The sequence below is a fragment of the Leopardus geoffroyi genome, chromosome C2 (assembly GCF_018350155.1).
Source record: "Leopardus geoffroyi isolate Oge1 chromosome C2, O.geoffroyi_Oge1_pat1.0, whole genome shotgun sequence".
NCBI classification, from domain to species: domain Eukaryota; kingdom Metazoa; phylum Chordata; class Mammalia; order Carnivora; family Felidae; genus Leopardus; species Leopardus geoffroyi.
In genome coordinates this window covers 59,094,409-59,160,979 of record NC_059333.1, presented here as the reverse complement: position 1 = coordinate 59,160,979, position 66,571 = coordinate 59,094,409, and the positions used below count along the sequence as shown (strand labels likewise).

At 38.3% G+C, this 66,571-nt stretch overlaps 1 protein-coding gene across 4 annotated transcripts; it reads left to right on the top strand.

Annotated features, from left to right (window-relative positions):
* The first annotated feature begins 29,600 nt into the window (after positions 1-29,600).
* Positions 29,601-62,587, top strand: BTLA (B and T lymphocyte associated). Of its 4 annotated transcripts, none has more exons than XM_045502037.1 (6): positions 29,601-30,156; positions 47,276-47,599; positions 54,692-54,727; positions 55,889-56,047; positions 57,524-57,567; positions 61,496-62,587. In XM_045502037.1, exons 1-6 carry the CDS (start codon positions 30,069-30,071, stop codon positions 61,769-61,771), a joined length of 927 nt encoding a protein of 308 aa, XP_045357993.1. In that variant the 5' UTR covers positions 29,601-30,068; the 3' UTR covers positions 61,772-62,587. The 4 variants fall into 4 exon arrangements, with proteins under 4 accessions (XP_045357993.1, XP_045357992.1, XP_045357996.1 ...); XM_045502036.1 differs by having other exon boundaries at positions 29,610-30,156; positions 57,521-57,567; XM_045502039.1 differs by having other exon boundaries at positions 29,615-30,156; positions 55,907-56,047; positions 57,521-57,567.
* The last annotated feature ends 3,984 nt before the right edge of the window (positions 62,588-66,571 follow it).

The following is a 66,571-nucleotide window of genomic DNA, read 5'->3' as shown; positions in this document are numbered from 1 at the left end:
ATGGCTAACCCTGCCTCTAAGGAACTTTCCTTGTTTTGTTGTTGCTGTTTTCTCATCATTCATGAATACTCTCATTTCTTTCAGTGCCCCTTTACTTTTCTCCTTTTCCCATTAGTAGTTCAGTTCTTTTATTGGAAGGAAATCTCCATTATAAAGATAATGTTTTGGTAGAGTGAAGATGCTGTCTGATAGGGTGTCATATGGAGATACAAAAATGAGCATCTCGAATACACTTCAGATATCCTGCTTGCTCATAAAGCCAGCCAGCTCTTTTCCTTTGTTAATCTTCCAAACTGATTTTACTGAAGTGTTCTATTTTTGAATACCTTTAATCTAAATTATGTCCATTATTAGATATTATCACATAGCACTTTTTCCCAGTTAGTCTTATCAATAATATAGATAACCTCAAATCTTTTCAAGTAAAGGTCATATTTATTTCAGTCACCACTAGGTGGCATAAGCCATTTTGTTGGTCAAACCTTTTTAGTTTCAGTAATTTTTTCCAATTGAAATCTTTGTATAGATCTGTAATACATACAAAATGGATGTGTTAATGGTATGAATGTGTTTTTAAACTCATGAATTTTATGAGAACAATAATTGTTTTGATGAAATTTGGATCATGGATGACAGTCTTAAAGCCTTTGCACCTAATTTACTTTTTATATTAGCTTCATGGTGGTATTTTTAAACTCTGATTTGTATAAATAGTAGCAAATGGCAATAGTTTTTTTTATTTTTTAACTTTATTTTGAAATAATTTTATATTTACAGAAGCATTACAAGTCCTGTATACCCCAGCATCCTCTGTTGTAACATCTTATGTAACCATGTTCATCAAAACTAAGAAATTAACATTGATACCATACTATTAACTGCAGATTTTATTCATACTCCCCTGAGTTTTTTTTACTTAATGTCTTTTTTCTGTTCCAGAATCCAATCTAGGATGCACTGTATTTAGTTGTCTTAAGTCTCTTCCAATCTGTGACCGTTTCTGTCTTTATCTTTCATGATCCTGATAGTTTTAAAGAGTAATAGTCAGAAATTTTGTACAATACCCCTCAATATGGATTTATCTGATGTTTTCTCATGATGAGACTGAGGTTAAACAATTTGGGAAAGAATACCACAGAGCTGGTGTGCCCTTTTAACATTATGTTAGGAAGCAGTTGATTAAGGTGGTGTCTGCTAGGTTTCTTTTTTTTTTTTTTTTTTTTTTTTACCGTTTACTATTTATTTTTGAAAGCAAGACAGAGCACGAGCAGGGGAGGGGCAAAGAGAGAGGGAGACACAATTCAGAGCAGGCTCCAGGCTCCAAACTACCAGCACAGAGCCCGACGTCGGGGCTCAAACCCATGAGCTTAGATAATGACCTGAGCTGAAGTCAGACTAGGTTTCTTAATTTCAAATTCCAATTGTTTATTGCTTGCAATACAACAGACTTTCATATACTGATGTGTTCTGTATCCTTGCTAAATTCATTTTTAATTCCTGTTTATTGCAGGTCCTATAGATTTTCTATATAGACAATCATATCATCTGCATATATAGATAATTTTACTTTTTTGTTTCCAATCTATGTGTCTTGTATTTTTCTTACCTAATTGAACAGTACAGTGTTGATTAGGAGTAATGTGAGTGGACATCCTTTTCTGTTCCTGATCTTTGGCAGAAAGCACTCAGTTTCTCACCATTAAGTAGGATGTTAGTGTAGCTTTTTGTGTTATGCCTTTATTAGGTTAAGGAATCTCCTTTCTATCCCTAGTTTGCTGAATTTTTGTTATAAATGTTAAATTTGGTCAAATTTGTCTTCTGTATCTATTGAAACAGTCATGTAGTGTTTTGCATTATGCCTGTAAAAAAGGATTACATTGATTATTGAGATAGCCTTGCATTCCTCAGATGAACCACATATTTTTATTAGGGCTGGATTCAAATTTGCTGAAATTTTATTGATGAATTTTACATTTATGTTCATGAGGGATACTGCCAATGGTTTTCTTCTAATGTCTTTAATTTTGATTTTGGTTTTCCAGTAATGTTAGCCCAATAGTATGAGTTGGGAAGTGTTGCCTCTCTATTTTCTTGAAGATATTGTGTACAAATAGAATTTTCCTGTGAAATCATCTATCTGGGCCTGGAGATTTTTGGGGAAGTTTTTTTTTGTTTTTTGTTTTTTAATTTTTTTTTTTTAATGTTTGTTTATTCTTGAGACAGAGAGAGACAGAGCATGAATGGGGGAGGGTCAGAGAGAGAGGGAGACACAGAATCTGAAGCAGGCTCCAGGCTCTGAGATGTCAGCACAGAGCCCGACGTGGGGCTCAAACTCACAGACCATGAGATCATGACCTGAGCCAAAGTCAGATGCCCAACCGGTTGAGCCACCTGGGCACCCCTGGGGAAGTTTTAAATACAAATTCAGTTACTTTGTTTATGATATAACTATTCTTGAGTTTGGTAATCTGTATTTTTTGGAGGGATTTTGTTCTATAGTAGAGATAGAGGGGAACAATCTTGGTGGAGTTTCTGCCCCCCCCCCCCCCCAGCATAGCTTCTCTTCCCCCACCCTGGGTCAGCACCACAGCAGATACTTCTTAAGGCTCCTTCTGATCTCTTCTGTGAGTGCCACATGGAGTCCATGGAAGAAGAGAGTGTGGACTCCCCCCAGTATGTTTGGCCCCAAAGGTTTCACAGTATTCTGCATTCTGGAGTCTGCCTTCACTGCTTCCCAGCCATACCAGTTTACTCCCTCTGGTGGGCTTGTGCCACCCTTCTTTCTTCCTGGAGGGAAGCTTTTGGGTTAGGTGTTTTCTCTGCAACCTCAGGTCTCCTGTGGGTTTACATAAATTCTTAAATTTGAAGCTAGTTTTCTTTTTTTGCTGCAAGGACGGAAGAAATACTTTTTTCAGCTCTCTACATCTTGAGGCAGAGGTCTTTATGTTTTTTACAACATCAATTTCTGGGGTGCCTGGGTGGTTCTTTTGGTTAAGCATCTGACTCTTGATTTCAGTTCAGGTCATGATCTAACAGTTCCATGAGATTGAACCCCACATGGGGCTCTGTGCTGAGCATGGCGCCTGCTTGGGATTCCCTCTCTCCCTCTCTCTCTGCCCTTCCTCCACTCATGTGTGCCCTCTATCTCTCTCTCTCAAATAAACTTTAAAACACTAGCTTCAAAATATACTCCTCAGCTAAGCCAAATGGAAGAACGTTTATTCTGACCTCTGCACATGAATGATTTATTCTGGAAATACATGATGATGTGATAATGACTTGAGAGCGCCTAAAGCACTCTGTGAAGCTCACTTACCTAAATAATGCTTGATTTATTTTTTAGGATATAGACTTCTATTTGAAGTAAGGACAGACAACCAAGCAACTCAAGCCTAGATTTTCCTAAAATACTAGGTAAGAAAAGCAGCTTGTTAGAAGGAACTCTTAAAAGCACATGAGCTTTATAGGTAAAGCTTATTACTTGTTAAGCTACAGAATGGAAAATGCTTTGAATTTATAACTTATACTCTTTCTACTTGCAAAGATTTGAAGGGGCATATTCTTGCAGCAAAAAATTACAGATGCCTGAATTGAGGTAAACCTTCCCTGAAGAGAGGATGAAGTAGGCCAGAACAGCCATCACAGGTAAAATTAAAAACTTTCTAGAAGAAAATATAAGAAATACCTTGTGACCTAGTATGTAGAAGTCTCCTTGAAAACTAGTCCTTTCCCCTACCCAGCATGAACCATAATTCAGCAAATAGATGAATTTTACTATATCAAAATTATGAATTTGTTTTCAAAAGACAATACAGACAAATTTTCTATTAAACAGTAGTCTGGAAAAGGATATTTATAAAGTCTAAAACTGACAGGAGACTCATCTTTTTAGATTATCCAAGGAAATCCTACAAATCAACAACAGAAAAATCAGGGTGTCAGTCCATTGCATAACAAATTGCCCCAAAATTTTAGTGGCTTAAAACAGTAATAATCACTTATTATCTCACAGTCTCTGTAGATCAGGAATTTGGGAGTGGCTTAGCTGTGTTTCTGGGCAAGGTCTTAGTGATGTTGCCGGTCAGCATGTTGGCCATGGTTGCAGATGTTTGAAGGTTTGATTGGACCTGGAGGATCCACTTCTAAGATGACTGTCTTGGCAGATGACCAGCAGGTTGGTGCTGACTAGTGATTATTTCTCACCATGTGGACCTCTCCATCAGGTTTCTTGAGTGTCCTCGAGACATGACGGGGCTTTTCCAAGAGCAAGTCATCGAGAGAGTACGGCAGAAACCACAGTATATTTTATGACCTAGTCTGAGAATTCACACAGCGTGGTTTCCTTAGTATCCAACCCTATCTAGTGTGGTTTCACAGGTCAACCCTATCCAGTGTGGTTACACAGGTCAGCCCTACCCGGTGTGGTTACACAGGTCAGCCCTATCCGGTGTGGTTGCACAGGTCAGCCCTATCTAGTGTGGAAGGCAACTATACAAAGATGTGAATGCTGTGAGGCAAGGATCGTTGTGGGCCACTTTATAGACTCAAAGTCCACAGCTAGGAATTCTAAATTTTTTTAAAAAGATGAAATATGAATAGGCAGTTTATAGAAGAAAAACTCAAAAAGCTAAGATGTGTAGATACTCAAACTTGGAGTATCTGGGCGATTCCATTGGTTAAGTGTTTAACTCTTGATTGCTGCTCAGGTCTTGATCTCACAGCTTGTGAGTTCGAGCCCCATGTCAGGCTCTGCACTGATGGAGCGGAGCCTGCTTGAGATTCTCCCCACCCCCACCTTTTTCAAAAATAAACAATAAAAAAAAGAAAAAAAGATAGTCAAACTTACCAGAAAGATGTTAAAACAAGATGCTTCTTTGTACCTATTCAGTTGGCAAACATTTTGTTGGATAATGGCAGGCATTCAAAGACATGTGAAGATATTGGAACCAACCCTTGTGCACTGCTGGAGTGTAGACTGACACAGCCATTTTAGGGATGAATCTGGTAATACCTGGTCAGATTAAGAATGTCTCACTCTTGAGTGTATAATCCAAAGGAATAGATGCAGAAGATCTTATAGGGATATATTTTGCACCAGTGTTTCTCCCTTACTACTTGTGTAGAACATTTTACTTCTAGTCACCAAATGTGTGGAGGTTTTTCCCCACGTCAAGCAATTTTCTGTGACACCAGTTAGGCGTCCTGTAATTCAACTCAGTTCTCACTACCTGGAGGTGGTATCCGTCCCAAAGTTTAAGAGCTCAGTCCCGTAAGACTTATCCACCCTACTTCAGATCCCAGTTCCAAGTAATAGGTCCCCAGGTTACTCACAACTTAGTCCAATTTGGCTACAAATTATAGGTTCCCACAATGCCCTCCTCAGTCTCAATTTTCTAGAGTGGCTCACAGAACTCAGAGAAACACTTAATGTTTTACCGGTTTATTAAAAGATATGATAAAGGATACAGATGAACAGCCAGATGAAGAGATCTATATAGCATGAGGTCTGGGAGGGTCCTGAGTGCGGGAGCTTTTGTCCCTGTGGAATTGGGATGCTTCACCCTCCCGGTGTGGCTGTGTTTGGCCAACTGAAAGTAACCCTGTACTATTGAGATTTTATGAAGACTTGCTCACATAGGCATAATCAATCATTAACTATTTCTAGCCCCTCTCTGGAGGATGACGGGTGGGATTGAAAATTCCAAGCTTCTAATCATGGCTTGGTCTTCCTGGTTACCAGCAGCCAACCAAGAACCTACCCAGAATCACCTCAGTAAAACAAAAGATGCTCTTAGTGTTCTTATCACTTAGGAATTTCTAAGAGGTTTAGGAGCCTTGTGTTAAGAGCTGAGGGCAAGGATCAATATATATTTATGATTATTTTACAGGGAACAGATAGGAGGATGCCATTGCTGTATTGTTTGTGGTAACAGAAGTTGGAAGCAATCTGGCTATTTTCATTGGTAGGGTTATGAGGTACTACATGGCTATTAGAAACAGAATAGATAAACATAACAAAACATGGATCGATCTTACACAGTTTTGAATTTAAAAAAGTAAGTCTCAGTTATTTCCTTTGTAGTTTCCTCTGTTTTCCATTTTTATTTGGCTGTCTGTTAGACATTACAGACTTAACATGTCAAAATCAAAGCTCCCAGTTTTGTATCCACTGCCAAACACCCACCTATCACAAGTGAACTGCTAAAAACCCATTCTCTTCTTCCAATTTTCCCCATCTCAATTAATGTCATTACTACCAATCCTGTTGCTGAGCCAAAAATCCTAGGAATCATCTTTGATTTTTCTTTCTGTCCATCCCTACACTAGTAACACATGATGCCATAGTAATGTTCTGTCCTCTCTACCTCCAATAGTACATCTGGATGCCTGGGATTCTGTGTACTGAACAAGTAATTCACATGATTCTGATGCAGGAGATTCATGGATCACATGTGAGAACCCCTAAGAAACACTCTCCTGCTCTTGATTGAGGAGTAAACTTTTCCTTTTTGAATAATTTGGGGGCTTCCTAAGAGGGAAAACTTAGAAGATATACATTTGGGCTTTTAGAATAAAGGTCATATTCTCAATTCCATTGTTAGTGAATAAACAGGTCTCAAATGAAAATACCTTTCCAGGTTTATTTCTAATACAGTTGATAGTATGAAAGTTTTGTATTTAGTGAACAAGAGGTAGCTGAGAGCTGGGTTCTAGAGCCAGTATTTAATTCCCAGTTCCCTTTCTTTAGTTATGTAAACTTAGTTTGCTTGCCTTTGAACCTCCAGGTTCCTCACCTACAAAATGAGAATAGCATTTTCTAGCTATAGAGTTATTAAGAGGATTGAATTCAATAGTGCATGTAAAGCACTTAGCACAGTGCTTGACCTTTAATGCAGCTGCTAATACGATAATGAGCACTATTGCCACCACTTTAGACCTAGTTTTGAGTATCACATACGTCCAGCAGAGGGCAGTAGAATAGCACAAGAATTAAGTATTTAAACATACTGGAGATGTCAGTTAACAAAAATCACTACCTCTCTCTCCTGGTATTTCTTGTGGTGATGGAGGAAGGAAATGGATGATGTTGGTGAACATCCTTTGCGTTTGAGATTCTCATCCGTCCATTTATTGAATAACAGTGATGCATCCAGTTTATTTTGGTTATTAACCCTTTATCAAATACGTGGTTTGCAAATATTTGTGGTTCTGTTTTTGTAATTATTTGCAGTTTCAATCTCATAACACCTTTGCTACCCTTCATATTTATCCTTCTAAAATTAGGGAAATGGACTCAAATTATTTTTGTCTTATCAAAGTATAATTGTGTTTACTGTGTGCAAAGTGATTATTTGATATATAAATAAACCGTAAAACGATTCTTAGACTTAACACATCCATCACACCCATCACCACATATTTCCCTTTTTTTGGGTGAGGGTAGGTGGGTGAGAACACTTAAAATCCATTCAAGTATTGGCAACTGTAGTCACCATACAATTCATTAGATCTTGATACCTTATTCATCTTATAACTAAAAGTTAATGTACCTTTTTACCAACCCCTCCCGATTTCCTCCAGCCCCTGATAACCACCATTCTACTCTCTAGTTCTATGAGTTTGGCTTTTTTTTTTTTTTTTTTTTTTTTTTAAGACTCTACATATAAGTGATAATGTGTGGTATTTGTCTTCTATCTGGCTGATTTCACTTGGTGAAATGCCCTCCAGAGTCATCCACGTTATTGCAAATGACAAGATTTTCTTCTTTTTAAAGGCTGAATAATATTCTATTGTGTATATGATGTGTGTGTGTGTCACATTTTCTTTATCCATTATCTTTCGAAGGACAATTAGGTTGTTCAATATCTTGTCTATCATATATAATGCTGCAGTGACCATGGGAGTGTAGATATCTCCTTGAGATAATGATTTCATTTCCTTTAGATACACATCCAGAAGCGAGGTATCGGGATCATATGGTAGTTCCGGTTTTAATTTCTTGAGGAAACATCCGTGTTGTTTTTCATACCATTTATACCAGTCTTATACCAGTTTCATACCAGTTTACATTCCCACTGACAGTGTATCAAGTCCTTTTTCTTCACATCCTCACCAGCACTTGTTATCTCTTTTTGACAATAGCCATCCCAACAGATGTGAGGTGATATTTTATTACTGTATTGATTTGCATCTCCCTCATGATTAGTGAGTGACGTTGAACATCTTTTCATGTATCTGTTAGCCATTTGTATGTCTTATTTGGAAAAAATGTCTATTCAAGTCCTTTGCCCATTTTTTAATTGGGTCATGTGGGGTTTTTTGCTATTGAAGTGTAGGAGTTCCTGTATAATTTGGATATTAACCCTTTTTTGAATATGTAGTTGTAAATATTTTCTCCTACTCCATAGGTTGCCCTTTATTTTGTTGATCGTTTCCTTTGCTGTACAGAAGTTTTTTAGTTTGATGTAGTCCCATTTATTTTTGCTTTTGTTGCCTTAGATTTTGTTGGCAAATCCAAAAAGAAATCATTGCCTAACCAATGCCAATGGTCTGCTATGTTCTCCTCTAGGAGCTTAATGGTTTTAGGTCTTATCTGCAAGTCTTTAATACACTTTAGTTGATTTTTGTGTGTGGTATAAGGTAGGGGTCCCAAATTTCATTCCTCTGCATGTGTATATCCAGTTTCCCCAACATTATTTATTGAAGCAACTCTCCTTTCCGCACTGTTTATTCTTGACACCTTTGTTGAAAATTAATTGACCATGTATGTGTGGGTTTCTTTCTGGGCTCTTGATTCTGTCCCATTTGTCTGTATGTTTGATTTTATGTCAATACCATACTGTTTGTATTACTACAGTTTTATAATACAGTTTGAAAGCAGGTAGTGTGATGTCTCTAGTTTGTTCTTCCCCAAGATTGCTTTGGCTGTTCATGGTGTTTTGTGCTTCCATATGAATTTTAGGATTGATTTTTCTATTTCTGTGAAAAATACCATGGGAATTCTGATAGGGATTGCATTGAATCTATGGATTGCTTTGAGTAGTATGGACATTTTCACAGTATTCTTTCAATCCATAAACACGGAATGTCTTTCCATTTATTTGTATCATCTTCAGTTTCTCTCATCAATATTTTATAGTTTTTGTGGGAACAGATCTTTCACCCCCTTGGTTAAATTTATTACTAAATATTTTATTGGTTTTGAATCTATTGTAAATAGGGTTGTTTTATTAATTTCTTTTTTGAATAGTGCACTATTAGTATATAGAAGAACAACTAGTTTTTGTGTATTGATTTTGTATCCTGAAATTTTACTAAATTTATTAGCCTAATAGTTTTTTGACAGACACTAGGCTGTTCTATATATAATATTATCTACAGACAAAGAAGATTTAACTTCTTCCTTTACTATTTCCATGCCCCCCCCTTTTTTTTGTCTGATTTCTTGGGCTAGGACTTCCACTACAATGTTGAATAGAAGTGATGAGAGTGGGGATTCTTGACTTGTTTCTGCTCTTAGAGGAAAACTTTTCAGCTTTTCACCATTGAGTATGATGTTAGCTGTGGGCTTATCATAGATAGCCTTTATTATGTTGAGATGCAGTCCATCTGTACCTAACTTGTTGAGAGTTTTTATCATGAAAGAATGTTGAATTTTGTCCAAAATTTTTTTTTCATACATTGGGATGCTCATATTCTTTTTATCCTTAATTGTATTAATGTGCTGTAACATATTTGTTGACTTGCATATTTTGAAACATTCAGGAATAAATCTCTCTTGATCATGTGTATGATTCCTTTTTAAAAATTTTTTTAATATTTATTTTTTTTAATTTTTTAATGTTTATTTTTGAGAGAGAGAGAGAGACAGAGCATGAGTGGGGGAGGGGCAGAGAGAGAGGAGACAGAGAATCTGAAGCAGGCTCCAAGCTCCGAGCTGTCAGCACAGAGCCCGACGTGGGGCTTGAACTCACAAATTGCAAGATCATGACCTGAGCTGAAGTCAGATGCTTAACTGACTGAACCACCCAGGCACCCCTTAACATTCATTTTTTGAGAGAGAGCATTTGCAGGGGAGGGGCAGAGAGAGGGAGACACAGAATCTGAAGTAGGCTCTAGGCTCCAAGCTGTCAGCACAGAGCCCGACAAGGGGCTCGAACTCACAAACTGTGAGATCATGACCTGAGCCAAAGTTGGATACCCAATTGACTGAGACACCCAGGTTCCCCAGATTCCTTTAATGTACTACTAAATTTGGTTTGTTGAGGATTTTTTGCATTTATGTTCATCAGAGATATTGACCTGTAATTTTCTTATAGTGCCCTTGTCTGTCTTTAATACCAGGATATTGTTGGTCTTGTAAAATGAATTTAGAAGTGTTTCCTCCTTTTTTTTTTTTTTATTTTTTGGAAGAATTTGAAAGGATTGGTATTAATTCTTCTTTAAATGTTTGGTAGAATTCACCAGTGAAGCCAGATAGTCCTCGAGTTTTCTTTGTTGAGAGAGATGTTTTGGTTACTGATGCAATTTCATTATTTGTTATCAGTCTGTTCACATTTTCTATTTCTTCCTGCTTCAATCTTGATAAATTATATGCCTCCAGTAATTTATCCATTTCTTCTAGTTTATCTAATTTGTTGGCACATAATTGTTCATAGTAGTTTCCTATGATCCTTAGTATTTCTGTGTTATCAGCTATAATGTCTCCTTTTATTTGTGATTTTGAGTCTTCCCTGTTTTTTTTCTTAGTGTAGATAAAGATTTTTCTATTTTGTTTATCCTCTTAGTTTCATTGATCTTTATAATTGTCTTTCTAGTCTCTTTCATTTTTTTTTTTTTTTTTTTTCTGCTCTGATACTTGTTTGGCCTTTCTTCTGCCAATGTTGAGCCTAGTTTATTCTTTTTCCGGTTCTTTAAGGTGTAGAGTTACTATTTGTGATCTTCCTTCTTTTTTAATATAGCTATTTATCATCATAAACATCCATATTGCTACTTTTCCTGCATCCCATAGGTTTGGGTATGTTTTGTTTTCATTTGTGTTTGTCTTGAGATGTTTTTTAATTTTCTTCTGATTTCCTTTTTGACTCAATAGTTGTTCAAGAGTTAATTTTCATGTATTTGTGAATAGTCCTGTTTTCTTGCTTTTATGGAACTAGTTTCATTCGATCATCTGATGCATGCATGAGAGAAATCAGGAAAGGGTATTGTATTAGTCTGCTTGGCCCGCCATAACAAAATACCACAGACTAGGTGGCTTAAGCAATGTCTCACAGTTCATGATCAAGATACTGGCAAATTCTGTTTCTGGCGGGGACTTTTTTCTTGGTTTACAGATGGCTGTCTTCTCACTCTCTCTTCATATGGCTTTTCCTCTGTGATGTGCAGGGAGAGTGAGAGAGATTTCTTCTTCATATAAGGATGCCAGCCCTAACATATCAAGGCCTCATTGTTATTATTTCTCCTAACCTTTATTACCCTCTTACAGATCCTATCTCCAAATACAGTCACATTGAGAGGTAGGGCTTTAACATATGAATTTGGAGAAAGGGGAGGGACACAGTTCAGTCCAGACAGGCATTTTTCAGAGATGTGAATCACAATTCCTACAGCAAATGACAGGAAACAGGTAATTTCTTCACGGAATAAGTGCTAGGGAAACACTGAATAAAGAGAAACTTAATGTCACCCTGGGTGTGGAAGGCTTTTGTAGGACATGAGGCATTCACCTTCATTCATTTATTTACTTGGGAAGGAGTTGTTGGGCATTTACTGTATGCCCGTTAGCAAGAAGATCAACAGGATATGATAAATGCCACTGACCATCTCAAATCGACTGGGGCATGTGGAAATGTGCACACCCTCAGCCCGGTGCAGGGTGCTGGTAGCCTGGAATCCTGAGTAGATGAATCATGGATCCTGTTATGTAAACTGGCTCTGTGATTCAGATTAAGGTTTTTGTTTTAGATTTCCTGTGGTTTTGATGTACCATGATTAGAGACAACTAGAGATTAGTTCAGAATAGTTTTGCAGAAAGTCTGGCTCCCTGAGGCTCCTAGCCTCAAAATACAACAATACACTTTAAAATATTAGGAGGGGGGAAATACTCCAGGAGATGAAAACAGTTCTTTCCCACTTAGGCATGGAAGTGAGAATGGGCAGAATGATAATTTAATCAGGCCATTGTGGTTTCAACTAACATTTAAACACCATACAATCTAGACTTTATAGGACAGATTTAATCCTCTTACTTTACAAACAAGGGACTGTAAGCTCAAAGAAGTTAAAAGGGTTGTCAGTAGTCACAGTGGTAATAACAGAACTAGAAACAGCATCCTGTCTTGGTGTCAGTTCCTCTTACACTACTTGGATATGTTGGTGTTTATATTTACCACGGTGTACGTACAGAAATTGAAAGTAAGCTTTCAAAAACTTTCACAGCAGTTTATATTGCCAAAACATCGAAGCACTTGATCATTTTCTTTTTTAGTGATTAACTTATATTGATTTTATACAAGTATTGATTCTAACAAATCAAAAAGGAAAAATGGGTCTTTCGTCACAGGTTGTGAAGTGCTACTCTACAGTGTGCCTTCTGTTGGGTAGTGAGTGTCTAGTGGAACGGGTAGGTTGATGTAATCAACCCAGGGTAGGCAGCACAAGCCCTGGGAGACTATGCCAGAGAATTTGCACTGGGTCTACCCTACTCTCCATTGATTGCTTCCGCCCTCACCAAATACCAGTCTCTCCCAAGAGCCTGTCACTGATTCCCTTCTTTTCTTCCTCTGCACTTCCTTGAGTGCTCATTTACTCTCCCAGAGTTGCATTTTGGGCCTGTCTCATAAAACTCTTTCCTGCCCCAGCTCTTCTCTGATTCCAGTTTCTCATTTCAATTGTCCTGCTTCTCCCACTCAACATACTGCAAGTTGAGAAGACACAAAATTCTCTCCTCTCCAATTGTAACTCTTTCTGATCATGTAGTTTCAGTTAACCTCATCTGCTTCAAGTTTCTCAACTCCGTATCTAGTCATTCATCAAAAATCTATTTTGAGATTTCATTCAAAATATATCTGGCACCTCTTTCTTCCTTTCCATCCCCACTGCCACCATGGCAGCCCGGTTCTTTAATGACTGCCATGGCCTCCTCACTGGTCCCTCTGTTTATGCATGCTCTTTCTTTGAGCCTATCCTTCATGTACTCTAAAATGCTTTTTAGTTGGTAGGACTTTTATTTCATTTGAAAACTTTCAGTGACTCTCTATTATGGGATAAATTCCAAGCTTTTACACTGATGATGCAGGCCTGTGCAGCTGCCTGTTCCCAAATCATCTTTCCAGCCTTTTCTCTCACTTCTTCATCACATACCTTCTCTCCAGACAGTTGGAATTTCCTATTGCAATTCAAGACAGTCCCTGTACTTTCCTATCCTGCATTTCTGTTCAATATATTTCCTTAGACTAGCATGATTTCCCTGTCATCTCTGCCTACTAGATGCCACTCATCCTTGAAAGACCAGCTCTGATCCTACTTTTCTCTCTCACCATTGTCAGAAGTGATATTTCTGCCTACTGAACTATACAATTTTGATTGTGCTTCTATTGTGGCACAGATTTCATACTATTTTGCATTATTGTTATTTGTATGCATGTAAAATCTTTCTAGATTGTCTGCTCCATGGGGACGGAGTTATATTTTATGCATGTAACTGATTTGTTGAATAAACAAGTCACATGGATTATAATCAAAACATCACTTTATTTATTTTTTTTTATCCTTCACCATTCTTTGAAACCTTATTCAGTAGGAATAATCCCTGACTCTGGGTAAAGTCTCCAGCAGGTCCATGGCTGTTCTGATTTTTCTTGAGTAATAGATTGTCCTAGAATCATGTCTGCAAACACAGTCACGATTCAGTATCACTGTGCTCAATCCACCTAGAAGACAAACCCCTCAAACTGACATGAGGTTTTCTGTCTTGGTCTTGCTGGGATAAGCACCCTGCTTTCTGTTTTCTTCCTGCTCACTTATTTCCTCACACTTGATAGATTTTAATAAATTGCAGTTATCTATTTAAATGCTCTATTGTTCCACCTTTGGCCATTAGGATCCTCTTCAAGTTTTCTTCAAACCCTTTTGATATAACCTAGTAATCTTTCATAACTTCCTTGCTATCTTTCTGACAAGATGTTCTAGGTTTATTTTGTACGTTTCCTGCCCTACGCGTTGAATTAACTTTCTCCAACAGGCCCTGGTGTTTGGTTGTTGTCTTTGTTTGCTTTGTTTTGTTTTCAAGTGGAAAATGTTAAGACCACACAGTTCAGTACTAGAGATGCTTATTGCTACTGGGTTGGTCAGTTTTTAGGCCTCTTGGGTGGATAGATCTTAAAAGATCTCCCTCCCTCCTTCTCCTTCTGTCTTCTCTCCCTCCTTCCTTCCGTCCTTTCTTTCCTTTTTTTTTTTTTTTATCTGTCCAACTATCTCCTAGTTCCGTGTTTAAAAATATATTTATACATACTTTAGGGTAAAATATTTAATACCACCAACCAAAATTTGAGGATGCTACAGTCTTTGACCTCTATGTTACATCTTTATCTCCTTTCTTTCATTGGGACTCATGGTTCTTAGAGACACAGGAATTGGTAGAATTATACTATTCTATAAATACATACTTACTTTATCCCACATTACACACATAATAGTCTAGATGCCAATATTTTGTTTTCAGGAAAACTGTTTAATTATATTTTTAAGTATTTTTGTTCTCTTGCTTTTTTTCTTCACCAAGGATTTATATTAATCCCATATTGCATCTTCTGTTTTGGTTTGTTTTTTGTTTTTTAATTTTAATTTAATTTAGTTTAATTTAATTCCACTTTAGTTAACATACAGTGATATATTAGTTTCAGATGTAGTGATTCAGCAATTCTATACATTACTCAGTGCTCATCAAGATAAGTATACTCTTACTCTTAATCCCCCTCACCTATTTCACCCATCCCTCTACCCACCTCCCCTCTGGTAACGATCTGTTTATTCTCTGTAGTTAAGAATTTGTTTTTTGGTTTGCCTCCTTTTTCCTTTTGGTTATTTGTTTTATTTCTTAAACTCCACATATGAGTGAAACCATATGGTATTTGTCTTTCTCTGACTGAATTATTTCACTCAACATTATACTCTCTAAATGCATCCAGGTTGTTGCAAATGGCAAGATTTCATTCATATCTGAAATAATATTCCATTGTATATATATTTCACGTCTTCTTTAACCATTCACCTATTGATGGATTTGGACTGCTTCCATAACTTGGCTATTGTAAATAATACCATAATAAACCTAGAGGTGCATATATTCTTTCTTTTAAAAAAAATTTTTTAATGTTTATTCTTTTTTGAGAGACAGATAGAGACAGAGTATGAGTGGGGGAGGGGCAGAGAGAGAGGGAGACACAGAATCTGAAACGGGCTCCAGGCTCCAAGCTGTCAGCGCAGAGTCCGACACGGAGCTCAAACTCACAAACCGTGAGATCATGACCTGAGCCGAAGTCAGACGCTTAACTGACTGAGCCCCCCAGGCACCCCATAGAGGTGTATATATTCTTCCAAATTAGTATTCTCATATTCTTTGAGTAAATACCTAGTATTGCAATTACTAGATCAAATGGTAGTTCTAATTTTATTTTTTAAATTAAATTAAATTTTTAATACTGTCTTCCACAGTGGCTACACCAGTTTGCATTCCCACCAACAGTGCATGAGGGTTCCTTTTTCTCCACATCCTTACCAACACTTACTGTTTATTATGGTTTTGACTTAGCCATTCTGACAGGTGTGAGGTGATATCTCATTGTGTCTTTGGTTTTAATTTCCCTGATAAGTGACGTTGAGCATCTTTTCATGTGTCTGTTTGCCATCTGTATGTAATCTTTGCAGAAATGTCTGTTCCTGTCTTCTGCCCATTTTTTAATTGGATTATTTGGGGGCTTTTGGTGTTGAGTTGTATAAGTTCTTTATATGTTTTATATACTAATCCTTTATCAAATATATTATTCTTCCTTTCAGTAGGTTGTCTTTTAGTTTTGCTGATTGTTTCCTTTGCTGTGCAGATTTTTATTTTGATATAGTCTCTATAGTTTATTTTTGTTTTTGTTTGCATTGCTTCTGGAGACCTATCTAGAAAAAAGTTGTTATATGGCTGGCTGATGTAAGAGAAATTACTGCCTGTGCTTTCTTCTAGGATTTGTATCAGTTCAGGTCTCATATTTAGATTCTTTTCTTAAAATTTTTTTTAATGTTTATTTTTGAGAGAGAGAGAGAGAGAGAGATGGAGCGTGAGCAGGGGAAGGGCAGAGAGAGAGGGAGACACAGAACTCAAAACAGGCTCTAGGCTCTGAGCCCTCAGCACAGAGCCCAGTGAGGGGCTCGGACTCATGAACTGCGAAATCATGACCAGAGCTGCAGTTGGATGCTTAACCGACTGAGCCACCCAGGCGCCCCACATATTTAGGTTCTTAATCCATTTTGATTTTATTTCTGTGTCTTATATAAGAACGTGGTCCAGTTTCATTCTTTCACATATTTCTGACCGGTTTTCCCAAAGCCATTTGTTGAGGACACTGTCTTTTTCCCATTGCATATTCTTGTCTCATTTGTCAAAGATTAATTGACCATAGGGGCGCCTGGGTGGCTCAATCGGTTGAGCGTCAACTTCAGCTCAGGTCATGATCTCACGGTTCGTGAGTTCTAGCCCTGCATCAGGCTCTGTGCTGACAGCTCAGAGCCTGGAGCCTGCTTTGGATTCTGTGTCTTCCTCTCTCTCTGCCCCTCCCCCACTCATATTCTGTCTCTCTCTCTCTCTCAAAAATAAATAAACATTTGAAAAAGTTTAAAAAAAAAGATTAATTGACCATATAATTACAGGTTTATTTCTGGGCTTTCTGGTCTGTTCTGTTGATCTGTGTGTCTATTTTTGTGCTATTACCATACTGTTTTGATGACTACAGCTTTATAATATAATGTGAAATCTGGAATCATGATACCTACAGCTTTGTTTTTCTTTTTCAAAATTGCTTTTGCTATTCAGGGTCTTTTGTAGTTCCATGAAAAATTTGGGATTGTTTCTTCTAATTCTGTGAAAAATGCTATTTGTATTTTGACAGGGATTACATTAAATCTGTAGATTGCTTTGGATAGTATGGACATTTAAAAATATTTGTTCATCCAATCCATGAGCATGGGACATCTTCAGTTTCTTTCCTAAATGTTTTATAGTTTTCAGAATCCAGGTCTTTCACCTCCTTGGTTAAGTTTATTCTTAGGTATGTTATTATTTTGGGGGCAATTAGAAATGAGATTGCTTTCTTAATTTCTTTCTGCTGCTTCATTATTAGTGTATAGAAATGCAAGGATTTCTGTACATTGATTTTGTATCCTGTGACCTTACTAAATTTGTTTATCAGTTCTAGTAGTTTTTTGGTGGAGTCTTTAGGGTTTTCTGTTTACAGTGTCATGTCAAAGAGTGAAAGTTTTATTTTTTCCTTACTGATATGGATGAGTTTTATTTCTTTTTCTCATCTGATTGCTGTGGGTAGGACTTCCAGTACTATGTTGAATAAAACTGATAAGAATGGACATCCTTGTCTTATTCCTGACTTGAGGGGAAAAGCTCTCAGTTTTTCACTACTGAGTATGATGTTAGCTGTGAGTTTTTCATATATGGCCTTTATTTAGTTGAGGTATGTTCCCTCTAAACCTACTTTGTTGAGGGTTTTTATCATGAATGGATGTTGTACTTTGTGAAATGCTTTTTTCTGTATCTATTGAAATGATCATATAGTTCTTATTGTTTCTCTTTTTGATGTAATGTGTCACACTGATTGATTTGCAAATATTGAACTACCCTTACTTCCTGGGAATACATCCCATTTGATCCTGGTGAGTGATTTTTTTAGATGTATTGTTGGATTCAGTTTGCTAATATTTTGTTGAGGATTTTTGCATCTTTGTTCGTCAGAAATATTGGCCTCTAGTTCTCTTTTTTGTAGTGTCTTTTCTGGTTTTGGTATCAGAGTAATGCTGGTCTCATAGAATAAATTTGGAAGCTTTCTGTCCTCTTTGAGTTTTTGGAATAGTTTGAGAAGAATAGGTATTAACTCTTCTTTAAATTGTTGGTTGAATTCACCTGTGAAGCTGTCTGGTCCTGGAGTTTTGTTTGTTAGTATTACTGATTCAATTCAATTACTGCTGGTAATTGGTCTGTTCAAATTTCCTATTTATTTCTGATTGAGTTTTTGGAAGTTATATGTTTCTAGGAATTTATCCATTTCTTCTAGTTGTCCAATCTTTGTGGCATATAATTTTTCACAATACTCTGTTACAATCCTTTGTATTTCTGTGGTGTCAGTTGTTATTTCTCCTTTTTCATTCCTGATTTGGTTTATTTGAGTCTTCTCGATGTTTTTATTTTTGTTTTTTTTTACAAGTCTGGCCTAAGGTTTATCAATTCTGTTGATCTTTTCAAAGAATCAGCTCCTAGTTTCATTAATCTATTCTATTCTTTTTTTAGTATCTATTTTGTTTATTTCTGCTCTAATCTTTATTATTTTATTCCTTCTACTGGTTTGGGGTTTTGTTTGTTCTTTTTTTAGCTCCTTAAATGTAAGGTTAAGTCGTTTGAGATTTTTCTTGCTTCTTGAGATAGGATGCATTGCTATAAACTTTCCTCTTAGAAACACTTTTGCTGTATCCCAAAGATTTTGGACCATTGTGTTTTCATTTTCATTTGTCTCCATATATTTTTTTTTCCTCTTTGATTTATTGCTTAACCCATTCATTGTTTGGCAGTGTATTATTTAACCTCCATATGTTTCTGTTCTTTCTAGATTTTTTCTTGTGGTTGATTTCTAGGTTCATAATATGTGGTCAGAAAAGATGCATATTTCAGTCTTTTTGAGTTTGTTGAGACTTGTTTTGTGGCCTAATATGTGATCTATTCTGGAGAAAGTTCCATGTACACTTAAAAGAATATGCATTCTATTTTAGGATGAAATATTCTGAATATATCTGTTAAGGCCCATCTGGTCCAATGTGTCATTCAAAGCAACCGTTTCCTTGTTGATTTTCTGCCTGGATTATCTGTCCATTGATGTAAGTGGTGTATTATAGCCACCTATTATTATTGTATTACTGTTGATTACTTCCTTTATGTTTGTTATTAACTGTCTTTGTATTTGGGTTCTTCCATGTTGGGTGCATAAATATTTATTCTTATGTCTTCTTGTTGGATTGTTCCCTTTATGATTATATAATGTCCTTATTTGTCTCTTGTTACAGTCTTTGTTTTAAAGTCTATCTTGTCTGATGTAAGTATTGCCACTTCTGGCTTTTTTGTACACTTATTTGCATGCTAAATGTTTCTTTATCCCTTCACTTTCAATCTGCATGTGTCTTTAGGTCTGAATTGAGTCTCTTGTAGGCAACATATAGATGAGTCTTGTGTTTTTTTCCATTGCATCATCCTATGTCCTTTGATTGAAGCATTTACTCCATTACATTCAAAGTAATTATTTATAGGTATGTACTTATTGCCATTTTGTTACTTGTTTTGTGGTTGTATTTGTAGTTCTTCTGTGTTGCATATTGGATCTTCTTTGCCTACTTTCAATTCTTGTTTACAAATCCTTTTTACTTACTCATTTCTTTAGAATTTAAAAATTTGTTTCATGTTCACTTTGTATTTCATTAAGGCATTCTGTTGTGCTAATCCACTCCTGTGTTCCTTCTAATTTAGTCTTTGTTTTGAAATAAGTTTTGTTATTTTATTTCTAATTCTTTTTTGAATTATCACTTCATTTTGAATTTCTCTGATCTAAATTATATTGTTCTTTCATGTGTTGTGTTAATTAATTTCTTTTAGATCTTTTTTGAATCTCTTCTGCAAACATGTCTTTCTTTTATGCAATGCTTTCATTGTTTGTAGGGAAGCTATTCTGTTTTTATTCTCTTTCCTTTAATAATTTCGTATGGGACTTGACATCAATACTTTCCTGTTTTTTAGTTTTTCCAGATTTTTAAAAGGAAGAGTGATTCACTATAGCTTTTATAACTTAAGAAAGCTCTATTTTCTTTCTTTCTTTTTTTTATATACAGTTCAAAAATATTGTGGCTCACTTTTTGAACTCTGTTTCCCTTCCCCACCTTTATATGAACCTTTTTTTTTCTCTTCATCTTTATCATCTCTATTCTATTTTCCTCTGATGTCACTCCTAATAGTTACTACTCAGAATAGGGCCCTGTTCTGGGAGGGACCATGAGGCTCCATTTTGAAGGTTCATGGGGACTAGGCTTCTCCAGCCCTCTGACAGTAGGCTTTTGTGATTACCTTCTGATTGAGTGGGCACTGTCATCCCAGTTTCAGCTGCTGTTTTCCATTTGGCCTTCTATATGCTGCAGTGATTTAGCCCTCTTAGCTATTTGGTGGTTTTCTTATTCTCATATCTGAGAGATACCTGTTGCATGCCTCTTATTCCTCTAGCACAGAGTTGACATCATGCAGATTTTTTTTAATTTTATTATTATTATTTTTTTAAATGTTTATTTATTTTTGAGAGAGAGAGAGAGAGAGAGGCAGAGCACGAGCAGGGGAGGGACAGATTGAGAGAGGGAGACACAGAATCCGGAGCAGGCTCCAGACTCTGAGCTGTCAGCACAGAGCCCGACGCAGGGCTCAAACCCATGAACTGCGAGATCATGACCTGAGCTGAAGTCAGACGCCCAACTGACTGAGCCACCCAGGTGCCCCTGACATCATGCAGATTTATGCCTATTGGTAGTCTGTCTTCCTCTGTGGTCTGTTGGGCAGTGCATTATCTGGGTTTTGTGTGTGTGTGTGTGTGTGTGTGTGTGTGTGTGTGTGTGTGTGTTTGGTGAATGTTATTTGTGAGCACTATATAGTTGCTCTATTTGTTTTGATGTGGAGATTTGGAAAGATTCAAAAAGCATGCTGCTCAACTTCCCAAAATGAACGATAAATTCCTGAATCATATTGAACATAAAATTTTCCAAAATTTATTGTTTCTCTTAATAAATCTCTTTCAAAAGGAAGTTTCCTTTGATTTTCCAAGCTATCTTTTTTTTTAACGGTGTTTTTAAAATATTGTATTTTATTTGGGAGTAGGGACAGCAGGAGAGTGTCACAGAGGGAGAGAGAGAATCTTAAGTGTAGGGCTTAATCCCACAACTCTTGGATCATAACCCGAACTGAAATCAAGAGTCAGATACTTAACCAACTGAGCCACCCATGTGCCCCTTAACAGTGTTAAAAAAAATATGGTGGCTTGCGTTTTGAATTCTGTGTCTCTCCTCCACCCTTATGTAAACATTTTCTTACATATAGACATTATCTTTACATAGATTCCTATGATTTTTAATCATCTCACCCTCCCTCCCTTTTTTTCCGTCTTAAACCAAAACGAAAACTAACAAAAGGGTTGTGCTTTCTGATTATTGGCTTGTATCCAAGAGGAATTGCAGCATAGGGTGTCTGAGCCCCACCTATATTCCTTACCCTCAGCCACTTTTGTGGACATTGCCCAACTTCCAATTGCTGGCACCTGTATTTCACTGCCTACAAGCTTTCCCTGGCCACCAGAGTCTGGTTGGTTTCCCTGAGCAGCAGGCTAGAAATGCTAATGCCCCTCTTGGGAGCAGTCTTTAATGACTGATAAGAGCATATGTATATAATTGGACAATGGCCCACTCAACGATGTCCACATCCTAATCCCCTAAATCTACAAATATGTTACCTTACTTGGCAAAAGTTATTCTGTAGAAGTGACTATGTTCATGATCTTTAGAAGGAAAATTATCCTGAATTATCCAGGTGTGGCCAGTTTTACCACATAATCCTTATAACTGAAAGAAGGAAGTCACAGAGAGCAATTTGTAGATCCCATGCTGCTGGCTTTAAAGATGGTGGAAGGGGACACTAGCCAAGGGATACAGGTCATGTTTAGAAGATGAAAAGGCAAGGAAACAAACTCTCCTCTAGAACCTCCAGATGCAGCCCAGCTGTCTCCATGATTTTAGCCTAGTATGATCTGTTTTTTACTTTTGACCTTCAGAACTGTAAAATAATAAATTTGTATTATTTTAAGCCACCATGTTTGTTATAGTAGCAATAGGAAACTAATAAAATGGTTAAATGCCCCAACTTCCTCAGTCCTTGAGTGGGATGACTGAGGCATCCGTTCATTGTTGGCTTTCAGCGTTCCTGAGGTGAGGATTAAGTACGTTATTCACAGCAATAACTTGCTAGAAAGCACACTACCTATTAGCCTTCTTCTCCTTCCTGTGTTCTTCACTCCTCTACTGTATTGGGAACATCTCAAAATAAACTGCTTGCACTCGAGTCCTTGAATTGGGGTTTGCTTTTGGGGGAACCCATCTAAAATGGAACTTGAGATGGCTTTGGTAAAAGACTGATATAGGTACTTCTTCAAATTCTTCAAGTTTGAATTGAAGGAGTAGAGAGTTCTATATTTATCATAAATTTTCATCAGTTCCAAGATGCAGTAATGCAGAGGCCTTGCAAAGTGGGGTGGAAGCCTGAAACTCAAGTGGTCACAAAACATAGTCCCTATATTTGTTACAAAGCTTTTTTTTTTTTTTTTTTTTTTTTTTTTTCCTGTTTGGACATGATCATTGTGTGGTTCTTTAGTACTTAGTGTAAGACCCTGCTTTCTGAGTCTCCAGAAATGACTTCTAGGGCCTCCACTGCCACCAGGGAATGTGAATCTAGAGAAGTTTGAGGCAGATACTGCATATTGGTTCATTCTACACCAGAATTTCTCAATCTTAGCACCATTGACATTTTGAGCTGGATAATTCTTTGTTATGAGTTCTGTCCTGTGCATTGTAGGATGTTGAGCCACATGTCTGGCCTCTACCCACTAGATGCTACTATGTTGGACAATTGAGAATCACAGTTGACCCTTGGACAACATGGGTTTGAATTGAGCAGGTTCACTTACACATGAGTTTTTTTTTTTTTTTTCAATAAATATTTTGGAAAATGTTTTGGAGATTTGCAACAATTTGAAGAACTTCTCAGATGAACCCCATAGCCTGGAAGTATAGAAAAAATTAGGAAAAAGGTATGTCATAAATACATAGATACTAGTCTAGTTTATTATTTACTACCATAAAATGTACACTAATATACATAAAATACACACAAAATATAGAAAGTTAAAATTTATCAAATCTCACAAACACAAACACTTAATGGACTATATATGGTGGCATTAACAGTTGAGAGAAATGTAAACAAACATAGACCTAGTATTAAATTGTAATTTCATAAAATGTACCCTAGTATATACTGTAGTGTTGTAGTAATTTCATAGCCACCTGCTATTGCTACTGCAGTGACCTTGAGTGTCGCCAGTATCCACTTAAAATGCCCTGTGAGATTAATCATCTCTTGTGTGAGCAGTTCCTTTCTCCAGCAAATTGTAGATCACAGTAAAAAGTGATCTCTCCTGGCTCTCACTATTAATACTTAAGTTTTGAGAGCGTCAAAAGTTATGTTCAGATTTTGACTGTGTGGGGGAGTCGGGGCCTCTAACCCTCATGTTGTTCAAGGGTCAGCTGTGTAATTTGGATTTATTAACACTGACTAATCAATATTAAAGGGATAAGCAACTGAAAGGTAGTCAGTTACCATTGGCACAGCTCTACCAGACATTAAAATATGAATGCTACACTTCCAGACCAGTTGGTGAATGGCAACTAGTTGCTATCCTGAGCCCTCAAGTAGTCCCTGCTTACCTGACTTCCTGGGTCCCTTCCTTGGGGTCTCTCAATTTGGATCTCCTAATTATTGACCAAGTAAGATGACTGGCACATTTAGGGTCTTCGGAAAGCTTTTCTAGCTCTGTGGCCAGCATGTGATCTGACTGGTACCATATTGGTTATTAAATGTGTATATATTTCATTTCAGGACAACTTCTTCCAAATTATTTCTTTAACCTTACTCCAAACCAAGCTAACTCCATTGTGTTTTGTTTCAAATTACAGTTTACTTCATCTGCATTTTTTTCTCCTCATAAAGCCATATAAATAAGAAGAGGACTCTGCCGTGAAGACAAATGTGAGTGAGCATGAGCGGTGAAGCTCTGAAAAAGCCTTTCACTTTTTTTGGTCAAATTCCCACAGTGCTCTTAGCTACCATCACTGTTATAGTTAAAATACTGTGACTTTTCCATGTTTCTCTTTTCTCTGCCTGTGTTTTCACTATTTTCTCCATGATTTGGCTGATCTTTACAGTTTCTCCCAAATTGACTAATTTAATCCTGGTATTTTTACTAACTAGCTGTCATGCCTTCCTACCCTCTAAAAAAAAATTTCCCCCTATGAAGATTACTACCCACTGAACAAGAGGAAAGCAGAAGCAAGATAAGAAATTGTATATTCTATGTTGTTGTAACTATGAAAAATTAACGTGTTAGACTGGGTTCTCCAAATGCAGGCTCCAAACTGTGCAAGGATTAGATTAGGAGAAATGCCTGTGAGAAAAAGTGGGGAGGTATGAGAGAAAAATGGGGAGAAGGGAGAAAGACCACAAAGCAACCCTGATCCATATTGATGGGGAGCAGGAAGTAGGTTAGGGGGAAGTATCCTAGACTAATATGAACCCTAAGGAAGGTTCGGCAAGGCTATAAGGGAGTTCTTAAGCCAAAGTCTGTCATTAGAGGAGTCCTGTGTCTCAGAAATGGACCTGCCTTGGTATTTGCATTTTCTTTAGTCACTGGCTAAAAAGCATGGCCTCTTTCACAAAGTGGAGGATGGATTTGGGGGCACAGAACCTGGGGCTCCTGGTCCTTTATACTGCTTGTAGCTGGAAATCTATAAGGTATGCCACCCTTCTTTTCCATGTAGCCCCCATAATTCCTCCTGAAAGAACAAGTTCATGGCTTCAGACTCTAACATTTTGCTGAGACCTGAAGCTGCAAATACATCAAAGCATGTACACATCCACAAAAGTAAAAGATAAAAAACAATTTGTAAAGCTATGATGCATCCAAAGCTATGGATGCAACCATAGTTGGTTTCATGAGGAAAGAAATGCGATAAACATACACAATAGCACAAAAGTATAGTACAAGTAAGTACTATAAACACATACAAATTTGGTACACACAGGTGCATAGGATATAAGAGAAGTCAACTTTATGTCCGTATCTGAATGGGAAGAAAGAAAGGAAAATGCATTTGTCAGGATCCTAGTTTTGAGTAAGGCACTGTGGTAGGTGGTTTCATGTATAGTAACTTAAAATATATAGCACTATTTAAGCCCCTTATTGAACACTTATAGCAACCTTTCAGTAGGCGTTATTATTCCCGAGGTAATAGATTCAAAGTTAAGTAATTTGTCTAAGGCCACATATCTAGTAAATGATAGAACCAGAATACACTTCAAGTCTGCCAGTAGGGAAGTAAGGGGAGAAGGGCATTCTTGGGCATTCTCTGTGTATACATCTGCCTGCCCAAAGCATCTTCAGTCTTCTAAGTTTTGCAGCTGAGGGTATTTTATACCATGTTTTGGGTCAACCTTCTCCACCTCATAGTGTGGGACCAATCCTTTCACCCAAGGGATACTTTAAGGAGCAAAGGAGAAGGGCTCAATATCAAATTGGCCTCTTTGCCCATCTTGGGGTGTGTATCCTTTTTTTGTATTCCAGTTTTGATGAATGGTCCCTCCCTGCCTTGGTTACCTACCCAGCCCTCTAGTTCTACTGTGATAGCACCCCTGCTCTGACTCCTTCCAGTCTTATGTATGGTTGGAGAGTTTTCTCAATATAGGCCCTTCTTTAGATCTCCTGCCCTCAGGCTTCTAATTCTTTCTGCCCTTTACTTCTGAGGCCTCCTGGCATGACCGATCCATCCTTGTAAATTTGGGGGGGAATTCAGACCATCTTTAATCTGCTACATTTATTTGCTAATCAAAGCTTTGTTACGATGCTTATTCACAGTCTCAATCTCCATGCAACAGTGACTCCCATTAGCAAATAAACATATTCAAATTGTTCTGCCACCGTTGTATTTTGACTTATTAACATGGGGTTTCCTGGTATCCATCTTGTCCAAATTAAGCCCATCGTTGACTCAGGAATAATTATAGATGCAATTTAATGATAATTTTGCGTACATTATCGCAGTTCACCAACATGACAGATTGACGTTATTACCATCTGTGTTCTACAGAACATAAAATCAAGATGTGGAACAAATTTGATTTTCTGGAAGCAGACACTGAGATAAATTAGGGATTAGCACCTGTGAAAATAAGAGGGCAGAAGCAAGACTGGGCAGAGGAAGAAGTTAAACTGATATAGGCCTGCCATAACCTTGGCTGACAACCAGCACCTCTGGATCAAGTATGGCCCATCAACATCACATGGGGGGCTGAAATGGCCAGCCTTTTACGCATTTTCCCTGCTCCATCACTAGATGCAGGCTGTCCTCGAAAATCACGACCTTGGACAGTGTGAGTCTCAACCGGGCAGTCCCTAAAGAAGTTTATACCTGGAAGCTGTCTACTGACTGCATTCCCCACAGCTAAGAAAAATGTCTTTGAAGGGGTACCCACGTGGTACATCTCTGTGTCTACTATAGACTCTAAGAATCTAGGAAATTTATGAAAGGTTCTATAGCTAATAAGTGGCAAAGATTTGGTACCAAGTCTTTTGTGACTCAAAAGTCCATGTATCCCACAAATTCATACTTGGTTTCCAAGTATCCATTCAGATCAGCTAACAGAATCACTTTGGGAGATTTCTTTAAAATAGGGGTATGTGGCCTCAATCCTGTGAGATTCTCATCCAATGGATGTAGATGTGATCTGGGAATCCCACCCACTATATAAAAAATGTCCAGACTGATTCTAAAGTACAGGCATATTTGGAAACCAATGCTATCAAGAATATTGATGAGGAGAGGACAACAAGCAGAAGAATGGAAAAAGTTTTAAATGCTGTACTACTTTTGTGGTAGTGTTGGAAAAATGAATAAGGTTTTACACGGGACTAAAACAAGCTCTGGTCTCTAGCTTAGAGACCCCTCTTCCGGGTTCTCCTTGCCCTGTTTGCCGCACGTGAAAACCCCCACAGATATGGAAGCTGATAACTACAAATTACCATTCCCACTTGCATTTGGTGCTCAGATCTTTGGAGAAATGATCTCCTCTGAGCCCACCGGTGTTAAATAAATCTCCAATCCACCAAAATCTCCGAGCGTCACTTGGTTTTTCTGCCAGTGTTTCAGCCTGGTTCCGTAACAGTAGAAGCTATGCAGTGTTTTTCAGGGTGCTAAAATTTTTAAATGTTTTTAATGTTTATTTATTTTTGAGAGAGACAGAATGTGAACAGGAGAGGGGCAGAGAGAGAGAGGGAGACACAGAATACGATGTCAGTGCTAAGACCTCTCTAGGGTCTGGCATCTGTTTTGTGATTCCTGTTTTTCTGACCCCACCCCTGAGGTAAAAATCTTGGAAAAAGTACAGCTGCTTCATGATTCAAGAAAGCAACTGAATCTGTAAGTGAACTGAAGAATTTGCCCTCTATGTACCTCCTAAGAAGTTTGCAAAATCAATTTTATTTAGTATTTTATTTTAGAGAGAGAGAGCATGGGAGAGGGACAGAAGGAAAGAGAGAGAGAATCTTAAGCAGGCTCCATGTTCAGTGCAGAGCCCAGTGTGGGATCCAATCCTATGACCCCGGGATCATGACCTGAGCTGAAATCAAGAGTCAGATGCTCAACTGACTGAGCCACCCAAGTGCCACTGTTTGCAAAATGAATTTTAAGAAGCCAAATTCTACTTTGATTTTTGTCTTTCACAATAAAATTGGAGATAGACGCATATTTTTAAAATTGTTTCTAAAATACAATTCCTTTTTAAAATGTACTAAATTCTTTAAATTTGCACATTTAAGTAAAAAGGTTTTTTTTATGTATTTATTTATTTGGAGAGAGAGAGAGTGTGTGAGGGAGAGGCAGAGAGAAAGGGAGAGAGAGAATCCCAAGCAGTCTTTGCACTGTCAGTGCAGAGCCCGATGCAGGGCTTGAACTCACAAGCCATCAGATCATGACCTGAGCTGAAACCAAGGGTCGAACACTTAACTGACTGAATGACCCAAGCACCTCCAAGTTAGGGCACCTGGGTTGTTTTAAATCAAAAATTACATGGTTATAACGAGGGGAGGGTCAGGATAGAAACATAATTACTAGATGAGGTAGAGATGTAAAGCAAAATTGACTTGTAGCTGAGCTAACAAACTTTGAAGCTAGGCTTCTTTCCATTCTTCTTCACTAGAAGGAAGACAGGAGTGAGATTTTGAGGGAGAGTTCTGTCTACAGCGGGTCTATCAGGACCGCAGCAGTGGAGGGGTAAAGGGCAAGTCATGCTGATGGAAGTAACAAAATAGATATCTTAAAAAATACACTAGATGTTGCCTAACATCTTTTCCAAATTTTATCTAGTCAACTTGGGCTTTTTTAATATGGAAAAACGTTTTTAAAATAGTGGATCATAAAGGATTTATGCTGAGATAAACAAAGCATATATGACTTCTCTCTGATTTGGGACAATATTCTGAGATCTTTGGCTTATGGTTTATGGCTTTTCACTTCGGGGACCATTTCAAAGACATAATGAGCCTTGCCTCAGCTGTCACCGAAAGTTTGCATTCCACCTTGAGCACCCGAAAAAAAGTTTATAAATGCTGCATAAATATTTCACAGGATGTTTACTTAGTAAGTAATGGATGCTCTAAGACGACAGGTACAGTTGCTGTATGTTAAACTGTGGTGGTTGAAATGCATGAATGTTTCAGTTCCCACACTAAAGACAGATATGAGGAGATTACAGTACTCATTCACTGAGCTCTTTAAAATGAGGAACAATGGCTCATTCATCTTGGTTTCTCCAACCATCACACAATATCTGTTTAAATTAATATAACTATTTTTTTTTAACTTATTTAAAACCATTGAAGTTTGGTCTTGTTAGAAAATCACCAGCCTCTGGGAGAAAGACTTACAAGGTCAACTTCTGCCAATGACCAGAGATGTCACAAGTCTCAGTTTCTCATTTGGAATCTCAAATGGGTGAATTTAATTAGCTTCTATAATTAGAAGCACAGCTAACTTGGAGAAAACAGTCCTACCTCCACCCTGAGCTATCTGATCTTAAACTTTTCCATTTCTTCCTCTTATTTCTATTCTGTTTCATCCAGACAATAACCACATGAAGAATGTTGAAAATGGAAGTTTCCTTTAATTGATATTCAAGATGTCATTTAGCTCGGAACTTTATTATTTAGAGAGAACATGTAGCTAATATTAACGATGGTCTTGTTCCATTGATATCTAACTACAGATTAAAGACACTTGCCCTTCCCTCATCTGTTGAGGAAGTGCTTCCTGTCACTCATATTCTCCATAACCTCAGATAAATCACTGGTGTAATGATAATAAGCATTCTCATCTTGCCATGACATGATGTTTGGGAAGAAAAATCTAAGACCTTTTACATAAAAGAAGTTTCATAATCTAAAGCTATGAAATGGGAAAAGACATACTTACCATAGGTACTTTTTACCATGAATTCCCTGAACTTAATGTGATTGATATCTCAACCTAAAGATTGCAACACTATAGACTTCTTTAAAGTTTGATTTTTCATGCCACTGAACATGAGAAAACCTCAGTGTGGGGCAAAAAGGGTGGTAAGCGGAAGGAGAAGTTAAGGACTGAGCTGCTTTGCAGATCATAGTGTTTGAAAGTGAGAAGCCGATTTGACAAGAAGCAAAAACCACACAATAGAGTACCACGTAATCTTTCTGCTCACTTTGTTTTACAAATTTATTCAAGCACTTCCTACTATCTTCTGCTGCCTCCTTGCTCTTCTGTATTTCACAGATGTCACTGAGGTAGGTAACGTGGTCCAAGCCTGAGGAATTCAAGGAAAGAAGAGAAGTCTACTGGACTTTTCCCATCCCTGATATGCACAGGAAATGAAGAGATCACCTGGCATGCTTGGAATTGAGAAAGTGTCCTGGGTGCTCTTCCTAATCCCACATCTGGGCATCTGGAGTATCAACGGTAAGGCACTTACTTAAATAATGTCTTGTTTTATTTCCCAGGGGGTGTTGGAGGGAATAATTTTGTTTGCCGATGTTAGCAGGATGTATTATTTATGTCAAGTGGATAATGGTAGATGAAACCGTAGAGTGAGGTTTGCTCAGTGAGCACATTTTAGAACATAAACTAAGTAACATCGTTTTCAAGTCATGGCATGGCTGATTTTCTTAAAAACATGTTCTGATGGGGGGCACTTGGGCAGGTCAGTTGGTTGAGTGTCCGACTCTTAATTTCGGCTCAGGTCATGATCTCACAGTTCATGGGATTGAATCCCGCATTGGGATCTGTGCTGACAGTGTGGAGCCTGCTTGGGATTCTCTCTCTCTCCCTCTCTCTGCCCCTCCCCCACTCACACACCCTCTCTTTCTCTCTCTCTCTCTCTCTTTCTCTCTCTCTCTCTCTCAAAATAAATAAAACTAAAAAAAAAAAAAAAAACATGTTCTGATAGTAAGGACAGAGAATTTGGCGGATGTTTAAATAAAGTACAAATTTATCACTATTTGTGGCAAAAATGCTCTGGATGCCATCTTGATGGTGACTAAATAGCTGGTCTTTTCCAAACTGAAGCAAGCAGAGTGCTATAGTGTTCCGTTGGGTAGGTGTTTGATAACTGAGGTTATATCTGACTCTGGTTACTCTTGAATAGTGTCACTAAATAAAGTCGTATTATTTGCTTCAGTGGGGTGTGCACCTGGAGAATACTGAAAGAGAAAATGCTCAGCAATCTAGGATTGGAGCATTCTGTCATTGCTTCTATTAGGCTGAAAGAGGATGGTTCCTACTTGGGTGTCATATGATATAGAAAACAGCTTGGGTTCTGCATAGATGGTGTTCTTCTGCAAAGATTTTATGCAGGCAAAAAAGCAATTTCTTCCTCTGGTGAGTTCCTTTGCTCCCTTACACTGATATAGGAGCCCATATATTGGAAAGGCTATAAATAGCTAGCAGGTGTTTCTGATGTTCGCAGGTCTGATTGCAAATATCCTGCCTTGTTATCCCTGCAAATACACATACTCATATTAGTTTGTGTGCTGTGGTTTTAAATCAGAAAATATGGTCGCTGAAATCCTATAGAACGTCATCTTAAATTCTGGAACAGTGTGGTTTGGAATTTGTCTTCATGATGCAAGGATGGCTCACAACCAGGTGCAAAGTAAAAAATCCCAGTCACCTAAACATTTTCATGTGTGCAAATATTTGGTATTACATTGATGGGGTGCTTAGATGGCTGGCTGGGTTTTTCACTTTCCATCAGATGCCTAAAATCCCAGTTACAACTGGAGTCAAATATTAAACAGAATTCTGGGGTGCCTGGGTGGCTCAGTCAGTTAAGCATCTGACTTTGGCTCAGGTCATCATCTCACATTTCGCGGGTTTGAGCCCTGCATCGGGCTCTGTGCTGACAGTTCAGAGCCTGGAGCCTGCCTTGGATTCTGTCTCCCTCTCTCTCTGACCTTCCCCTACTCATGCTCTGTCTCTCTCTCTCTCTGTCTCTCTCTCTCTCTCTCTCAAAAATAAATAAACATTGAAAAACAGAATTCATACCAATTTGAAGAACACATATACTATCCTGTGTGAAAGGGAGTAAAAGAATTTTCACTGCTATTTCACCCTGGAGGTGGGGTACAACTTTTATTCCTTTCCCAATATGCTTATAAAACCATACATGGGTGTTAGACCCGAGTTTGTTTACTGGCTCTGCCCATTGCTGTGTGACCTTGGTTAAGTTTCTTCTTCTCTCTTATTCTTCATTTCCTCATTTGTAAGATAGAGATAACAATTGTACCTAAATTATGGGCCTATTGTGAAGACTATAAATGCAATAATATGGACGAAGTGCCTAGTATAAAAAGTGCACATAATAAAAGCTGACAAATGTTAACGGTGTTTTTGCTAAGCAAAACCAAGCAAACCTCCCAAAAATTCAGTTAAATGGGAAATAAGCATTAACATTATCATTTAAAATAGTTGAGCTTTTAAAGCTAAACAAAATGAAAAAATGAAATATGTTGCACAATATGTTTAGTCCCAACTATAGTAGATCGAATTATTCGGAAAATTAAACAGAAAGCCTCAGATAAAGTGCCAGCCAGGTATATTATAAAGCAGTTGATAGATTGCAACATGACTTGCATTACATTTAAGATACAGGTTGAGATAAATGTTTGGTGAAATTTGTTCCTCCAGATAGAGCTGAAGGCTCTGTTCCTTAAAACCACATTCATGTTAACCTACATATCTTGGGGGTTTCCTATGTTATACTTAACTACTGAATTCTTTACACTGGCAGAGTTTCAAAAGGCTTAAAAATAATTTTTATAGATTTCTTTCCATCCACTTAAAAGCAATGTGAGATCTGTGTGCCTCTTCCTAGGAATGAATCTGTGTCTGTAATAAGGTTGGAAAAATGTTATGTTCTCTACAAACTTCTTGTTTAAAATTGTTCCTTAAAATTATGCTTGCTTGCTTTTTGTGTTTCTCAAAAAAGTCAGAGGGAACTCTGCCTCTTGGTATCTGGGTATGACTTCTGTCCTGATGAAAGTAATAAAGGTGTCAGCACCTTCCCTTCATGAACAGATGGGCAGATTATACCAAAAAGAACTAGGCTGCAGGTGAAGACACATCACCATGGAGCAGGTCCAGCTACAAGGCTTTGGACCAAGGATTCTGTCTTCAAGCAGGCAGGAGTACTGCAATTAATATGTGGGTATTTCTTAGCACTATATATGGTCTGAAATGAAGACAGTAGTAAATCTTTGCTGCTTACTGTGATTAAAAAAAAAAAAGTTCTAGTCTAGTACCAGTGGACACTTATAGTTCCACTGAGAACGCAGTAGTTAGGGCCACTCTCCACCTGGCTCCTGCCTGTGTCCTTTCTCCTTCGTTGTGATAGTTCAGTACGGCCCATGGATCCGTACCCCACATCCCACACAGGGTATGCCGCTCCACCACAAACTGGCCATGTCCTTGTGTCTGGGCAGAAACAGGGAAGAAGGTGTCCTGTGCCTGTCTATCATTTTTTAAGTTTCTGTTTTGTAACACGGCGTCTTTTTCAGACTTATTTCTATGGCTCTAGCTATCTGTTCCTATTGAAATGTGTACATGGTATGCTAGAGATAGAACTCCGTCTTCTGCCAAGTGCCTGTGCTTTGTTATTACCAAAATGTCTGCCACAAAATATGATTACCTTTTACGTAAATGTCTAGGAATATATTCTGCAGCTAAAAGACTTTGTGGATTAAGGTGTGAAAAGATGAACTCCTGTGCTGATAAGAGCCTTGAGTAGACTTTCCTAACACTGATAATTCTTTAATTAATAGTTCCTTTATCTGTTCCACTATCAAAATTTTCTCTATTGTCGTACTGAAGACAAATGCTGGTTATCTTGCTTCACTGGGGCTTTCCTACTTAATTTTCCTTACTTGTAAGTTTTATCTTAAGAGTTCAGAATTGTTGGGGCTCCTGGGTGGATCAGTTGGTTGAGAATCCAACTTCAGCTGAGGTCATGAGCTCGATGTTCATGAGTTAGAGCCCTGCATAAGCCTTGCTGCTGTGAGTTCAGAGTCCACTTGGGATCCTCTGTCCCCCTCTCTCTCTGTGCCCCTGCCCCCCGCCCACTGCCATTCACTCACTCTCTCTCAAAAGTAAATTTAAAAAAAAAAAGTTCAAAATTATTGAACACAAAATGTTCACAGGCATTCATAATCAGGCCCAAAACTTAAGTCAGTCTTCTCCTATGTTTCTTGGAAAGGCAGTGGCAGAATGGTTAGGATCAGGGACTTTAGAGCCAGACCATCTGGATTACTGTCCCATCTCTGCCATTTCCTGGTCCTGTAACTATAATCTTTCTGGTTCTGTTTCCCCATCTAAGTGATGGGACAATATTGACACTGATCCAATATAGGAATTTTGTGAGTATTAAGTGAATTAATTCTGTAAAACACTTAGAACATATTAATTTTAACCTTTATATCTTGAGGATTTCCCATGACTTACTTGACGCATCACTAAGTGTTGTGTAAATTCAGCTAATAATGTTGTTTTTTTTTTTTTTTCCTTTAGTTCAAAATTTAATTAGCTTGATAATTCCGTTAAAGTAGTATTGGGAGACCATCTCTCATTTGGGGTTGAGAAAAGTTGCCTATAAATTCCATATCATCGTCTAAGATCATCCACAGTTACCAATAAATAACAATAAGAGTTTGGTAGTCATGTGACTTGAGTTACATTGTGTCAGCAAGCTGTTCTGTCATATGTAATTTGCTTCACTTTTGTAATATTCCTCACTCCCTTACTTCCAAATAAGCTCAATATTATCCACCTATCCTCTCATGGTTATAGGCTCTGACTTACATGCTTATCTCTGTGGAAGAAATTATTGTGTGCGTGTGTCTTTTTGTACACATGCAGGGCTATCATTTTCATATGCTCAGAATCTAAACATGTATAATTTGAGGTTCACTTTGAACAGAGTCCATGAGAATGTTGGAGGGGTCATCTGGGTCAGTCATAGGGAAACCTCAGGTTTAGCTGGTGTAGCTAACTTCTCCTTTTCTCCTTCCTGTTAGCCATATTTATGTTGTGAGATCAACCTGGAACTCACATATGTCACAAACAGCTCATTGTCCAGAAGTGGCTATAAGGCAGGCTGGGGTATTTAGGTTCTAGCTGAGTGGTCATGGCCCTATTTCATTTTCTTCAACCATATTAAAGGAAGATAATTAATGTTGGGGGACAATTGGCAGTTTCTGCTCACATGGATATTGTTAAGTATCTTCTTCGGTTTTGAAAAAGCCAGTGAATCTCATTGTGATCTCTGTGGTAGGGTGCATTAGGAAGGTGAGGAAGTACCTGGCAAAGAAGTCAAGATGGACGTTCCCTGGGTCTTTGGAGTAACACATAACCCACACTTACTCTGAGCTCACAAGTAACTACATTATCACTGAAGGCAATATATAGAAATACTTTTGTTGGTTTCTGATACAATGACAAAGCTCTCTTTGATACTACTGGACATGGCTTCTAAGGTATGCTCTAGGCTTTTTCTGCACTGATTTTCTTCCAGAAGGCACTGTGATCAAGGTGGAAGGCCTAGCATTTCTGACGGAAAGGGCCCATCTATATAGCAGGCAGTCAAAGTCTTCCAGAACTATTCTTTAAATTGTCAATATGAGTCATTGTTCTTTACAGCCCATTAAACTGGCTAAAAACATTTGCTACTCCATTGAGAAGATTGCAGAATTGGCCAACGAACACTGCACTAGATACTCATTCTTGTCAAATAGGGTGGGCAGGACTCTGCAGAAATGGAATACACATGAATCCTTTGGCTGGAGAGACAGTCCGTGACAAAGAGACATTTATCACTTGGTAGAGACGTAATGGGGAAGTACTGAGAGAAATCTTAGAAAAATATCCAAAGTCAAAGGTAGTTTTACTTCCCACTTTTGGCCAAGGCTGGCTTTGCTGGTTAGTATAATCCAGTAGGAGTTCATCTCTCACACAAAAGGACATTTTCCTATGGGATACACTGCCTTTTCTATGTCTATTATATCTGTTTGCCCAATGTATATACCAGCCATTATGCATTACTGCTGATCCTTGAACACAGTTGGAAATAACTGCTCAGAGCAGAGGCGCTTAGGGCAGGCCTTCTGGTTTCTATCTTGTCTCTGCCACCCGTAGGCTTTGCTCAACTGCTGTGTCCCTTCCCTAAACAAATAATAATACCTGGTACTTATTGTTGTTTATTACAAACCAAGCACAGTGCTAAGAACTCTTCCTGTGTGTTCTCATTTCCTTCCACAACTATCCTGGCAGGTAAGGGCTCGTGCTGTGGAGTTAGCCAGGCCTAGACTCAATCCTGGTCCTGGCTCTGCCTCCCACCAGCTGGTTGTCTTAAGAAAGTGGCTTAGCTTCTCTAATACTTGGTTTCTCCAACTTAAATATAAAGATACTAATTTTAAGGATCAAATGAAACGATATATGCATGGTACCTAAAAGTGAATAGCACATAATAAGAATTCAAAAATATTAGCTATATCCCTATCTTCCTCCCATCTGGAGGATGAGTCTGCAGCACTTTGATAATGCAAGGTGCCATGTGCTTGTGTGCAAGCAGCAATGAATGTGAAGCAGTGATTCTGGAGGTGGCTTCCACTATCCGGGTGCTGTCTGACCTGATGATCACTAAAGCTCGCTGTGGGTCCTGTCCTCTCAGGGAGAGGGAATGACACAGGCGCTCTGTAAGTTTTGCTAACTTACAAAGCTATGGCAAATACTAAAATGACTATTTTAAGACAAAACAATTTTAGAATTATCCCAGACTGGATAAAACCAAGAGATATATGGCATAAAGTCTCAAATTGCTCAATAAAACTAGGTTGAAGAGATAGACTTCAAATTTTCCTTCAAATAGTCATATCGCACAATGAGAAATTCTAGGCCTAGAAGAAATTGCCTCAAAGTGTGCTGAATAAATACCACATGAAAGCAAACTTAAAGAATGTTTTCATATACCAGTATAACAAAAATTTTCAAGAGGAAATAGTAGGAGCATCTGGGTGGCTCAATTGGGTAAGTGTCCAACTTCAGCTCAGGTCATGATCTCGCAGTCTGTGAGTTCAAGGCCCGCTTTGGGCTCTGTGCTAATAGCTCAGAGCATGGAGCCTGTTTCAGATTCTGTGTCTCCCTCTCTCTTGGCCCCTCCGCCACTCATGCTCTGTCTCTCTCTGTCTCTCAAAAATGAATAAATATTAAAAAATTAAAAAAGAATAAAAATAAAGAGGAAACAATAATGGAGATGATTGTGAAAATTCAATTTTCTCATTTCTTTTGTTTTTTTAAGCAAAGGGAATAAATATGGATTTGTACTATGCATACTCTTGTTGTGAAGTTAATTCCTTAATTCTTTCCAGTTCCCTTTTTGCTATAGAAACTTTATATTATATGAGTTTCTTCTTCTCTCTCTCTCTCTCTCGGTATGTGTGCATGTTTGTATGTGTGTGTTTGGACAGGGAACAGATGCCTATCCCCATCTGAAGACCAGTATCACACAATAATCACAGAGAAGATGAAAAATCTGAACTACTATTTCATACTGCTTCTATGTCTTTGATCTCTATTACATTGTTGTTTGTCAGGTAGATATATGTGAGTGAGTAGCTTTCATCTTGTGGTAGGGACTGAGGCTCGGTAAGTTTTCATTGTACCCCTGAGATCATGTCACAAGGTTTTGCTTAGATTACCGATGTTCTCTTTACAATAGGAGCTCTGTTTTAACATTGCACGCATACAATAAATTTCCCAGGTATTCCTAGAACTTCTGGGGATACCTGACATATGTAGTGGGTGTGTTTACCAGAGAGTTAAAGTAATAAGTATAATCAACACTACGTGATACAACATTAAAATAGTGGCATCTGTATGAGGTGGAACTTCATCTCATGTCACCACATTTGTGATTTTCCGAGGCTATGCCAGCCAGCTAGCTTATGATGAGAACTATGCCACGTGGGCTTTCTGATGCTGTTCATGGGATTCCTTAAGGTGTCCAGGTGGATGTCCTTCAGAATCTTTGATGTGTGATCACATGGCTGCTGTTGCTGTGCATGAATTGGCCTTGACTTTGTTCATTCCGCTGCCTCAGGGGGCCCCTAAGCCCATACCAATTTATAAGGGAAGAAGCACTTGTTTCCCTTCCCTGGTGGTCATCAGACCTCCCCTGCCATCCATCACACAGGCCCTCAAAAGTAAGGCAAATTGTACCACCATGACCCTCTGAAGGCTTGTTTTCCTCTTAAGTCTGAAGACTTTTCTCCTTTTGTAGCTCCCGCCCCCGCCCTGTGTCCGAAGTTTTTGTTTTTTCGTGTTTGTCTATCACAATATCTTCTGACAGAAACTAAAATCCTGCTTCGTGACACAGAAAATTATTGACGTATTATACCTTTCATAACCATTGTAGTTTTCAAAAATTATTTGCACTTTTATGTTTAACTCTGTCTTATCTCAAATTAAGGCAGCCTGCATTTGTTACAGTCATTCATTTCTTTCAGTACATGTAACCATTTTGAACCTTCCATATGTAAGAATTTTTCCATGGAGAAAGAGTGAATCGTAGTTGGGATTTTCCTCATGGTGATACTTATAATCAAGGTACGTGGTCTTTAAAAATAAGAAATAATTACTTAACATAAAATTCATAATCACAAAACTCTTTTTTTTTTTTTTTTTAAGAGCTAACAGATTTATCTACCCTCCCTGGCTCCTGATGGTATTCATACCTGCAAATACACTTGCTCAGCTGGAAGGTACTGGCCCGTGTAGTTGTTTGTGGCTGGCACGCCTTTCTGATTGGCTGGATCCAGGTATCTAAATGACCACAGAGTATCACTTGCTAAGTACTTTGAATATCACCCCTGAGTGGACATAAATCAGTCCTTCCCACACTGTATACTTGTAAGGTCTAATTTTTCTTTAGTGGTTATAACTTAACCACTTTAGGGTATATTGAGATGCATATATTCTTCACCTCAGTGCCTTGTAGGCCACCTTTGTAAGAACTCAGAGGTGTCTGCTCTGCACCCTTAGTGCATAGAAAGCATTAGTCAGAGTTGTGAACAGGAAATTTTTCTCTTCCTGAGCTCTCTTTGTTCAGTCTCAGGCTACATCATGCCTTCTTCCTTTCATACGTTTTCTAAGGCCACCTCCTCCTGCAGAGACAGGTAGTAGCTCATCAAGAAAGTTGTGGCCCTGATAGGAAGACAGATGCACACACACATCTAATTATAAAAGAATCCTGCCTGTCACACAGAACAGCCTGAGACGTTCGTGGAGTAGGGGGATGTCAAGTGGGCTTGGGTGGCTGGAGGATGGGGGTACAGTGAGTTCGCATAAGGAAGCAGTGGCCAAATTTCATTTGATGAAGTCTGGACATTTCTTACAGGTGTTGAAGAGTCTCTGGAGGGTTTTAGACACAAATCTTACAACTGGATTTTACTTTCAAGAATACAAACTGTGGGGCACCTGGGTGGTTCAGTCGGTTAAGCGACCGATTCTTGGTTTCATGATCACAGTTTGTGGGTTTGAACCCAACATCAGGCTCTGTGCTCACACTGCAGACCTGCTTGGACTTCTCTCTCACTCCCTCTCTCTGCTGTCCCCCACCCATCTTAAGTAAATAAATAAACTTAAAAAAAAAAAAAAAAAGAATGCAAACTGTGACAATGATGTGGAAAATAAATGGGGTGGGGGAGGGGAACAAGGCCAAGTTTGGACTGTAGGAGACTAGTTGGTGGGCTATGACAATAAATCCACATGAAACAAAATAAAACCCAAATTAAGACAGTGCCATGGAAACAAATTTGAAAGATATTTCGGATGCTGAATCAACTTAACCTTATGACTGATGGAATGGGGCAGGAAGGAGGAAAGAACCAAGAGGGCTCCCAGGTTCAGACCATGTCATAGGTAGGCGAAGGTATCATACTGTGATAATAGAAGGTGGGCTAGCTTTGCCCCAGGGTGGGTTTGAGGCTGGAGGGGATTCAACCTCCTCCTTGAAGCCTTTCATGACTGACCCAGCCAGAAGTCTCCCTCCTTGGAAATTTGAAAGCTCTGAGGGATTCTATCTTGGGTAGGAAAACCAAAAAAAAAAAAAAAAAAAAAAAAAAGATCTGAAGGGAAAATTGAAGAGCAATGGAAGTCTCTTTTTGCATTACTTTTGCACTAGAAACTGTCACGTTACTAAGTAGTCATAGACAGGGGTTTGCCCACACCCCTGGGTGTGGGCACTAAGGGGACATTATCTGTACAGAATTTAAAAACAAATAAAGGTACTTTTAATTATCACCATATACCAGCAATTCTGAACAATATGAGTGATAAAATATTCTTCCCCCTCATAATATCTTTGGTCTAAATTCTGAATAATTACTCTAAATAATATGTATGTAAATTTCAAATTAGCACATTTTTAGGACTTCCCTTTTGATAACATTGCATTCTACATGAAAGCTAACTCAGAGAACTTCCTCATGATGGAGTTGGCTCTGGACGCATACAAATTCGTGTGTTCATTTCATGAGTAAATTTATAACATTCAGAATCGCTGGAGCTTGCTCTAGGCAGCTTGTGTCTCTGATCCCTGTGACACTACATATTCCTTCATTTCCAGAGTAGATTTTAAATAAACAATAATACCACTGTGATTATGAAACCAAAGAAACAGAATGTGAGCCATTTCATTGCTTTCATCCTATCCAACCACTTTGAATATTTATTTATTTAAAATCTAAAACAGTGAGGGGAGCCTGGATGGCTCAGTCGGTTGAACGTCTCAGTCTTGATTTTGGCTCAGGTCATGATCCCAGTTTGGGATCTGATTTTGGCTCAGGTCATGGGATTGAGCCCCGGGTTGGGCTTCTCTTTTTCCTTCTTTCTCTTCCCCTGCCCCACTCATGTTCTCTTTCTTTCTTAAAATTAATTAATTAATTAATTAATTAAATCTAAAACAATGAGTTCCAACTGTGCAGTGTAATTTGTTTCCAAGTATGAACTTTAGTTTCAAAGCTTAAGACTTCATGTTTTATTATTATCTATACAACTTCAATGTATTCTTCTCTTCCAAGTGTTGTTATACTTATTTTAAAAAAGTTTTTTTTAAGTGTTTATTTTTGAGACACATAGAGAAACAGAGCACCAGTGGGGAAAAGGCAAAGAGGGAGACACAGAATCCAAAGCAGGCTCCAGGCTCCAGGCTCCAGGCTCCAAGCTGTCAGCACAGAGCCTGACATGGGGCTCAAACCCATGAACCAGGAGACCATGACCTGAACCAAAGTTGGTTGCTTAACTGACTGAGCCCCCCAGACGCCCCCTTCAAGTGTTGTTTTAAACTTAAAGAATGAATCAAAATAAAACTTCACATTCAGGGTACAATTGAGTAATTGCCTAAATTGTATCTTTTGTAGAATTTTAGTTTTAATAAAATTCATTTATTAGTCACTGGAAAATTACTTATATAAACTATATCAGACTGTATCAAAGTTCACACTGTTTATTAAATAAATTTAATTATTTTAAATTTAATTTATTTAAATAAAATTATTAAATAAATAGCTGTGCATTTTTTCTTTTTTGTATTCTAATATTTTAAAAGTATTTTTTAATTTGCATGATTTTATATATGAAGTTGAATGAATATTTATTTTTTGGCCATTTTATGGTTTGTTTCATTTCATGATTTCTGAAAACATTTTTCCATATAGAGGAAGAGGTTGTTAAAAATAGGGGCGCCTGGGTGGCGCAGTCGGTTAAGCGTCCGACTTCAGCCAGGTCACGATCTCGCGGTCCGTGAGTTCGAGCCCCGCATCGGGCTCTGGGCTGATGGCTCAGAGCCTGGAGCCTGTTTCTGATTCTGTGTCTCCCTCTCTCTCTGCCCCTCCCCCGTTCATGCTCTGTCTCTCTCTGTCCCAAAAATAAATAAACGTTGAAAAAAAAATAATGTACTCTCAGGGGCACCTGGGTGGCTCAGTCAGTTAAGTGTCCGACTTCGGCTCAGGTCATGATCTCACAGTTTGTGAGTTTGAGCCCCTCATCGGACTCTGTGCTGGCAGCTCAGAACCTGGAGCCTACTCAGATTCTGTGTCCCCCCGCCCCTCCCCTGCTCATGTTCTCTCTCTCTCTCTCTCTCTCTCTCTCTCTCTCTCTTTCTCTCCTTCAAAAATAAATTAAAACATTAAAAAAAATTTTTTTTAATGGTGCACTCTGGGCATCAAATATGCTAGGTATACCCTGGTCATGGAATATGCATGCTGTGCTAAACAGTCATGGTTTTCATAAGGATTTTTTAAATGTAAGTCTTCCTAAACCTACAGTTACTTAAAAAGGGATACTTCATCACAGGAAAGACTGAGGATGGTAGAAATTTCATTCTTTTACTGCATATGTTTATTTGAATTATTTTTAGCATTGAACATTCCCTATGCATTAGTATGAATGTTTGAGAATAACAGCAGGAACAATTAATGTTAGCTGATACATCCCAAACAAAAACAACTGCAATCTTCACCTCTCTTTAGAAAATAATTGTTTCACAAGACAAGCCCCTTGGGTACAGCTTTTGATTTCCTGAATGCCGTGAAATAGCTATTCATAATTCAGGACAAGCAGCAAAGTGTCTACGTGTCTGTCCGATGGAGACTTGCAATGGTGCCATTTAGCTCTGTGCAGTATTGCTGTGCTACAAACATCTGCTTGAGTCTCAGGGAGATGGGAAGTGTTAATACTTTCTTTGTACAAAAAGTGAATATTCTTGATGACTTTTAGTGCCTGTTGGCAAGTCTTCATTTGTCTATTCATTCCTCCATTCAAGAAAAATCCCTGTGCCACTCAATGTGACAGTCAGTGATCCTTGCCCTGCTGATAAGAGTATGCAGGAACCACCGTGATGTTTCTGTAATCCCATTGGGAGAGTCAGTGACGTGGTTGGGACCATCAGCTAGCTCTCCTTGCCTACCCTGCTCTGTGCACTCCCCTCAACCACATAACCACATAGGCTGGGACTAGAAGGGATATTCACTTGTGCTACTAGCATTGGGTGAGAGCTGATGGCTAAATGGAAAGGTAACGTACTGTAGTAAAAAGAGAGACTTAGAGCTGGTTTTATCACAGCAGTCACACACTGAGGGAGATGAAGTTGTGTATGTGTTTGTGTAGGAGAGGATGGTGGGTAAGAATTTTCCTATTTTCATCCTGTTTTACAGAGATTGAGGACCAGAGAGACTGGGTGGCTATCTCACCATCACACAATGTGTTAGTATTTGAACAACCATGTTTGAATAAATATTCCAATTTTTAGCTATTTACATGACTTTTATAAATATCCCAAAAGAATCAGGCTCTGTATTTTCTCATGGCGAATAAGCAAACTTTTAGTGTGTTCTTCCTAACGCTATTGCATTTATTCTGAAACAACCAGTGGTTTCCATGTCACTATTTGAGAAAAGCATGATCGAAGTGAGTTTCGATTCCTTGAATTTGCCATGAGATTCCTGGCTTCTCTGCCTTTGCCCTTCCGTGTGCTCAGTCTTAAAATACCTCCCCTGTCCCATTCACTGCTGATTATCAAAGGGCTATTCATTCACTAAGGTTCAGCTCAAAGTATGTAACCTTTCCATCAAGCCTTATCCCAATAGTCCCAGCTGAAGTTAAGCCTCTGTACACACAAGCGAAGTTACACCTCTTTATAGTGTTATTTCATTCTCTCGTTTGTCAAACATCTTTATTTCCCATTAGAAGGCAAGCCCCTTGAAGGAAGACACCTTGCCTTATTTATTTCTCTACCCCCTAACAACTAACGTACAAGGACACACAAGCTCTCTCTGAGCCCTTCTTTCAACTCAGATCAATTTGAAGATTAAAAAAATGGAAGATAGTAAATTTATTCTGGGAAAGTGGCATTGTTAGTTAACCTTGTCTCATCAATTAAATGCCAAGCTTCTTGAGGGCAGGAGGGTCTTTGTCTAAAACTACCTTATTGTTTTCCACAATGTTGGCACCAAGTCCTAGGCTCCATACGCTATGACTGATTTATCCAAGTGCATGAAAAGGGAAGTGAGGAGGTTGATATAATCTATTAACTTTAGGGGGGATGGAGTTCTGGAAATGTGAGTTTCACTTGGCTTTTCAGATTCTGGCCTCTTTGCTTTTTTGTCATAAGTCTAACCACATCCAGGTGTTATATTGTTAGGCACTTCCTTTTGGTAGATTATCTTACCCTTTCTCTTCAAGTTTTTGAAAACTTCATGCTCATAACTTGGCTTTTAGTTTGGTTTCATTTTTATTTTGAATTTTTGGAAGCAACTGAATTAGTAAGTCTTAAAGTGAACTTGTTTGAGGTGTCAATACATTTATAAATATATAATAAATACTACAAGTTTCTAAATGTTCTCTGCAGGGCCCTTCTCTCAATCTGGTTCCTGGAAATTCAACCAAGTTTCTGAACAGAGGTTGACAAGATGTGAGCAGAAATTACAGTGAGAGGTTTTTTTGGAGGTTAGGAAATAACTAAAAATGAGAATATTTATGCTGGCAAAGGTGTCGAAATAAAGTGGAGCAGTAAGATAAGTAAAGCAGCATGTGCAATGCAGGGCCAAAAGCTGTCTCCCACTTCAACATTGGAGTAGCCCTTAGCCTGCTTTGTCTTTAAAAGAGAATTTAGGTTGGGGCCCCTGGGTGGCTCAGTCAGTGAAGCGTTAGACTTCGCCCTGGGTGGCTCAGTCAGTGAAGCGTTAGACTTCGGCTTAGGTCACAACCTCACGGTTTGTGAGTTCAAGCCCCGGGTTGGGCTCTGTGCTGACAGTTCTGAGCCTGGAGCCTGCTTCAGATTCTGTGTCTCATTCTCTCTCTGCCCCTCCCCCCACTTGTGCTCTGTCTCTCAAAAATAAATAAATGTAAAAAAAAAATTTTAAGAGAGTTTAGGCTATCATCTTGGTTATGCTTATGTCATTTTAACTTGTGAGACAGTACATCTATTCAGAATGGTGCTTGAAGATGAGTGAAATAAATTAGGCAGATGTATTGTATGTCTTGCTGAGAGAATAGTTCAAAACAGGGAAAGACACTCAAGATAAAAACTATCAGGATGTAGGAAAAGGAACTTAAAGAGAAAACACTCTCAAGACCTTAGCTCTAATGGAAAAATAGAAAGGTATGGACCTCTACAGAGTTCTTAACTAAAAGGAGTCTGGCCTATTTTAGTTATTTTGATTTGCCAACACAGAGAGTCAGTTCAGTAGTGGAATATTCTCTGATTTATATACACTCATCATGTAACTTATGCTAAAAATATTAAGTGGTTGTCGTAAACTGGTGCCATTTCTCTTGCTCACATGCATGAGTCTTCAGAGGGACAATATAATCCAACAATTATCAGAGAATGAATATATATGTTCTAAGTAACTGACGTTTGTCCCTTTGGAGGCCAAAACATTTTTTGAAGTGACTATTTCTGATGAAATTCTTTTGAATAAAATGGGTTGAATTCTTTGCTTCAAAAAAGTGGATATATTAAACCTAATTGAAAGTTTTGCTGTGGATTCAATCTTCTCATTATGAGCATAGTTATTACTCTGTTATATAACACAATCATTCCCTCTGGCTAATTAGGAAATGATCATGGAGTTATGAGGATTATGTATCAAGTGAGAGGAGTTTGGGATCTTGCCATATTTATTTTACTTGTTTAGAGAACATTTCTTCATCGTGTATCTTGGTTCTAAGTTGCGTCCTAGATATTGAGGTTACAAGGTAAATGCTTTCATGACAGGTTAAAGGTAGTAGAACTTGCTCAATAATGTTGATAATTTAAGAAATTATTTTTCTTGGGGCGCCTGGGTGGCTCAGTGGGTTAAACGTTCAACTCTTGTTTTTAGCTCAGGTCATGACTCATGGTTTGGGAATTCAAGCCCTCTATTCAAGTCCTGCTTGGGATTCTCTGTCTCCTTCTCTCCCTCTGCCCCTCCCCTCTCACTCTCTATCTCTCTCAAAAAATAAACTTTAAAAAATAATAAAAATAAATTATTTCCCTTGGCTTTAGATTTTATGTACAATTGACAATTACTAACAGAAGGTTTGTAGAAGATAACAGAAAACCTGTTTCCAAGAAAAAACTCTCCCACCAAAACAAAGGGAGGCAATTTCCTGTATAGACCAAAAGAGGTACATTGTGTTCCTCCTCCCACTTTGGAAGACAAAACATTCAGGTTATGTCAGAACATCCTATCTTTCAACAATTATCTTGAGCTGCATGTGTCCTACATAGAAAAAGGCATGGAAAAAATTACAAGGCAGTGCTAAAGCCTTTGAGAAACAAGTAAAGAAAATTTCTAATGCCAGGTACTATAGGGAAATAGTTGTTATCAAAAGTTCCTCTATCCCACTTATTAGAATATATCAGAGCTACTAATAGAAAATGTGGTTACTCCTCAAGACACAATAACAGAGTAATGGTTAATGAATTATAGAATAATGGACTCTAGTATGAGTTTGAGTCATGATTCCCCTAATTATTAGCATATAACACTAGGCAAATTTCACCACATCAATTTCCTTATCTGTAAAATAGGTTTCATAATAATATATATTTTATTGTGAAGATGAAATGAGTTAAGATATTTGATGTGTTTTGAACAGCCCTTGGAATATAATAAAATAATTGAACAGAAATTGTTATTATTTGCTACTATTGAAGTAGCTACCAGATAATAAAATAAAATTTTTTTTTTATTTTTATTTTTTTTAAATTTCTTTTTTTTCAACGTTTATTTATTTTTGGGACAGAGAGAGACAGAGCATGAACGGGGGAGGGGCAGAGAGAGAGGGAGACACAGAATCGGAAACAGGCTCCAGGCTCTGAGCCATCAGCCCAGAGCCCGACGCGGGGCTCGAACTCACGGACCGTGAGATCGTGACCTGGCTGAAGTCGGACGCTCAACCGACTGCGCCACCCAGGCGCCCCAAATATTTCATAATAATAGCCAACTTGACAATAAATTATATTTAATAAAATAAAAAAATAAAAAAGAATATGGTAAGTGCAAAATATAATAATAAAAATATCAGTAATAGTTAAAAAATTTTTTTAATGTTTATTTTTGAGAGAGAGATTGCGAGCAGGGGAAGGGCAGAGAGGGAGGGAGACACAGAATCCGAAGCAGGCTCCAGGCTGTGAGCTGTCAGCATAGAACCTGACGCGGGGCTCGAACTCATGGACCATGAGATCATGACCTGAGCCAAAGTCGGACACTTAACCAACTGAGCCACCCAGGCACCCCTAAAAATATCAGTAATAGTTAAGAAATTGAGGAAGTTATTGAACAATTGAGGAAAATTTTTTTCGACAAATACTTATTATGTGTCTACCATGTACCAGACACTTTGTTACTAGGGGTTAATATACTGAGAATGTTATCTGGGAAAATTGTAAGATCATATTTGAGAAATCTTTGGCAGAAACTGTTGAGTCGCAAATATCTGGTCCTTCTGGAGCATATTTGATTTTAATTTTGTTTTCATCTTTCAGGGCAAAGATCATGTAATGAACAACTGTATGTAAAGAGATATTCCACATACACTGTGTCAGCAGGGAATCCATTTAATCTGGAGTGCCCTGTGAAATACTGTGCTAAGAAGCCTATTGTGACCTGGTGCAAGCTCAAAGGAAAAAACTGTTTACCTCTTGCATATAAACTTCTGGGATACACAACTTGGAAAGAAGGGGAGAATATTTCAGTTTTTAGTCTTCATTTTAATCACACGCTGGCTAGTGATTCTGGTTCATACCGCTGTTCTGCGAATTTTACATCTGGAGTTATTGAAAGCCATTCAGTAACCATTAATGTGACAGGTGAGTTCTGCACTCCAGGGCTATCTGATATTTTTTCAACATGTTTCAAGGAAAGGAGGACCCAGATTCTCAAGTGATTATGTTAGACACTGAACTCCTGTAAATGAGAAGGTTGCCACACTCCTCAGATGGTGATCTGTGTGAGCACATGTGTATGTAATTTTGAGGTGAGTGAGATAAAAAAGAATAGAGAAAAAAATACAATAAAAGTTCTTGTTCTTGCCTTTAGAGGGTATAGCATTTATTTGATAAATCCAAAAGTAGATCACTGAAATATGGAAAAAATTACAAAGTGAATACCAATAGTAGTAGATAGCTGTCTATTCTTTGTCCTCTTTTCCTTCTATTTTTTCGTCCACTTACCAGTCCTTGACTTTTGTTGATAACAAATCCTTGAAGTTACATTTGTGGTGCTCAGACAATTATAAGCTTGTTAATAATTCACAGTTTGCACAGAGAGCAAACAGCACACAAATAAACCTGACTCCCTGATGTGCTTTGAGGACGTTCATAGTTTTAGCTGCCTCCCCAGTCCCTCCCAGAGGTCCTCAAATAGGCTCAAATATCAGGAGAACAGGTTGAGGTTAAAAACCTAGAATAAAAAATGGAAAGCAAAGAGAGAAGTAGAGGAAAATTTTTTTTTAAAAGTTTGATTTATGAAAATCTCACATCATACTCAATGGTAAAAGATTGAAAGCTTTTCCTCTAAGAACTGGAAGAAGACAAGAATGTCTGTTTTTGTCACTTCTATTCAACACTGAACTGGAAGTTCCAGCCAGAGCAATTAGACAAGAAAAAAGAAATAAAAGGCATCCAAATTGAACAAGAAGAAGTGAAACTATCTCTATTCACAGATGATATGATTATATATATATAGAAAATCATTAAAAATCCACAAAAGCTACTAGAGTGAATAGATGAATTCAACAAGGTTGTATGATCAACTAAAAAAGTCAGTGGTTTGGGGCGCTGGGTGGCGCAGTCGGTTAAGCGTCCGACTTCAGCCAGGTCACGATCTCGCGGTCCGTGAGTTCGAGCCCCGCGTCAGGCTCTGGGCTGATGGCTCAGAGCCTGGAGCCTGTTTCCGATTCTGTGTCTCCCTCTCTCTCTGCCCCTCCCCCGTTCATGCTCTGTCTCTCTCTGTCCCAACGTTTTTTCAACGTTTATTTAACAGGCTCCAGGCTCTGAGCCATCAGCCCAGAGCCTGACGCGGGGCTCGAACTCCCGGACCGCGAGATCGTGACCTGGCTGAAGTCGGACGCTTAACCGACTGCGCCACCCAGGCGCCCCAAGTCAGTGGTATTTCTATACGTTACCAATGAACAATCTGAGAAGGAAATTAAAAACAGAAACAATTCTATTTATAATAGCATCAAAAAGAATAAAATACTTACAAATTAATCTAACCTGGGAGACTCAACACTTGTACACTGAACAAAATATGGCTAAAAGACTTAAAATTGTTAATGTGGCAATATTTCCCAAAGTGATCTATGGATTCAATATAATTCCCATCAAAATCCCAACAAACGTTTTTTTTTTCTTTTTTTGCATAGATGAAAAAGCTGATCCTAAAATTCACATAAAGTTGCAACAAATACAAAATAGCTGAAAAAAATCTTGAAAAAGAAGAACAAAGTTAGAGGACTCACACTCCTTTATTTTAAAATGTACTACAAAACTACAATAATCAAAACAGTGTGGTGCTGACATAGTATAGATATAAAGATCAATAGAATAGAATTGAGAGTCCATAATAAATCCACACATCCTTGGTCAATTGACTTTTTTTGTTTTTGATAATTTATCATCAAGTTAGCTAACATAGAGTGTATACAGTGTACTCTTGGCTTCGGGAGTAGATTCCTGTGATTCATCACTTACATAAAACACCCAGTGCTCATCCCAAGTGCCCTCCTCAATGCCCATCACCCATTTTCCCTGCCCCCCACCCCTTTCTACCCTCAGTTTGTTCTCTGTATTTAAAAGTCTCTTATGGTTTGCCTTCCTCTCTGTTTGTAACTATATATTTTTGTTTCTTTCCCTTCCCAAATGGTCTTCTGTTAAGTTTCTCAACTTCCACATATGAATGAAACCATGATATCTGTCTTTATCTGACTGACTTATTTTACTTAGCATAATACCCTCCAGTTCCATCCAAGTTGTTGCAAATGGCAAGATTTCATTCTTTTTCATTGCCAAGTAGTATTCCATTGTGTATATAAAACACATCTTCTTTATCCATTCATCAATCAATGGACACTTAGGCTCTTTCCATAATTTGGCTATTGTTGAAAGTGCTGCTATAAACATTGGGGTATATGTGCCCCTATGAATCAGCACTCCTGTATCCTTTGGATAAACTCCTAGTAGTGCCATTTCTGGGTCATAGGGTAATCAATCTTTAATTTTTTGAGGAACCTCCACACTGTTTTCCAGAGTGGCTGCACCAGTTTGCATTCCCCAACAGTGCAAGAGGGTTGCCCTTTCTCCACATCTTCACCAACATCTGTTGTTCCCTGAGTTTTTAATTTTAGCCACTCTGACCAATCTGAGGTGGTATCTCATTGTAGTTTTGATTTGTATTTCCCTGATTATGAATGATAGTGAGCATCTTTTCATGGGTCTCTTAGCCATTTGGATGTCTTCTTTTGGCCAATTGACTTTTAACAAGACTTCCAAACCCATTCAATGGAAAAATGATAGTTTCTTCAGTAAATAGTGCTGAGGCAATTGGATATACATACACAGAAAAATGAATTTGGACCTCTACCTCATACAACATGTAAAAATAAGTAAAAATGGATCAGATATTTAATATAAGAACTAAAACAATAGAATCTATGTTTGTATAAAACTTTAATACTATTTTTCCTTAGAGGAAAACACAGGAGTAGATCTTCATGATCTTGGATTTGTCAATATTATTTTGCTACAGCATCAAAAGCATATATACATAAATACATGAATAAATTATACTTCATAAAAATTAAAAACTTTTGTACATCAAAGGACACTATAAAGAGAATGAAAAGACAACATATAGAATGTGAGAAAATATTTGCAAATCATATATCTGATAAGGGACTAGTACCCAGAATATATAAAGAAGTCTTACAACTCAACAACAGGTAAGCAACTCAATTAAAATGGGCAAAAGACTGAGTAGACATTCCTTCAAAGAAAATATATAAATGGCCAATAAGCACATGAAGAAATGCTCGATGTCATTAGTTATTAGAGGAACGCAAATCAAAATCACAATGAGACACCACTCACACACACTAAGATTACTAGAATTTTTTTTAATGGAAAATAACAAGTGATAGCAAAGATGTGGACAAATTGAACTCCTTGTACTGTGCTGGTGGGAATGTAAAATGTTGCAGTTGCTTTGGAAAAGGTCTGGCAACCTTTCTTCAAAAGGTTAAACATAGTTTCCACAAGACCCAGCAATATCCAAGTGAAATGAAAGTATATGTCCACATTGAAACTTGTACATGAATGCTTATAGCCATACTATTCACAAAAGTCAAAAAGTCAAAACAATCCAAATGTTTGTCAAACTGATAAAGGAAATGTGTTATATTCATACAGTGGAATATTATTCAGGCAAAAAAGGAATGAAGTACTGATATGTTACAAAACAGTTGAACTTCAAAAACATTGTGCTAAGTAAAAGGAGCCAGATATAAAAGATTACATATTATAATCTTGATTCTGTTTGCATGAAATACGAAGAACAGAAAAATCTGTGGAGATAGAAAGTGACTAATGGCTGCCAGAGGCTGGCAGAAAGGGTTAATGGGAGTAACTACTTAATGTATATGGAATTTCCTTTGGGGATGATGAAAATGTTCTGAAAGTAGATAGTGCACAACACTAGAGAGTTGTACAACATTACACTAAGTTGTATGCTTTAAAATATTAAAATAATAATATTTATGTTAAATTGACCATGAAGATTACTGCAAAGAGAAATTTCAAAGAGTTCTGGTGCAATAGTAATGTCTGAAATCTAGATGCAGACGTATGCAGTCACTTCCTCTATGGACACCATTCATTTGAATGCATACACTTTGTGTTTGTAAAAATTAATTTATTACTATATATGCACACTTTGGAGCATCTTTTAACTCCCTTAAAGTAACCCAATGAAGGAATCCACTTAAATTCCTTAAAAACCTTTTAAGTTATTTTAAGACCTCTGAAAGCAGCCTGGTAAAGGAATGCACAACAATCTAGCGCTGGTTACAACTTCTATCATCAAGCACAGAAGTGTAGAAGGGATTTAAGGCAAAGTTGGAGACCCTGCTTTTGCAAATTTGTTATCAAACTCAATGCTAATTGCCTGTGACTATCTGTGCATTGGCTTATAAACCTCTTTGGAATGGAAGCTGTGTCTTAAACATCTTTGCTTCTCTACAAATAGATGGCACAGTGTGTAGCACATAGTAGGTGTTCAATAAATATTTCTTCATAATTCTTAAATGAATTAAATAAAATCATCTATGCAAAGTGAAACAATTGCCTTTAACAACCTGGAGAAGCTTATACTATAGATTATGGAATGAATCCTTTCTGGAGAAAATTGCACATTCACATAATGAGGTAAAATATTGAATTTTTTAAGAAGCAGTACTTTTTTAACTGGCAAAATAAAATGATAAGAATAAGCAAAACTTGCAAAACATTACTTCCAGGATATTAATGATACTATGAAATAGTAATTCAGTGCTATTAGATTATTTATATAATGTATATTAATATAATGTATAATAAAATTAAATGCAGTGGCATTGAGTCCACTCTCCTTGGAAGAGGGACTGTCTTGTGTAATTCTGTCTTCTTTTGTGGGAATTAACCCCCTTCTGTGCAAGAGGGAGGAATTCAGCCAAGGTCAGAGGCAACCCAAAAATGACTTATGACATGGAAGTGTCCCAGGGGTATTACTGTGTCTCCTCTGTCCCATTTTGGGGTCATTCCACAGCCACTACAGATGGTTGCACAGTTTGTAAAGTGCATGAAGTTTTCTGTTCTAGGAAAAAGTCGGAGCTGAAATTAGGATCAACAATCTGTCTCCCTTGGGGAGGAAGGGGCCAAAGGGAAGAGAGGCAGCTTCTCTCTTGAACCCTGTGCCTGTGGGGCAGGGGGGGGGGGGAGGGGGGGCGGGGGCGATGTGCTTATTAGGATCACACTGGGGATGAGCAAGAAAGATGGAGATGTGAGAAGGAAAAGCTACCTAGAAGACAGGAAGGGCTTTTTAAATTTCCCTTTGGAGATTCCTATTCTAATTTGTACTCTCCTGACTTTCTTATCACTTTTGAATCAGTGCTCCTGCCCTAAGGGGAGGTTCCCAGGACTTTGCTTTGGCCATCTACTCTTGTCTGGCAGCAACCTTCACTCTGGAATTGCTTCCTTCCTGTAGCTTCATGAGCATCTCAAACTTTCATTATCTTCCTTCCAAATCTTCCAATCAGCCGTATGGACTGATTTTAGTGTTTCCTGTCTTTAGTGTTTCCTGTTTTAGACCATTTCAGCCAAACATCTTCCTAATACACTTCACTTGCCTAATAAATGTCTTCCATAATGCCGCTCCTTTACTGAGTCCCCGCAGAGCATCTGCGGTGCTTCCCATGTTGGGCTCACATTTAACCAACATTCAAGGCCTTCCACAGTCCACCCACACCTACCTTCCTTGATTGCTTCTGGACTCCACCATGAACCTCTACTCCAGCCCCACAGCCTTACCTGCCATCGTATGTCTTCACCCTATGCTGCTCTCTCCACTCATAGGGCAACCACTCATCTGCCTCCACTTACCACAATTCTGGTCTTCCTGTCAAGCCCAGCCCATTTCCTACATTCTTAAGGAAGCTTTCCATGTTCACCCTAGGGGAAGTGATTTCTCTTTTCTAGCAAATTTTATGCCATTTAAGGTCTGTGCCTCTCATTTATCAGACATTTCCTTGCACTGTAGTAATGTATGGAAATGTTCTTTATCCCATGAAGAATTATAATGTCTGGAAAGCAGGAACTGTGTCATATTTTTCTGGGTCATCCTTGCTTCCTTCACAAAAGTCAAATGAATTATTTCAGAATTGGCTTTGAAATGGGTGTGAATTTGCCTTTTATGAAGTGATGAAAGCAAACATAATAGGGAGAGAGTTCAAGAAAAATTCCTTTTCCTTCTGTATGTGGGAGTACTCAGTGAGCTGAGTACCGAAGGAGAAAAATATACTATGAAATTATATTTAAAAACAATGCTTTGCATAAAAATGATGTGGAGGTGTGACACAAAAAATATTTCTCCCCTTCAAATATCTTTCTTTGGCGCTATTGGGAATTTTCCTGTTTTGCATCTGACTCTCTTTCTTTGTCCAAGTTAAGAATTGGTCCATGTAAGAACAGGGCTGTGGCAGAGTCAGGGCTTGGACGCTGCTGGGAAAGCAGTATTCTCCCAGAATGAGGAAAAGTGCTTTGCAAAGCAAAGCCCCAGAGGAAAAGGTGACAGAGCTGGGGAACAATCCCTGGAATGCACATGGGCCTGTACATCCTCCCCAATCTCCCTTGGTCAGTCCGTGATTAGGAACTTCACAAAGTCAAGTGGTCATTCTCTTAGCAGAAAAGTGAGAGTGGTATGAGTAGGCAGGAAGTGAAAGGCACAATCTCTGTTTCAGAGTGAGTAGTCAGCATGGCCTCCAAAGCATCCTTTCCTTGTGGCCCTCCACACTCACTTGGAGCACCTGCTGAGTGAGCATCCTGTTTCTCCAAGTGCCGGAAGGTGTCATACAGGCTGTATTCTGTCCTTATACTTAAGTAATAGGGAAAAGGGAATCAACGCAGACAGATGACGTTTGTGTTGTATTTAGGGTAATTTTTCAAGCCTCAAAATAAATCTAGGGACTTAACTTTGTGTCCGTGATCTTTGAGGTGGTGATTTGCACATCATGCAAACTCCTTTGAGCTGGGTTACTGGGTTCGGTTAGTGTGCAAATGCAGGAGTCCTCTCAGACTAACTCTGACTCTAGACACACACAAGTATTGTTTTTGCAACCAGTTTCAATTCTTTATCTTGCTTTTCTATTTCAGAACAGACTCAAAATAATTCAGAATACCTTCTAATAAGTAAGTATCAAACTAGTCAAATAAAAATAAGGAAATAAGATTGTTTCATGGTTGAAGAAAGGATAAAAGTTGGATTTTCCTAATGGAGTGAATTTTTTTTTGTATTAGGTTTTCTATGTGGGAACCCTTGTCCCTATTTCTATTCATACCCTCCCCCCAGACAGCTGTGTCTGTTGTTGGTAATGACTTGGCTGCTGTCCTAACCTAAGCAGCAGCTGCAGCATGGATAACGAAGACTTTGTTACCACTCTGTTGTTATCTAAGCACTATTTGCCCAGCTTCAGTAGCTCCTGACCACCTTTACCTTGAACAAAGCATATGAGGAAGAAGGTAGATAACTATGTTAATATATTTAGAAATAAAAATTTGCTGCATAAAATACTTAACATATATACAAAATTAATGCTGTGTGATGCATTCTGATTTTTTTATATCCTGTTGTGATTCTTATTTTTAATGTTTTTTGTGGTCTATTAAATTGTTTCGCGATCCGTCGATTAGTTGCAACCTATCATGGACAAACAGAACATTAACGCATGTTAACGTTGATCATAGCAATGAGTATAAACTGTATGCCCAGCAGAGCATATTTGGAGATAACAAGGCTATCTGTAGATAACAAAATTATATAGTATATGGAGATACCAAAGAGTTACGAGATAACAAAAAGACCTTTGTGTTAAAGAAACTGGAATTTAGTATCAAAAACATGCTGGCTTGGGTCCCAACTACAACTCACTAGCTATCTGACCTTGGGTAAGAGTCTTGGAACAATAACCCTTTTATCAAGGCATGGAACTAGATAAAAATAACAGTTTCCTTACTTTTCTTTAGTGGTGAATATGAGAGTTAAGTAAGACAATGTCAATGAAAGGGCTTGGTGAAGTGCTTTCTGAGAGCTGTTATGGGTATTCTTTTAGAGGGGATCAATCCTAGCAGAATTACAAATTCTTACAAAAGATGAATTTTAACCCAGAGCCACCCACATATGCTCATAAATAAAGCAAGAGGTGGGTGAGAATACTGAGGCCAGGGGTTCTGTGAGAATGCATCCCAGAAGGGAAATAGAGGCATCAGCTGGAAATCTCCTTCATTCAAGTTCTGATGATGCAGGAGGTATTACCGATCCTATTATATCTGAAATTTCCTAACTGTCTTTAGCATTGACTCACATTTCAGATACAACTGGTGCCTCAGGACCACCCTCTCAGGAAGTGACGGCGGACAAACGATGGATGCTTTATAGTTTGCTTCCTTTGGGGGCATTGCCTCTGCTCATTACCTGTTTGTGCCTGTTCTTCTGCATTAGAAGGCACCAAGGTGGGTTCTACCTTCCATCTGCTGCTTATATGCTACACATTTGGGGGTCAGTTACTAGGGCTGATTGATTTTTAGTTGGTTCTTGTTTTCTTTCCCATATTCTGCAAGGAGCCATGTAATGATTTCCTCAGGGACAACACCCTTCCACCAAAAAGACAAATGGATTAATTCAGGTCCCCTCCAGTCATAGAGAGGCATGTTCTCCACAGCACAGTGCTCCAGGCAGGGCCTGTGCTAAAGAGGGCATGTGGCTGGGACTGACCCATTCCACTTGTGTCTGTTTTAAGTTTATGTGACAAGCAGCTCTTCTAAACTTTAAGGGTAGTGAAAGGGAGGTTGACATAATCTCTCAGGCCAACAAGTCTGCTTTGAGTTAGTTTGTCTCATCCTCTTTTTCAGAGCCACACCACATCATACCACTCATACACGCCCTTGCCTAAATGAAGACTGTATTTCCCAGAAGGAAATTCCTATGTCTGTACTTTCTTTTGCCACCACAAACACAGGCCTGAACTGAACTCTCACCCAAAAGTAATGCATTTGAAAAAATGTGGGTTTGGCTAGGACAAGAGAGGTGTGAAATCTTGGAAACAATTCCCTTCTGCTTGTTTAAGAATTCCTTTGGTGTCGGGAGCAAACACTTAAACATAGTAAGAAAGAGATGTGTAGAGAATTCTGATGCAGCTCTGTTCCAAAACATCCCTGTTCTCTCTCTCTTTACTTTTCCCGCTCTGCCATCTCTTCCCATCCCAGCTCCCACATGGGCAGCCTCAGGGTAGCTACAGAAACAGAGCTAGACAGAGCAACCCTTTTCTCTGCCACAAGAGAAAGCTTTGTCTGGGCAAAAGTACTTTCGGTGTTTTGTGGTAAGGACTTCCGGAGCCCAGAACATTCTCAGAATACTGAAGGAATCCTCTGTAACCCCCACTTCACATGTGCAACTCCAAGTCTCTTTTGATAGTCCCTCCCTAGCTTTCACCATCTTTCTTGAGGCTGCTTTAGAAAACTTTAGAAAAAGAGGCAGGAATAAATGCTTTGATCTACTATATCTGAAGTGAACTGGGCCATAGGAGATCCTGGCCTTTGTGGGTGAGGGGACAGCAGTGTGTCTGGCATCAGGTATAGAATGTCCCCAGAACAGGATTTCCAGCCTGTTTAAAGTGATACAGTACATCCTGCCCCTTCCTCTTGGATATGCCATAGGACTCTCCGGAGTCAGAAGGGAAGAGCCAGTGAATGTACACAAACCGAAGTGTATGTGCCTTGTTGGTTCCAGCAAATAAACACGTCAAAACAAATAGCAACGCTGCCACTGGCCTGGGAGGCATCCCACCTCTGCCCCAGAATTTCAACCTAGCAATCTGATTCCAAAACACGTATTCTTACCACAACCTTAACTTACAGGGAATTGGGAAAGAATTTGGTGTCGTTCTTTACTCTTCTTGGTTTCTTATTTGTCTTTTTGAATTCCAGCAGAAAAAAAGGAGCCTTCTGACACAGCAGGAAGGGAAATTAACCTGGTATGTTCCATGCATCTGTTAAAACAAATGCAATCTATGTTATACCATCTTAATCTTGATATAATATTTTAAATTTAATAAGTCTATGTAACATTTACCCTGTCCCAGGAACTGTTCTAAATGCTATATATAGACTTACTTCTAAAAATGTATTTATTTTTTTAATGTTTATTTATTGGAGAGAGAGAGAGAGAGAGCAGAGGAGGGGCAGAGAGAGAGGGAGACACAGAATCCGAAGCAGGCTCCAGGCTCTGAGCTGTCAGCACAGAGCCCGACACGGGGCTCAAACTCAACAAACTGTGAGATCATGACTTGAGCCGAAGTCGGACACTTAACCGACTGAGCCACCCAGGCATCCCTAAAAATGTGTTTATTTTACATTAATCTCCATCTGCAGCAAAGATTCTTCAGAATTCACAAGTCTCACAATAAGTGGCCTTTTGGAAGGGCATTAGTGGCAGGGTAGCCCTGAAGCAGAAAAGTCAGAGAGTAGCTTGTACAGCCTTGGCTTGCTGTTGGCCTGTTATGTGACTTCAGGCTATTTAAATATTCTCACAAAAACACCTTAAAGTCTTTTGGTAGAGAATTGAGAGTTAATGAAAGAATGAACCATAAATAATCTCGTAAATGACATGTGATTTCTTCACAGACTCCCAGCAGCTAAAGAAACATGACCCTAAGTCTAGTTATTATGCAAAAACTCTCATAATGGGTGTGGGCTCATCAAGGAAGAGACCTCTCAGACAAAGCCAAGGGCATTTTGGAAGCAGTGTCGTTTCCCTACAAGTTCTTGGAATCTAAACATAGGCTTTTTATTTGGGGCTCAATGTTGTGTAAATATTGGAACTCAAAAAAAAATGGAAGATGAGGCAATACATTTCTGAAAAAAAATTTTTTTTTTAATTTTTTTTTTTCAACGTTTATTTATTTTTGGGACAGAGAGAGACAGAGCATGAACGGGGGAGGGGCAGAGAGAGAGGGAGACACAGAATCCGAAACAGGCTCCAGGCTCTGAGCCATCAGCCCAGAGCCCGACGCGGGGCTCGAACTCACGGACCGCGAGATCGTGACCTGGCTGAAGTCGGACGCTTAACCGACTGCGCCACCCAGGCGCCCCTGAAAAAATTTTTATGAGTCTTCAGTTAAAAACAAATAATCGTAAATGAGGTACTGCAAAGGAACGTGTCTGTGTGTGTGTGTGTGTGTGTGTGTGTGTGTAGTGTGTGTGTGTGTGTGTGTGTGTATGTGTGTGTGCATGTTTCACTGTGGAAGGGTAGAGATAAAGTTGTAGTAACCTTCTCAAAAGTTCCAGAAATACCAAAGGCAGATACAGCCAATAATTTTATGTATAATATTAAATGACACTCAGCATTCCTCACCAGGTTGCCCAATTTTAAATCAAACCAAATACATTCAACTTTGTAAACTCGTATTAAGTTTTTAGTAACCAGCAGTAGGCATCATTGTGTTGTGTGCTGAAGTTTTGTTTTTTCAAGTAGGAAAATTTTCTTAAATGTTGTTTTCTTTCTTCCTATAGTGAACAACAACGAACTACATTCTGTTACAATCAGGACTGAGATCTATGAAACTATCTAAAACAATAATCTAAATAGTTTCTTGTTTAGATAAAGCCCAACTTGGTTAAAATGTAGTCATATGTCTTCCTGTGTAGGCTGAACAAATTATTTATGATCTGAAGTTGAATTGAACGGGCTTCTCTATGTGTGCAATTATTTAGGTATTTTGTTTTAAGATGCCTGTGTCTTTTGCAGGAACTCACAGCTTTGGCCCATTTGAGTTGGCCAACATTTCAGAAAATATAGTGATACCATATTAGATCTTTGAGATTAAAGATTTCTTAGGAAGGGACTTGTATTGAAATCAGTGGAATAGAAATCCAACGGAGAGAAAGGAACTGGTAAAATTATGGCAGGTACATATAAAAGCCGAAATTCTCATCTTATTCCACAATGGTCCCTGGAATATATAAAAATAGTTAAAATGCTGAAAACCCAGAACTGTGTATTTTTTTAAAGTGCTTTGTAAACTGTAAAATGGCATTACAAATATAGAGTAGGATAGTGGCTTTGGCGTTTGTCATCTCTATCCACAGATAGAGCCTTGTGGCCTCCACCCACTTTCCTGAGGTCCTACAGGATAGGCTCAGCCACAGGGCACCGTGTTTTCTTTTACATCATTCATTCTAACCAAGTTTTCCACAGAAACCAGCCATCTTTTGGGAAGGGAGCCAGGTAACTGAGTTGACAGACTTTTATACAATTGTAAAAGTACAACAGGGATCTTGTTGCTATATTGAGGACTTATGGCTATTTATTAGGTCACATGACAGTTTTCTTCTTCAAAGCTTCTTTGGAGAAATTACCCAGGTTCCTTCAAATGGGGGTTGGGACACTTTTCAGCTGAGCTAAGAGACTGAGGGGGGTAAAGCTATTCCTGCCTCATTCAATCATCCTGCCTTAGAGCTATTTCTTGGGCAGCCACCTCATTGAAGGGTAGCGGTGTACTCAGCATCTAATGCTTGGTTTCTCGGGATAGGGCCAGACGTGCACGTGTGGTAGAATTCTGCCAGGAAGGGGTAGGATATGGGTTACTTCACATACAAAATAAGGACGATAAAGGACCAGACAGGCATGTAGACTGTCAAAGACTGTGGATCTGATACCTTCACGGAGTTAGACCAAACTTCATGTATGTAAATTGACTGGCAAAATTGTGATTAAAAATTGAATTAACAACTCTTAGAGTTAAAATAATATCTTCATTTTTACCTGGTAATGTCCTTGAATAGTTAGGAGTGGGTAACAAATAACTGAAAAGAGTGAGAAGCATCAGGACACATTTTATTTTAGCTTTTGTAAGTTCACCTCTTTTCCCCTTTTTTTCTTAATTTTTAAAAATATTTATTTATTTTTGAGAGAGAGAAAGCACGAGTAGGGGAGGGGCAGAGAGAGGGGGAACAGAGGATCCAAAGCAGGCTCTACGCTGACAGCAGAAAGCCTGATGCGGGGCTCGAACTCACAAACAGTGAGATCATGAGCCGAAGTTGGATGCTTAACTGATTGAGCCACCCAGGTGTCCCTCTTTTTTTTTTTTTTTTTTAAGTTCACCTCTTTCTCAGAAGCTTTAAGATATTTGAATTATTTGGAAGTATAATAATTTTCTTGTGATAATCCAAATATTGTAAAATTTTTCCTGCAGTTAGGCCCTCCTTTTCCAAAATTGAAAGCAATTTCTAATTCCAGGTTTTAAATCATAATAATGTATCTTGGATAACTCATCATATTTATTCTTTCTGACCCCTTAGAGGGCATCTGTTCTATTTTATTTTTAATCATTTACTTCTAAGCTGTGTTAATGCTATCCATTATCTTATAAGCTGTCTGAAGTTTCTTGTGGGATATTTATGCTTTTCTTATTAATTTGGGCTGAGAGATTGAAAAGTATTCTGTTGGGGTACTTGGGTGGCTCATTTGGTTAAACATGTAGCTCTTGATTTTGGCTCAGGTCATGATCTCATGGTTCGTGGGATGGAGCCCCATTTTGGGCTCTGTGCTGACAGTGCTAAGCCTCTTGGGGTTCTCTCTCCCTCTCTCTACCTGTCCCCAGCTCATGCTCTGTCTCTCTCTAAATAAATAAATAAAACTTAAAGAAAAGTGTTCTGTGACCTCAAAAGTGAACAATAACAAAGCACAAAATACGTACTTGGGAGGAACATAGCGTTCCTAACACTTTCATCTTTTAACAAGTAAGAATATGCTAAAAATGTGGATGTCAGCAGCAAATGTGAGGAAGAATAAATTATTTCTGGTGATGTGTTGACTCCATTTAGCATATACTAATAGTTTGCTAATTGTATGCACTACCACATCCTTAAATGGTAGTTAAAACAATTTTTTTTCTCTTATAGGTTGATATTCCCCAGCCCTTTCGGAGTGAGGAAACTGAAGTGGGAACCGGGCAAAATCCCCAAACAGTGCTATCAGAAACTGGTACTTATGATAACGACCCCTGGTTCAGGGTCCAGGAAGAGTCTGAAGTTTATTCTAACCCATGTCTGGAGGAAAACAAGCAGGGCATTGTTTACGCTTCTTTGAACCATTCTGTCATTGGAATAAACCCAAGACAATCAAGGAATGTGAAAGAAACACCTACAGAATATGCGGCCATATGTGTGAGGAGTTAAATTCAATCTTGATCTCCAACTGGTGATCACTGAAAGAAATGCATGTCAACACCATTACCAAGCCCAACAAAAGGTTAAATAACATTCCTTGACCTGAGAAGCTTCACTTTAAGGAGGTTCATGTTGGTGCTCGGGTCTTAAGGGTTCATAGGACAAATGACTAAAATTTCTCCCCCCAAATTCTGAGGGAACTTTTTATATGACCCCCTTGAACAACAACACAAAAACCTTTCCCTCCAAGACTAAGTGATATTATGAGTAGCAGAGTGGCAGAATATTTAAACGTAGCTACATTTTACCCAATGTACAAAGCTAATATATTTTTTGGAGGATAGGAGACACATGTAAGTAAGAGAGGTTTGTGTTATCTGGATCAGTTCACTACACTCTCTTGACAAAGAAAGGATGTCCCAATTTGACTAACTAACCATCAACACAGTCATGATAGTATGTTTATTTCTGGTCATTCTTCCATGATGAGAAATATTCCTCTGTCCCTCTAATACTGTTCTTTTTTTTTTAATGTAAAGAAGTAACTTTAGACTTGATATAAGAAAAGAATGGAAAGCATAAATGGTTCAGTAAAGATGTGGGCTACACCGACTACTATAGAGCAGATGCTCCCCATACCTGACACGCAAATGGTTTTACATTGTTGAGCAAATATAGGTAGTAATGGAGCAATTAATGTGTGGTGCATTTATAAACAAAGTTGTGACTCAGTGGTTAGGTCACATGGACTAATGTGTATGAATGTGATATAATGCTGCTGAATTAATATACTCGTGGGTGTTTAAATAAACATAAAAATAAGCATCATGGAGCAAATGCAGATTAATGACTTAAACTGCTTCATAGTTGATCTGATAGCAAATGAAAAGAACTATTAATGGAATGGAGAGGGGTGCCTGGGTGGCTCAGTCGGTTGAGCGCCCAACTGCAGCTCAGGTCATGGTCTTGCGGTTCGTGAGTTCGGGCCCCACGTCAGGCTCTGTGCTAACAAACAGCTCAGAGCCTGGAGCCTCCTTCGGATTCTGTGTGTGTGTCTCTCTCCCCCTCCCCTGCTCATGCTCTGCCTCTCTCTGTCTCTCAAAAATAAATAAATGTTAAAAAAAAAAATGGAATGGAGAAAAGTCTTGAATATTTAGTTGGCCAGCCCAGGTCACCATACTTTCACGAACCACGTCTGTATCTTGCTGTTCTTCTTACTCCTTTCTAGGGAAGTCAGGGCAAATCATCCAGGGTGAAGTGGTATAGCTTCATAACAATTCATTAAAAATTTTGTAGTTGCAGCCACTTGAGTAGAGCAAAAAGAGATGGGTTCAAACTTTCTGAATTTCCAGAGTACTTGAGTCTAATTATGTCAAAAATAGCCTACAACTTCATTCAACAGCATGAGTCTATTAGGCTTCTCAGGTGCTGCTACTGAAGAATGCAGTAGACCTCTTACAAAGTGGACAGCAAAGGTTGGGATCCATTTGCACAAATATGTGAGCTGCTGCACAAATGAATGCGGGATGTGTGTGTGTGTGTGTGTGTGTGTGTGTGTGTGTGTATAAGGGAGGATAGATGACTTACAGAAGTGGTAAAAAAGACAAACTGACAAAACTGACATTCCATTTCAGTTTCCTAAAAAGTTTAAAATACTATAGTAAATGGATCATTAAAGAAAATGTATGAAAGTAATGTATGAAGTTGCGGGGACAGGAGTATGACATCCCATACAATTTTTTATGCCATGAAGATAAAACTACATGAGCTTTCCTCATGTAACACTGGCATTAAGATTTTGCCCATTAGATTGAGATTGTGAGTCACTGTTATCTAGCCAGTATGATATGGCTATACCCAAAATTTTGAGCAATCAGTTCCAGGTAGGCTTTTTCAGCCAAGCTGCATTTATGGGCAATTACGTACAAAAGATATATTAGAATAACTGTTTGTGGTATTCTTAAATATAGAAACAGGAAGTATGGGGAGGATACATTTAGCTGTCCTTATCAGATAAACACACAATGCTGAACAGTTCCTTCATAATTTTTTTAAAATTTAAACAAAATATGTCTGTGTATTATTGAGGATATTCTTAGCATGTCTTATAGTAAAAATAATGTTGGTAAAGATTTCACTTCTATAAATGATTTATTCTTACATTTGTACCATGCTGCCAAAATTCCAAATCATTGATGTTTTTATTCCTTCTTAATAAAAGCTATCAGAGTTATACATGTATTTCCCCCAACAAATCTACTCAGTATTATTTACATGGTGTATTTAATTAAGGAAATATGAGAAAAAGAATATGTATATAATTTAATGATTTTTTATGAATTTTTTTGACAATTCAGGAGTATTTATTATTAATAGATACAAGCATTTTATTTCTTTTTTTTAATTTCTTATGCAGATTTTTTCTTTTTTTTTTTCAATATATGAAATTTATTGTCCAATTGGTTTCCATACAACACCCAGTGCTCATCCCAAAAGGTGCCCTCCTCAATAGCCATCACCCACCCTCCCCTCCCTCCCACCCCCCATCAGCCCTCAGTTTGTTCTCAGTTTTTAACAGTCTCTTATGCTTTGGCTCTCTCCCACTCTAACCTCTTTTTTTTTTTTTTTCCTTCCCCTCCCCCATGGGTTTCTGTTAAGTTTCTCAGGATCCACATAAGAGTGAAAACAGATTTTTCATGAATTTTAAGCTTGTTGATCGTTACCTATAAGAAAGTAAAGTTATTAAAATTTATTTAGAATCAATTTGGTATTGGCTTTTGTACTAAAAACATGTGTGGACATGGAGTAGAAAGTGATTCTCAAACTTTATGGTACAAAAAACAGCCTGAAAAGCTTGATAAACTGTAAACTACCAACTGCTAGCACTAAGAAGTTCTAGTTCAGGAGATCCAGAATACAGTTCTACAATTTTCACAACGAAAGGCATCCCAGATAATTTAATGCAGGTTTCCCAGTGTAGAGGCTAGCTTGGTATATGTGGTTTATTTGATCAGTTTTGCCTACCAATGAAGACTTTCTAGGCCCCAGAATTGATTCTCTGGCCAGATTATCTCCCCTCCTCTCCCCTCCTTGCCCCTCCTCTCCCCTCCTCTCCTCTTCTCTTCTTTCCCTCCTCTTCTCTCTGTCTCTCAATTTATTTTAGGTTCAGTAAAGTTGAGTGGAAAGTACAGGGAATTCCCATGTATTCCCTGCCCCTGTGCATGCACAGCCTCCTTCATCATTAACATCTTGCACCAGAGTGGTACATGGTACATCTGTTACAATCAGTGAACAAACGTTGACACATCATTATCAACCAAAGTCCATTGTTTACATTAGAATTCATTCTTGGTGTTTTAACTCTATTGGTTTTTACAAATGTATGGTGACATGTATCCTCTATTATAGTAATGTACATAATAGTCTCACTTCCCTAAAAATCTTCTGTGCCCTATCTATTTATCCTTCCCTCCCCCAATCTCCTGACAACCACTGATCCTTTTACTATCTCCACAGTTTTGCTCTTTCCAGAATGTCATACAGTTGGAACCATATGTAATCATTGACTTCTTTCACTTAATAATATGCACTTAAGATTCTTCCATGTCTATTTGTGTATTGATACCACATTTATTTCTATTTTTTATTTTTTAATGTTTATTTATTTTGAGAGAGAGAGAGAGAGAAAGAGTAAGAGAGAGAGAGAGGGAGAGAGAGAGATTGCACAAGTGGGAGAGGGGCAGAGGGAGAGGGAGAGAGAGAATCCCAAGCGGGCTGTACACCGACAGTAGAGCCAGATGCTGGGCTCAGTCTGAGGAATGATGAGATCATGACCTGAGCTGAAATCAGTTGCTTAACCAACTGAGCCACCTGGGCGCCCCATTGATAGCTCATTTGTTTTTTTTAGCACTGAATAATATTCTATTGTCTGGAGGTAGCACAGTTTATTTATCCAATCACTTACATTTTGGTTGTTTCCAAAAGTTGACAATTATGAATAAAGCTGCTACAGTCATTCCTATGCAGGTTTTTGCATAGATAGACATCAGTTTTTAACTCATTTGAGCAAATACCGTATGATTTCAGGATGGTAAGAGTGTGTTTAGTTTTGTAAGAAACTGTCAAAATGCCTTCCAAAGTGGCTGTACCATTCTGCATTCCCACTAGCAATGAAGGAGAGTTCCTGTTGCTCTACATCGTCACTGGCATCTGGTGTTATCACTGTTCTGGATTTTATCCATTTTAATAGGTGTGTCATAACATCTCTTTGTCCTAATTTGCAATTTCCTATTAACAACATATGATGTTGATCATCTTTTTATAGTCTTATTTGCTATTCATGTATCTTCTTGGCAAGGTATCTATTCAAATCTTTTACACATGTTTTAAATTGGGTTGCTTGTCTGCTTATTGTTGAGTTTTAAGAGTTATTTGCATAGTTTGGAGAACAATGTTTTAAGAAATACAGCTTTTGCAACTGTTTTCTCCCAGGTTGTGGATTGTCTTCTCATTCTATTAATGGTCATATCATTTATTTGCTTTTTTAAAATATTTTTTAATTTAAAGAGACATAGCAAGTAAGGGAGAGGGACAGGGGGTAAGAGAGAGAATCTTAAACAGGCTCTATACTCAACACACAGCCCAACTTGGGGGTGGATCCCCTGACCTGAGTCATGACCAGATCATGACCTGAGCTGAAATAAAGGGTCAAACACTCAACAACTGAGCCACCCAGGCACCCCAGAACATTTATTTGTTAAATTTGTTGCCATATCAGACTCTGGGCTTCTTATGGGTGAGATTAGGTTA

Bases quoted from the DNA above. Each gene is read 5' to 3' on its own strand.
- BTLA (XM_045502036.1), top strand. From the start codon at position 30,069: ATGAAGAGATCACCTGGCATGCTTGGAATTGAGAAAGTGTCCTGGGTG. The intron at 30,157-47,275 runs GTAAGGCACTTA...TTCATCTTTCAG, and splicing joins GGGCATCTGGAGTATCAACG to GGCAAAGATCATGTAATGAA. The intron at 47,600-54,691 runs GTGAGTTCTGCA...TTTCTATTTCAG, and splicing joins AGTAACCATTAATGTGACAG to AACAGACTCAAAATAATTCA.